Below are 72,089 nucleotides of genomic sequence, written 5' to 3'. Positions count from 1 at the left end.
TAAGAGCATTGTTGAAGTCACCTTAAATTTATAATAGACATAGCTTATGTCATTATTCCTGACATGTCTGGAATTGATCATTGATTCATCATCTTGGGTAAGTGAAATTAGACAACTCAATTTGTCTTTACTTACAGGAAGGACATTCTTTTGTTCTACTTTGATGTAGAATTGTTCCTGTGAGGGAGTATGGTAGACTGTACTGTATTTATCTTCCTGTGAGATCACAAGTATTTATCTTCCTGTGAGAGGGCTAACAACCCCATTGATGTGGGGCTTGATCATGTGACTTGCTTTGATCAATGACATATACATGCTTTTGGCCAGTCTTCTTGATCTGCACCTTCTGCCAAGAAATTGAGAAGGAGCTGCTTCCTTAGACATCTCAGAATGGGGAAGACACGTGGAGTGATGCCAGAGCACTGCAGCCAACCAACATGTAACTATGTAAGAAATAGCCCTTTGTAGCTATAAGTTATTGTAGTTCCAATGTGAGGGGTTGCTTGTTACATGGTGTAACCTGGTAATAGCTAACTGATACAAGGGGAAACCCTTATTCCCCTAGCTTCCTATTTCCTGTTTCCTCTATTGGTTCAGAAGGAACACCTACAATCTCTCTCTCCCTCCCTCTCTTTCTCTCTCTCTCTCTGTCTCATACACACACAGACACACAGACACTTTATATCTTCCCCAAGGAAGGTTCAATGACAAGTGTGGGGGATGAGTCTGGGGAAAGCCTGGCATCTGTGGGCAAGTTGGCCATGGGATAGAGTCAACTCTACAGAACCAAGAGCATCAGGAGCTTTAGTTTCTATGCAGTAAACAAACCAGGTAGGTTCTATGTCTGCCGTGCTCAGTCAGATCTTTGCTCTCTTTATTCCATCATTTCTGCTGGTGCTTGAAGTATTGGTTGGGATAATAAGGTATCAAGTTCTAGAATGCAAAAGGGATGTCAGAGTTGCCCAGTGTAGCCTTCCTAATCCTAACAGTGCCATACTCTGGCTCTCTGTGTTTGTTCTCAATTTAAAAGCTGGAAAGAGGGTGTTTGTTAAATAGCACCCTCTAACAGTTTCCTGAAGATGAAAGCCAAGGTTTATTTTTTTCTTGAACATTATTTTTGTGGTTTTCCTAATTTAGGTGTCAAAATGCAAATGAACCTCCTCTGAGTGGTCCTAACCTCCCCTTGGTTAGGCTGCCCATTGATTTGCCTGGCACTGCTTGACAAGCTCCACTGACCTCTGAGTTTTACACTGAAGGATGCTATTTACTAACTGAAAACAGCCCAGCATGGTGAAATTGACTTTGAGGACTGGAGGTGTGAGTTTGAATCCTGGCCTTGATGGCAACCAGCTGTGTGACCTGGGGCACATCACTGACGATCTCAGTGCCTCAGTTTATACATCTGCAAATGAGGATGAAGGAATTCCCTACACCCCTGGCATGGTATGAATGTCAAGCAAGATGGTGTTTGGGAATGGGTTTGCAGGACACCCAACACAGTGAAGTGAATGAACGTTGGGCATAGGGACTCCCTGGAGCATAGAGTTGTAGAGTCTAGATTCAACTGGAGCCTGTTTCCCATGGGTGTGCTATTCTAGGCCTGGGTTGCTCATCCATAAAGCAAGAATAATAATTATTGGGATAATTCAATTAAATATTCTACATAAAACCTAGAACACAGTAGATGCTTCACATTTAATCTCTTCCTTATGACCAGTGAGAAATTAAAATGAATGATATTTGCTGAAATTGTGGATGAAAGATGCACAGAATAAGACTAGAAATCATTCTAAAAGAATGGACAATTATAAAGATCAGGACTGGCAAACTACAGCCCCCAGGCTACATCCAGCCCACTGCCTGATTTTGTAAATAGCTTTATTGGAACTCAGCCACACTCTTTCACTTACATATTGTCATTGGCTGCTTCCCATTACAGTGGCAGAGTTGAGTTTTGACAGAGATCATACAGCCCTTGAAGCCTAAAATATTCACTGTCTGTGGGGCGAGGGGCATGGAGCTTGCTTGCTTTGTTGTGGATAAGTGGAAGAGGAAGAGCATGCTCTAAGGACTAGGAAGGAGGACTCAGCATTGAGGTGGCAGTGGGAGAGCTGCAATGAGACAGAAGCTCAGACAGGTGCAGAGGAGGGATGGGAGAAAAGGCAGGACAGGCAGAATAACAAAGTAACCTGCTAGGCAATGGGGAACCATGGTAGGCTGTGGAGCAGGGGAGACATGACGTCTGCTGCTGACTCAGTGCAATTATTAGAGGGGCTTAGCGCAGATCATCCTTTTCTCAATCTGATGGAGGGTTTGCATTTCCACGTAAACAGAGCAGATGGAGAGCCTGCAAAGCAGTTGCTTGTTTGGAATGGGAGTCGGCTTAAAGAGGAGCAGCTGGGATTTGTTTCCCTACTTGTTGGTGTGGGAGTTGTCTCCTGGGAAAATGTAAGCAATTAAATTGGTAATAGCAAAACTCACAGTTGGCTATAGTGCGGCACTGCCCAATGTGTACGTCCCATGCTGGGAGTAGGTGCTCTATCAAAAATGAGCCTTCTCTGATCTAGTGGCTCCCAGAAATGCCACATTAAATCAACCCAGGCAAGTCGGTTTTTGTCCTGCAGGGCTCCTCAGAATCTGGAATGTACCAATATGTATTTTGATTTTCCTAGAGGGGATACAAGATGCTGTTTCTCTCAGATTTAGTTCACTGTGGATATGTATGTGTGGGTATGTGTGTGTGTGTGTGTGTGTGTGTGTAAAACACTTAATAACCATCTCATAGAACATTTTTGTTTAAAGAAATGCATTTTGAAAAGGCTGGCCCAGAGGCTTTCTAAAGATCTCAACAAGAACATGCTTGGAAGATTTGGGGAGGGTAATCTGTATCCAAAGACATTGCTATTTCTCTGTTCTATTTTACAGACTAGTCAATGCCGCGTACTCTACAGAGCTTTGCAGTTTTCCAAATAATTTATGTACATGTTGATTTCTACATTTGCAAGTGGATTCAGCTTGATTAGCAATTTAAATGGAAATTTTCTGAACACTATGAATTGGCATCTAATTTGCATCTCTTGTCAATTATCTGTGGACTTAACTCATGGCCCTGAAAATATTCTAGCTATAGTCACATGCCAGGAGGCCTGACACTGTTAGAGGGATAAGAGTGATCGATGGACATCTTAGTTACTTGAATCTGAAGGTCACAGAGATTTCCTGAGTGTGAAACAAAGTTGCTAAGACATTTTGTTGCAGTCGGCTTCCATCAGCTCAGGACAGCCCTCCTGGGCAGGGGCTCAAACCCAAGCTCCTCTGATGCAGCAATGTCCCCATCGGCCCTGCACGTTCTGTGAGCCATAGCCTCGTCACTCTCTATTTTCTCATCTATTCTGTAGATCCACTCAGTGCTAGTCTGAAATCCACCTTGTCTTACAATGCCGTGCCTTCTGCCTTTCCCTCACTAGAATTTGAATATTTAGGCTGTAGGTTGGTGCTGGACACAGGAGGACCCCAGAGATACCACCAGTGCCAAGGTGTCTGGTAAACCAGGGTATTTAAGAAAAAATAGTGTGGGCTCTCTTCTTTCTTAAAGAAGTGTGTGCTTCTGTGCTCAGGGTTGAGGGCCTCATTAGCTGGCCCCACCCAGATGGTTCCTCTGTTGTTTTTGTGAAGGGAAGTGAGTGAAGCCAGAAGGGAGAGGGCTGCTCCCTCAGCCTCCCCAGGTGTCCACGCTTACAGCAAGGTTGCAGGCACCTGTGCCTCAGCCTCTGCCATCTTTACCAGGTTCTGTATTCGGTAAAATCCCTTTGGTTCTGTAGGTAAGCATGGAACCTGCACCCATACGATCAGCCTGGACCCACCAGGAGCTGCAACTTTATTAGCCACGATTTTATCTGTACATATTTGCAGAGCCCAGGGGAACAAGGAGGGGTGGGCACTGCTGGGTCCAACCTGCATGCTCAGCTCGTGGCTCAGCACCCCAGCCTGGCCGAGGCTGGCTGCACAGCAGCAGGTTCAGAGTGCATGTCGTAGAGTCTCCTATTGCAACAAAAAGCTCAGAGTCCCCTGGAAACATGATAGTTTCTTCCAACCCTACCACATCCTTCCAGTTCCCGGAATGAGTTTCTGGCTCTGTCGGTGCCTAGCGTTCTGCTTCCGCACACCGCGAGCTGAGGCCCAGACCCCACACCAGACTTACTCTTCCCACCTCAGGCTCCTCGGCCCCATTGTGGGCCTAATCCCGGAAAGCTGAGCTGGGGATTGCAGGGATCTGACCTCGGCTCTGCAAAGCAGCGTACAGAGGTGGGTGTGGAGCAGGGAGGAGAGGGGAGCGCAGGTGCACCTGCAAAGACTCCAGAGATTTCAGCTGCGTGGAGTGCGGTGGGTGACAAAGCACATTGAAAGAAGTTGCATGTTCACACTCCATGTATTTCTCTTAATTATATATAAAATAAACGTGTCTATAAAAACATATGTTTGTAATTCTTTTCCACAACTAATATGCATTAGTGCACTACTTTGTATTTACAATTTTTTTTTAATATTTGTTTTTGCCTAGCTATATAGGAAAGGAAAACACACCACTCTGACACATGAAGAAAGCACACTCCAGGAGGCCTGTCTCCTTAGACCAAAGGTACAGTGAGGACTTTTCCCTTCTGAAGACATCCTTTACAAAACTGCCCTGAGAGCACGCACACACTCAAATGAATGCCATGCGCTAGCCTGGCTTGCAGGTGTTGGGTGCGCTACTAACGTGCTCAGCCCCATTCATTGCCACGCCTTGCAAGCTTGCACCTGGCCTTATAAATCTGCCCGGAGCGTCCTGCAGAATCAGTGGCCATCTTTCCTTCCTCACCAAAGGAGGCTGCTGGGTTGCCATGGTAACACCGGGGCTGGGAATCGGGTGATCAGTCTCTCTGAAAATGGCCTGGATGTGGGGCAGAGGGGCAGGGGGATGCCCACGCTCTTTTTTCTTAAATGCCCGAACATGAATGTCCCTCAGGTTGATCAAATTTTGTAAACTGGAAGATAGTGCTTTCCTGCTTTATTGACATGTTTCTGCACTTGTGGACTGATTTTACATCTGCCTTTGTCTTCTGCTTTAATATTTTCCTCCCTTTCCTCAACTTCCTTCCTTCCTTCCTCCCTCTCTTCTTTCCTCTTTTTTTCTCTTTCTCTCTTCTTCCTTTCTTTCTGAAGAAAAAGATTGAATTACCATCCTCCCATCCCAGAAAACGCACTGTATCCGTGTTTTAACATTCACATGGGTGTCTGCAGATTTACAGTCTCCATAATAACAGAGGTGTCTTTGGGATTTTTTTTTTTTTTACTTGTTTATTTCAATAGCGTTTTGGATACAAGTCATTTTGGTTACATGGATGAATTATGTTCTTAATTCTGAGATTTTGGTGCACCCATCACTTGAGTAGTGTATATTGTACCCAATATGTAGTGTTTTTTATCCCTCATCCCCCTCCCAGCCTGCCCCTTCTGAGACTCCATAGTCCATTATGTCACTCTGTGTGCCTCTGTGTCCTCATATCTTAGCTCCCACTTATAAGTGATGTTAGAAATGTTTGTTTCTTGGTGCCATAAAGAAATAGTATTTGAACATTATTTAGCAAGGCCATTTTTATTTTTTCTAGAAAGGGTACACTCGCTAGTAGTTTTGTCATGAGAGTACACTGAACAAAGGAGATAGGGTCATTTATAATCTGATGCATCCACCTTACTGCTGTGTCCAGTTTCTGTTGGCTGGAATGGGACCTCACATTCTGTATTTGTCTTGATTGGCTAGCAACTTAGAACTTTTTAAAAGAGGCAAAGGCAGAGGCGAACAAAGGAAGGAGAAAGTAACTTGTAGAATGTTGAGAAAGGTAAAAACACCTTTAAATAAGGAAGAGGAACAGGCTATGACCTAATGCTTGCTTGGACCACTATAAGCATGTCAGAGCAAATATTTAAGCTAAATTGTGGGAGCTAAGAACATAAAGTACATTGATTTTCTATTATGGCTAGCAGGTATTTAAGAATGTTAGTACAGGTCTTTGAATAAATTTTGCTTTTAAGAGAAGTTACTATTTATTTTTAATTAGGTGGGGAGGAAAGTCTTTGAAGAGGAACCTCTACTTTACTTTTTACAGTGAGAACACACGGTATTTGGTTTTCCATTCCTGAGTTACTTTACTTAGAATAATGGCCTCCAGCTCCATCCAAGTTGCTCCCAAAGACATAATTTCCTTCCTTTTTATGACTGAGTAGTATTCCATGGTGTATATATACCACATTTTCTTTAGGCAGTCATTGGCCAATGGGCACTTATGTTGGTTCCATATCTTGGCAATTATGAATTGTGCTGCTATATACGTGTGTGTGTGTCTTTACCATATAATGACTTCTTATCCCAGATACTAGATACCCAGTATCACTGGGTATCTAGTATTGGTCACTGCATCAAATGGTAGACCTACTTTTAGTTCTTTAAGGACTCTCCATACTGTTTTCCATAGAGGCTGTACTGGTTTATATTTGAAATGTGTTGTTTTCTTGAATATCCTTGAAACCACAGGTGCTAACACATAAGAGCTAGCAACTGTACGTGAACCCTGGGCTGCTAATTGCTCATCAAACTCCTCTAACCCCTTTGGTGTGTGCCAGATACAAAACAATGTGATGTAGGAGTTTGGGCTGAGGCCTGCAGGACTGAAGCCTGTCTGGTTCAGCAGTTCCAGGAGGGGAGGGGAGAGGATCAAACCAAACCCACTCCTGGAAAAAGCACAGGAGTCCACACATGCAAGAACATGAGGGTGCACAGTGAGGGCAGAGGGCCAGTCCTCCCAGTGGGGAGGCACTGCTTATGCCCACGGCTTGTCTGGGCATTTTCAAAACATCTTTCTTTCCCCATCCCAGCTCTTCTAGTCTGTAACCCTCTGAGGAAGAAGTCCTAGAAAGTTCTAGTTAATTGAAGAAATGCCCTTGTCACCTCTCTTCAAGGACTCTTTCATATATACCCAGAAGCTAAGAGTGGTGCTGGGGCTGCTGCAGCCTTCTGAAACCCGCTGGCCTTGTGCCCAGAATTCCAGGGAACCCTGCAGGCCCATGATGTCCACAAGTGTCAGGGACCCAGAATACTGTGGAGAAGGCTAAGTTTTGACCCACTTGCCCTCCCTACCCAAGCTGGGCCCCCTGAAGCCCAGATGGACCCAGAGCACTTCCAGTGTTGGAGCTCCAGAGTATAGAAAAATGATGAAAATGCCAAAAGAGGATTACAATATTTGTAGTATATTCTAAAAGCCTACATGGAACAAATTAATGCTTTTAATGCAAAAACTTATAATTAAATTATTCTCATGGTGGTACTGTTGATGAAAAGAGGCAAACTCTGTAAAATGTTGGAAGAGATTTATCTGAGCCAAATATCAGTGATTAATGGCCTGTGACACAGCACTTGGGAGGTCCTGAGAACATGTGCCCAAGACGGTTGGGCTTCAACTTAGTTTTATACATTTTAGGGAGACACAAGACATCAATCAATACATTTAAGATGTACCTTGGTTCCGTCCAGAAAGGTGGGACAGCTGGAAGCAGGGGCTTCCAGGTCATTGGTGGATTCAAAGATTTTCTGATTGGCAGTTGGTTGTTATTATCTAAAGATCTGGAATCAATAGAAAGAAATGTCTGAGTTGTGATAAGGGGTTGTGGAGACCAAGGTTTTCTTATGCAGATAAAGAAGCCTCCAGGTAACAGGCTTCAGGGAAAACAGATTGCAAATGTTTCTTATCAGACTTAAAGAGTCTATTCTGTCAGTCTTAAGGTCTGTTTTAATGTTAATGCTGGTCAGTTGGGACTGCATTGCAAAAGGGAGGAGGGAATAATAAGGCATGTGCAACTTTTCCTTCCCATCATGACCTGAAGTAGTTTTTCAGGTTAACTTTGCAATGCATCAGCTGAGAGGAGGGGTCTATTCAGATGGTTGGGGGGCTTAGAATTTTATTTTTGGTTTACTGGATAGATTTATTTAAACCCATGAAACATGCTGTTCTTTAGGCAGTGCAATCAAGCCACAAGCTGCATGCATGATGCATAATCCAACATCTTGTCTCTGGTTCTGCAGGTCCTTCCTGGCATTAAGGACTAGGGTCTAGAGGTGAGACCCTGGAAGGCTCCAGACAGAAGGCTCAGCCCCAGGGAAACCAGCCCATTGGTGATGTCCCTTTCACGATTCCATCCTAGCTCTGATGGCTTAACCTCTGAGTGCTACTTTGTGTGCCTTTGCTTTATGTAGAGACACATACATAGGAATAGATTTCCTAAATTTAAGGTCAATGCCCTGTGAGGTGTGGAAGTGACAGTACCTTCCCTCATGGCCACTCTGTCCACAGACACAGAGTGCAGCCTCCAGAGTTGCTGCTTGCAGCTCTAGCTTCCAGGATCCTTCCCTGCAGGCCCTAGGGAAGGGTCAGTTATTGAACAGACAGCCCCTGAGGAATCACTCTAATCAGGCTGTTGGAAAAGACTGCAACAGTTTGGCAGGCTGCCCTCTTTGCCCAGAACCATTTGTATAACCAGTGACACATGAGGAGAGGATGATACTTGCTACAGCATCTCTTTGTCCATTTCAAAGTCACCATTTGTTGTGGTTATTTCAGGGCCTATTGCATTGCTCACATTGCTCATGAAGTTCAAGAGGATGATCTGCTTCCTAATCCAGTTCCCCCTCTCACCTGTGGCCCTTCCCTCTGCACTCTGTCCTCCTGCTGCAGAGGACATTTAACATTTTTTGGAAACCTGGCTGCTGACTCTCTTTCTTTGGGGAATTCCCTCAGCAGGAGGTCTGGTGAGAGATAGCACCAACCTCTTATTGCAGAACCCCACATATCTGGATGCTGGCTCTGCTCACACCCTGGCAGTTTGGCAGGGTGACCTGGGCTTGGTCAACTAGATGTCCAGTCCCAGGCTTCCCTGCAAATAAGCAAAGGTGCCCCTTCCTCTGGACAGAGGCAGCCTGTGCCGGGGCATAGGGCTTGGAAACTGGAATTCAGGCACCAGAAGCAAATGGCACTAAAATCCAGGAGGTGGCAATAGAATCCAGTCTGGTTGGTGGCCTCCAGGTTCCAGTGGCAGTGCTTCCAGTGACAGCATCCACTGGCCAATGATGATGCACTGTGAACTTGGTCTCAGTGTGAGCTCCTAGCCCCTTGGATCTTGCCAAAGCTCTGTCCAGTCTGAGTGTCTAGCCATCCTTTGATTCTCTGAGACCTCCCAATGACTGTCCGGGAAACTCCTCTTCTGCCCAAGACAGAATCAGTGTCTTCATTTGCATCCAAACCCTGGCTGGCACCCTCCACTTGGAACAACCAATTCCAGCTCTCTCTTGCTCTGAGGCCTTTGCTGTTCCCTCTGTCGCCAACAGTTTTCCCCCTTCACACCTCAGCCATCCCCAGCATGGCTAATGCCACTTCATTCTTTAGGTCTCACCCACATCCGGGTAGGCTACTCTCCAGGTGCTCCCTCAGTGTAGCACAGGCCGGACTCAGGCTGTCATTGCCCAAGCATTTAACTGGCTCCAATGACACCACATGACCTTAAGGTGGGGCTTATCCTTCACGCATCTTAACTCCTTCTTGCATCTTCAGGGCATAACACATTATCTCCACTTGACCATATGGGCTCCTCTTGCATGCAAAGCTGAACCACCTCAGTCTCCTGCAGACTGTCTCACAGGTTAGTGCAAAGACTTTTTTCTACCTTATTCTGTATTTCCTATTGTAGGAAGGTTTTCACTCCTTGAGTGAAAACAATTTAGGATGAATGGTTTGGGGTTATAGTCAGGCTGATATTTTCCTAAGGTGGGACTGCAGCTTTGTCCCCAGCTGGGAAGAGACAAAAGTGAGGCTTGCCTGCAGCTCTTAGAATACTCACAGCTCCCCGCTCTCATCATCAGAATTTGCCCAGTTCCTGCCAGGCTGTCCACAGTTGGAGCTAACTCAAGGATTCAACCCACCCCAGGCACAGGAAGCAAATGACAAACAGGATAGAAGGAAAAAAAAGAAAGGGAAAAGTAAGCAGAAAACAGAAAAAAAGACAAAGAAAATAGTTTTGTGCTAATGTTGGTAATTAATTGCGTTCATGTTTCAAACTATTTTGGTAAGTTGTTCAATTTATGATTGGTAGAATTAAAATGCAGAACCCAAGGTCTAAACTACTATGGAATATTAAAGCAAGCAGAACATCTTGTATATGTTGCAAAAAACAATAAAAACTAGCATTTTGGAAGGTTGAGGTGGGATGATTGCTGGAACTTAGGAGCTGAGACCACTCTGGGCCACGTAGCAAGACCTTGTCTGTACTAAAAAACAAAAATAAGCTGGACATGGTGGTGTGCACCTGTAGTATCAGCTACTCGGGAGGCTGAGGAAATACTATGGCTAGAGCTTGGGAGATTGATGCTGCAGTGAGCTACAATTGTCCCACTGCACTCCAGCCTGAGTGACAGAGTGAGATCCTGCCTCAAGTAATAAAACAAACCCCCAAGACTAATCACGTTTTTTTAAAAGAGCAAAACACAAAAATGGCATATATAGATCAGATTTATCCATTATTATAGTAAGTTCACATGGATTAAATGTTTTTCAAAAGGGCAAACAGATTTTTTTAAATCTAAAGATATTCTGCTTATAAGGCACATCTGAAAATAAAATGACTCATAAAGATTAAAAATAAAAAATAAGGCAAAGATATATTTGGCAGACATAAATGAAAAGGAAGCAGGAATAAAAATGTCCAAAGCAGGCAAAAGAGGACATAGGAAAAAAGCATTAAAAAGGTCAAAAGGCATAATTTTATATTAGTAAAAGATTCAGCATAAATAGAAGGGCTCGTGTTCATAGAGATCTTTACATCTAAATAAATCATACAGCAAGTATTTCCAAAGCACAAGGAAAATGTGATTGAAACCAGGTTGTAGTGGAAGCTTTTCATACACAACTGTCACTTTATGGCCAAACAAATAGAAAAAAATCATAAGATTATAATACATTGAAAATTTTAATATTTCTATGTGTGTAAATATGACTAAAATTTTTTACCTACAAAGAATATACAAAGAAACATGTATAAAAAGTGGCCATATTCTAGCTACAAAGAGAATTCATTGAATTTCCCAAAGCAGAAATTTTACAGGTCACATGCCCTGACCACTGTGATAATTTCTTAATATAAGGTGAAATTGGCAACAATGGCTAAACTTAACACAAAAAATTATCTACTAAAAAAATTAAACTCATATAATGTCCTATCTAGAAAATAAACTGAGAATTCAGAATACCAAAATTATTCTTATCTCTGTTTTTTCTTCCATATGAATTTTATAGTTATTTTATTAAGTGCTAAAAGGTAATTCCAATGGGGCGATGATGCATTAAACCTAAAAATTTAATTTGGGAAGAATTCACATTTTAAAATGTATTCTTCCCATCCAGTGTTGGATATCTCAGTCTATTTGTTTTACCTTTTTTAATATCTCTCAGTAAAGTTTTGCAGTTTTCTTCATGTAGGTCAATACATTTTACAAAGCTAGCATAATTTCTGTACCAAATGCTGACTAAGACAATGCTAAAATGGAAACTCTACACTCATCACATTTGCAAATACAGAGGCAAAAATCCTAAATAGAATCTTAGCAAAAAGAGTTAAGTAGTATATTAAAACCATAGCATATCTAATCCAAATAGAGTTTATCATGGGAATTTTATCATAGGGAATTTCTATGAACGAGTTAATAGTATCTGTTTGTTGTTGCATCATGTGAAAATGGTTGTCATTTTTTAAAACTAAATTGGGAGAGTAGATTAGGACATCTGGTTACGGGGCACATGCACTGTGTTACCTTGGAGGTACCTCCAGGAGATGGATAGTAATTCTCTCCAGAGTAACTAAAACAGAGGTGAAAATAAGAGGCCAAATGACTGTCAATCAGAAACAATCTGCTACATGATAAGACACCAGGAATCGTCCAAGTTGACATTGTTTGAAACATAAACCCCAAATGAAAAGGCCCAAGAAAGGAGGTTCCAATGCCCAGGTACCAATTAGACATCAAGCCACTTCTGCCTGGGCAATCCGGCACTATCCTCCATCAAGGACACCTTGATGGCCACCTCCAGATGGCTTGAGATCTGACAGGCCCTGCTGACGAACTACCCATTACATTTCTGTGATTTGATTTTGCAAGCAGCTAGTGACCGAACCTATGTGGCCGCTCGCTGCTTGCAAAATCAAATCACAAGGATGAGGCGTGGTAGAAGGAAAGTGATTTTATTTACCAAAGCTAGCAGTAGGGCAATGGTCTAGGCTTCCTCTCTTAAAAAAAAAAAAAAAAAAAAAAAATTCAAATTTTGGGGCAGAATACAGGGGTTTAAAAAGGGAAGTTTGGCATGAGAGGTACACAGGAAAGGCAAGGTGGTACAGGTCTACAGGACTTGTTCCAGTGACTTGAGTTCCTGTCCCATCTGGTGGATGGGCTGGCACCATCTTGGGTGCAACTGGGCTATAAATTAACCGCAGCCTTGAAGAAATTCCTGGGTTTGTGTGGGTGGGATGGGGGTGGTGTTATAATTCTATAGGCACCTGGATTGTTTCAAGATTCAGTCTCTGAAACTTCTAAGCAAATACATAGTTAGATAAGCTAACAGTGCAAGGGGGTGCTTGGTGGAAAGAAAAAGAGTAAAGGTTATTATTTCATTACTAGGAAACTAAAATAAGGAATGAGCAAAAAAAAAGGTGGAAGAAAAAACTTTAAAAATGGAGTACTTGGTTACAACACAGCTCCAGCTATGACCTGATGGCCCAGACATTGCAGGCCAGCTGATACCCTGGGGAGGCTGCTTCTGCTGCCCCCGGTGACCTCTCCTCCTGGGAGGCACAGTGATGTTTTGGGCCACCCTGCCTAAAAGTTGGCATTGAAATCAGATGACTTAAAAGAGAGTCACCTCCCTCATCTGATCATTGCTCCTTTTTCTGTGTCCAGCACAGATATTCTAGGCTCACTGCAGGGTGCCTGAACCCTTCCTGATCCAAAGCCCTTCTTCATTGCTCAATTCTGCTATTTTTAGAAAAATCTTCATCAAAGATCAAAGAAGACATTTCTTTGCCAAGCCCCTAATCATTTACAGGTCTCCTTTTAGAGAGTGAAAAATTCAGAATTCCAAGATAATTACCCAGAAGGTTGTCAGCAAAGGCCTCTCATTTTCTATCACTTTGCCATTAGACAGCTTCTGGCTGATTTCCACACCAATGTCTGAACCCTCTTCTGGGGAGCTACCATCTGTCCTAGCTCAGGCTACCATAACAAAATACTACAAGCTGGGTGGCTTAAACAATAGACACTTATTTTCTCACAGTTCTGGGGACCAGAAGTCCTGGATGAAGATCTGGCAAGGTTGGTGTTTGGAAGGGGCCCTTTTCCTGGAGTGTAGACAGCCACCTTCCCACTGTGGCCTCACATGGCTGTTCTTCTGTGAGTTCATGGAAAGAAAAAGATCTCTGATGTCTCTTCCACTTTTAAAAGGACACTAATCCTGTTGGACCAGGGCCCCAGCCTTGTAAACTCATTTAACCTTGTCTTAGTCCATTCCCGCTGCTATAACAAACTATCCTAGACTGGGTAATTTATAGAGAACAGAATTGTATTTCTTACAATTCTGGAGCTGGGAAGTCCCAGATCAAGGTGCTGGCAGATCTAGTGTCTAGTGAGGGCTTAGTCTCTGCTTCCAAGGTGGCACCTTGCTGCTGTGTCCTCTGGAGGCAAGAACACTGTGTCCTTACATGGTGAAAGACACGGAAGTGTCAGGAAGCTCTCTGAAGCCTCTTTCATAAGAGTATTGATCCCAGTCATTAGGGCAGAGCCCTCAAGACTTAATCACTTCCCAAAAGACTCTACCCCTTAATACTGCCATATTGGGTATTAGATTCCAACATATGAATTTTGGAGGAAAATATACATTTGAATCATAGCTAACCTTTTTTTTTTTTCTTTTGGTGACAGAATCTTAATTTTATCATCTAGGCTGGAGTGCAATGGCATGATCTCGGCTCACTGCAACATCTGCCTCCCAGGTTCAAGCAATTCTCCTGCCTCAGCCTCCTGAGTAGCTGAGACTACAGGTACGCATCACCATGCCTGGCTAAGTTTTTGTGTTTTTCATAGGGATGGAGTTTCACTGTGTTGGCCAGGCTGGTCTTGAACTCCTGACCTCGTGATCTGCCCACCTCAGCCTCCCAAAGTGCTCGGCTTATAGGTGACAGCCACTGTGTCCGGCCTCATAACAGACCTTAATTACCCCCAAAGGCCCTCTCTCTTGTAGGGGAAGAAAAAATTCTTGTTCTTCCATCTTTCTAAGTGCTTACCTGGGGCCCCTGTAACAAAAGACTAACAAGAGAAAAACAAACAGCAGTTTATTCCCGTGTGTATGGGGCATGTGATACATGAGGGTGCCCAGAGGCGAGTTGCTTAAAGAGGCCTCCAGCTTATGCAGCACCGTGAAGCACAGCATGGGGTAGAGAAGGGACGGAACCATGGAGAGTGGCTTTAGGTTTCCAAGGGCAGGCAACTGAGGGCAGGTAAATAAATATACGGGAAACAACTAAAGGGGTAAAGTTGGTTCGCAGATTCATCTGGTGGCATTTCCAGACTGTTAAGAGTCTAGAGTACTCTCCAGTAGAGGAGAGTTTATATTCCATCTTTAGACAGGGAAAGGGTAAAGAGAGCTTTTCCTGCACTGGCTACTTCTTAATTGCCTTTAGCTCAAAATAATTCTCTGTAAAAAGTTTTTTAAATGATCTTTAATTTGAGACAGGGTTCCACTCTGTCACACAGGCTGGAGCGCAGTGGCATCATCTTGGCTCACTACGGCCTCAACCTCCTGGGCTCAAGCAATTCTCCCACCACAGCTCCTCAAGTAGCTGGGACTATAGGCATGCACCACCATGCCTGGCTAATTTTTGTATGTTTTGTAGAGATGGGGTTTCTCCATGTTGCCCAGGCTGGTCTCGAACTCCTAGGGTCAAGCAATCCACCCGCCTTGGCCACCCAAAGTACTGGGATTACAGGCATGAGCCACCATGCCCAGTCAAAATAATTCTTGTGTCAAAAAGGCATATTTTGCGGCAATAGATTCTGGTTTCCCTCACTCAAAATACAGCCACATTAAGGGTTAGGGCTTCAGCATATGAATTTGGGTGGGAGGCACAATTCAGATTATAACATCATTGCATTGGTTAGTTGTTACATTGCTACAAAGAATTACCTGAGATTGAGTAATTTATAAAGAAGAGAGGTTTAATTGTCTCACGGTTCTGTAGGCTGTACAGGAAGCATGGCTGGGGAGGCCTCAGGAAACACAATAATGGCGGAAGGCAAAGGGATAGGGGGCACGTCTTACCTGGCAGGAGCAGGAGGAAGTCGGGGGGAGGTGCCACATACTTTTAAACAACCAGATCTTACTCACTATCATGAGAACAGCAAGGAGGCAGTCCACACCCATGATCCAATCACCTGTCACCAGGCCCCTTCTCCAATATCGGGGATTACAATTCGACATGAGATTTGGGTGGGGACACAAATTCAAATCATATCAACCATCTTTCACTTGTTTCACAAAACTACTCAGACGTGGGGAGACTCACTCCTAGCAAACCTTGGATCAGTGGGTGCAGAGAGAGGTTCATTCAGGGGCAAGTGCTGTGGCCACAGCCTCTCCTCTACTTCCTTGTTATGTATTAGTGCTGGGCTCTGTTTTTTTTTACAGCCTCGCCCTCTCAGATACACGTCTTTTATTCATCCTTGTGTCCAGCTCTGTGGTCCAGGAGGCTGAGCTCTAGAGGCTGACTCCCCAGGGCACCCTTGTCCTCTGGCTCCTGAATGGATTCAGTCAATAGAAGCCACTGACTGAAGAGTCTCAGAGTCCAGGAGAGAGGCTGGCATGTTTATTCCCCTCTACCCCCTTGCTGCCTGGCTGTGTCGCAGGCTGTGTACCTCCGTGGCTGTGTCTCCTACCAAAACCCTCCCAGAGCTCCACACCATCTTGGGTTCGTCAGCCCTCCTGGCTCCGTTAAGCATTGAGTAGTCCCTTCACCCACTACCCATCTCGTTCCAGTGGGCTGAGGCCACGTACAGAGGTGGTGGATCTCAGGAGACCCACCTGGTGGCTTCACCATCTTCTTAGGGGTGGCCTGGTATGCTCAAAATTGCAACAGCAGCTGGTCAGCATTTGCAAGCCTGGCCCTAGAGAAGGAGGGCATCAGAATTCTTATGCCTCCAGCTTCATGGCTCCAGCCTGGGGCCCAGGTACACTGTCTCTAGCCAGCACAAGCGGGGGCTCCCTCTTGTGCATAGCAACCTCATAGCAACATTTCTGTAGGAAGCTCCATTCACAGTGTCTGATCACGTAGATAAGACAATTTCTTTGAACGAGAAATCCAGTTTTTTCAGCAATATAGGCACTATCCTTTCCCCTTCCTTCTCTTTTTCTTCCTTGACTCTTTTCTTTTGGGTTATAATTAAATTCTGTCATCTTCAGTGTTTCAGCCTTTCTCTGACATCTATTTGAATAGCTGTTGAGAGCACCAATGAATGGAAGGAAGACCTGAAACCCAGTAACATACATCTCTGTCCCCATAATTATGATCACTCCAGCATCTGGACCTCTCAGTCAGTCTTTCAAGGAGGTCAAAAACAATCTGTAAGTCTGAGGACACATTTCATTTGCCTGCAACAGCAACAGCAGCTGCTACATGCGTCCTCCCAGCTGTCATAACAACAGGGCATCTGTTGACAAGGAGACGGAGCGGGGATCCTGAAGACACTGATTGCCCATCCCTGAGACATCCATAAAATATCTTCTTCTCTCCTTTTTTTTTTGTCTAATATTTTAATTTATTTTAAGATCCAAATTTATTTAGCTCGTGAATAGAAATAAAATGACCATGCTAATTTGTGTAAGTCTTCATTCCTTATTTGCCAACTGCAGAGTCCAGCTACAGGGTCCCTCCCTACACGCCAGAAATGGTATTTAATCAGAACCCCTTTGAGAATCCAAAGAAAGATGCGGATCCTCTCTCCAGGAAAATGAACACATAAAACTGAATTTCTATCTCAGGGCTTCAAGGAACCACAATAAAGTCTATCCATGGGACACCTAAGGCCTGATCTTCTCAAGAGGGAGTTAGAATCCCCTGCATCAGAATCTCCTGAGGGGCTGGTTAAAACACGCATATTCGGCTGGGCACAGTGGCTCACGCCTGTAATCCCAGCACTTTGGGAGGCCAAGGCGGGCAGATCACCTGAGGTCAGGAGTTCGAGATGAGTCTGGCCAACAATGTGAAACCCCATCTCTACTAAAGATACAAAAATTAGCCAGGCGTGCTGGCAGAGCCTGGCCAACAATGTGAAACCCCATCTCTACTAAAGATACAAAAATTAGCCAGGCGTGGTGGCAGGCGTGTGTAATCCCAGTCACTTGGGAGGCTGAGGCAGGAGAATCGTTTGAACCTGGGAGGTGGAGGCTGCAGTGAGTCGAGATCATGCCACTGCACTCCAGCCTGGGTGACAGAATGAGATGCCGTCTCCAAAAAAGAAAAAAAAAAACAAAAACCACTCATGTTCCCAAAACTGATGGAAAATGTATTAAATCAGAATCATCAGGGATGAAAGCCAGGAATCTGCATATTTACCAAGTCTGGCAATCTTCAGTCATAGTGAACTTTAAGGATTGGTAGGGACCCTTCCAACCCCGATCCCTAAACTAATCTCATTTCTAAAATGATTCAAATGTCTTGCTCTCAGCTCCTCTCTATAGGCCAATACTATGTTTCACCAGTCAGTACATTCATGATCTATTGTTATGACCATAGTTCATAGATGGAGAATTCAGATCATCTAACACCTCCTCTTCCTTGAATGTTCCCCAAACCAATTACTTTAGTGTATTTTAATGTCAGCTTATTTATGAGGGTTTTACTGTTAAAAAGTAACATGACATTTGGACAGTTTTCCTTGGAGCAGCTTTTATATTCAAGTTACAACAATAAAAAATGACAATTCATAAATTTCCCACCTGAGAAAAGCTACCAAGACCTCAGTTGTCTTGTTTTCATTAACATCAAATACTATTGCCTTCTAAACCACACCCGTTCCACTGCAAAAAGTAGTATTTATAAATTAATTGAAAAATTTTAACCCGAATATTTAGGAATAGGAAAAACACACTGAAACAGGACTCTTTGGATTTTTTTCATTGACTATCCTAGCGGCAGAGGAGAGTAAGCACATGCCCCCTGCGACTTGAGATCACAGTCTCAACGTGCTGTTACAAGCAGGAAATGTCTTTGAAATGTTGTCTTTTGCCATAATAATTACTGCAAATTTTGTATTCCCCAATATAATTTATCTATATTAAAAAATCATGTGTTTTCCTCTTCCTCAAACTTTCAAGTAAAACTGATGCTCTATGAAGATACTTCACATTTATTCAGACTTTACATGCTTCTAAATAGACTTCCTATATGCTGGTGTAAGAAGCCTGACCTTAAATCCTTTATATTCATGTGTGCCATAGACTGAAGGTCTGTGTCCCTGCAACCTTCATATGCAGAAATCCCCATCTCCAATGTGATGGTCTTAGGAGGTGAGACCTTTGGAGAGGATTAGGCTGTGGGCACAGGGTCCTCATGCATGGGTTTGGTGCTCTTATCAAAGAGATTCCAGGCCGGGCACGGTGGCTCACACTTGTAATCCCAGCAATTTGGGAGGCCGAGGTGGGCGGATCGCTTGAGTGGGAGTTCCAGATCAGTCTGGCCAACATGGTGAAACCTCATCTCTAAGTAAAAATACAAAAATTAACCAGGTGTGGCAGCGCGCACCTGTAATTCCAATTACTTGGGAGGCTGAGGCATGAGAATTGCTTGAACCTAGGAGGCAGAAGTTGCAGCGGGTCGAGATCACGCCATTGCACTCCAGCTTGGATGACAGAGCGAGATTCTGTCTAAAACTAAAACAAAAACATTTCCCAGACAGCTGCCTTGCCCCTTCCACCATGTGAGGGCATGGCCAGAAGGCCTCCTCTGTGAACCAGGAAACAGGCCCTCAGCAGATACCAGATTTGCCTGTGCCTTAACCTTGGACTTCTCAGCCCCCAGAGAACTGTGAGAAATAACTGTCTGTTGTTTATACACCACCCAGTCTGTTGTATTGTGCTGTTGCTGCCTGAAGAGAATAAGACAATGTCCATTTTAAGATGCAATTATCTACATTCCTCCTTCTTACCTGTTTACCAGCATATTTATTTTCAGTCAAATTCTGGCCTGAACAATAACCTGGATTTACAGGCCACTGCTGACTATGTTCTTAACTGATTAAGCCCCAGGCAGGCAGGGCTCTGCTACCTTTAGGCTCTAGGTAGCCCAACTCTGTGAACAGAGCCAGACACAGAGCTGGTGCTCAGTAAATAGTTTCTGATGAACAACAAAACAAATAAATGAATCATCAATTCACTTTTGTTGTTGTTGTTGTTTATGAGATGGATTCTCACTCTGTTGCCCAGGCTGGAGTGCGGTGTTACCATCTTGGCTCACTGCAACCTCCGTCTCCCGGGTTCAAGTGATTCTCCTGCCTCAGCCTCCTGAGTAGCTGGGATTACAGGCATGCACCACCACATGTGGCTAATTTTTTGTATTTTTATTAGAGACAGGGTTTCACCATGTTAGCCCGGCTGGTCTCGAACTCCTGACCTCAAGTGATCCGCCCGCCTTGGCCTCCCAAAGTGCTGGGATTACAGGCGTGAGCCACTGTGTCCAGCCACCAATTCACTTTCAAACCATGTGAGGGCTGGCTTACACTTGTCTTCCAATTCAACATGATTCCAAGCCTTTGTTTTAAAAGGACCTGGAAGAAGACGTGAACTCTGGCTTTGTGCAATGAAGCCTTGCATTTTCCTGTCTCGTAGTCCCCTCTATTTCATTCATAGCATGGACAGCCACCACCTTCTGTTCTCTTACTCACAATTTCTCAGGCAGCTCAGTTGTAGAATCTATAAACATTTCTCTCACAGATAAGCCATATTCTTCATGCACATCATGAATTTCTATCCAAGCTGACCTCTTGTATACACCAGGGTGCAGGTGGTGCTGAATGCGGAATGACTATTGATGATCCATTCACTAGTGATGTTTCTAGAGAAACTGGAAGGTATTTGATGGATTCTCATGAGCCCTATGTCTTGGACACTGCTTGTCAACATAAAGGAAAACAGCTGATATTGTTCACCTATATGTCCTCCTGATACTGGGTAAGCGCATTTTAGCCACTCATTCAACATCCATTCTTCCTTCAAGCCCCTCATGGGGAAGGTTCTAGATGACTATGATACATGATCCTTACCCGCCAGGCATTTGTGGTCTCCTAGGTGAGCCCGCCTGAACAAGAAAAATGACATACTTGAAGAATATCAGCTGTGTATACACAATAATGGAAGAGTTTTCTCTCCTTCAGTCTCACAGCGGACATATTCAGAGTGGTGCTTCTCACCATGGTGCAGACATTTGGAGCCTCACCATGGTGCAGACATTTGGAGCCTCAACGCTTCTGCTTTTCCTGACTTCTGGTGTCAACGGCGTCCCTTGTGCACCCTCACCCCCACCAGATGACGCTCCCTTTCCTCTTTCCTCTCTGTATTATCAGTTCTTTTTTTGTATGTCAGTTGGAACTCTCCTTTCTCCCACCTCTTTTCTAGATTACTACACTCTCTTAATTCATTTTTATTTTCCAGAAAAAAAATTTGCAATCTGTTTGATATGAAGGAAACAGATTGTACGCAAGAAATTGTGCAAAGTAAGATGTCGGAAAAGCGTAGCGCAGAGATATTTTTGGATAATAGTAATAATAGTAGCAAACATTTATTGAGTGCTGAGGCTGGGCCAGGTGCTCCTCCGAGTACTCTGCCCGGATTAATTCATGTGATTTTCAAAAGAGCCACATAAGGTAGACTTTATTGTTATGCCAGTGTTACAGTGGAGGAAACTGAGGCACAGAGAAGACTAATTCAGTTCTGTGCAGGGCAGAGGGAGCCCCTCCCTTATTACAGATAGGAAGCCCAGTCTACCTTCACCTGTCTGTAAGCAGGTGAATCCCCTACGGCTCCTCACAAGGCCCCTCCGCAGTCTGCCCGCCCACCCACCTCTCAAGGCTACAGTGCCTCCTGGATACTTTGTTCAACTGAATCCTCACAGCACCTACAGAACATTGGAATAATTATGCACTTCTTATACACAGGAAAAATGAGGCTGAGGCCAGTTAGGAAAGTTCTCCATGATCACAAACCAGCAGGTAGAAATCCAGGATTTCCACTTAGATCTGACTCCAGAACCTATGCTCTTAGCTACTCTGGGATTGACATGTCTATGCATGTTTGTGTGTGTGTACACGTGTTCGTGTGCTCATATGTGCACTTGCATGTTTATAATTCTAGCCCAGTCCTACAAGGGAATGCAATGTCTGGTCATCAGTAATCTGTGATCTGAGCAGCACACCACTGAGGACCAGTCATGATCACTGAGCATGGCATCGTATTAATGTTCCCTGGAATTCAACCATCCTTATGAATTGCTGACCTGCAGAGATTTAATCCATTAAGAAAAAAAAAAAAGCAAAAAAAAAAAGCCAGCCCATGTCTCTTCTCAAATGTTCAGGTTGGGTTTGTGATGGGATTGTGATTCTTAGGCAGTAGGTAGAAAGCAGTATGTTTTTATATTATTTCAAAATGGTGCAAGTTCTAACATTAAGGCTTAATTTTTCAAAACGTGTTAACAATCTGCTAATGTGATTGTTTAAATTTTTCAACTTCTGTGTTTTAATTATAACAGTAATAAATTATCGTTGTAAAAACTTTTAGTGTTTTGAAAATTAAAAAATAAATACTAAAAGCATTGTCACATATAAAAATGTTAGAAAAATAAGCTCCCTAGGTATTTTAGTGCCTCTGGGCAGCTTTGTGGCTTGTCTGTCATGATCCCAAATCTCTCTTCTGCCCATTCCATGTTCCAGCTTAGAGAATAAGACTTTTCATGTTTAAAGCAACCTAATTTTCCTAGGCGAGCATTACTGAAACTAGTAATGAGATGACATTGGAATGAAGGGGTCAGCCAGGCGTGGTGGCTCACACCTGTAATCTCAACACTTTGGGAGGCCAAGGTGGGTGGATCACATGAGGTCAGGAGTTCAAGACCAGCCTGACTAACATGGAGAAACCCTGTCTCTTCTAAAAATACAAAATTATCTGGGCGTGGTGGCTCATGCCTGTAATCCCAGCTACTCGGGAGGCTGAGGCAGGAGAATCACTTGAACCCGGGAGGCGGAGGTTGTGGTGAGCCAAGATCATGCCATTGCACTCCAGCCTGGGCAACAAGAACAAAACTCTGTCTCAAAAAAAAAAAAAAAAAGAATGAAGGGTCTTTCATGACACCTTGTCTGCTCAGACCCAGGGATTGCCTAAGAGGTCTTGGCATGAGGAGATATTTTACTGGAGAGATTTTCACTGGCCCTTGAGTCCCTCACTTCATCCCTACATATCTCCGAGGAAGATGGTTATGTTGGGGGTCGCCAGGACCACCCCCAGGCCGATGATTTGCTGGGAGGACTCACGGGACTCAGCATACAGTCGTACTCACAGCAAGAGGATGCAAAACACAATTAGCATGGGAAAGGAGAAGCTCATGGAGGAAGTCCAGAGGAAGCCAGGCACAAGTTTCCAGAGTTCTCTCCCAGCAGAGTCACCCAGGAAATGCCCAACTCCCCCGGTAATGAGCTGTGACATGTGTGCAAGCTTTTATACCAGGCATGCTCACTAGAGACTCAGTGCCCAGGGTTTTTGTTGGGTCGGCCACATGGCACCTCTGCTGGCACACACTCACATTCCAGACTCCCAGAAGGAAAGCAGGTACTCAACATAAACCGTATTGTTCGTACAAACTGTGTAGGCACAGTGAGCCCTCTGACCAGCTTGGGGAGTGGTGGGAAGCCTCCCCAAACCAAAGGTCCCAGACACCAGCCAAGGGCCATCTTGCAAACACAGGACAGCGGCCTCAGGCCTGTGGTGCTAACTCTCTTCTGCACGATGCCACGGCTGCCTCGGTCCCTGGCCAGGAGTTTGGGCCTATGAGAGACCCAGGAAAAGTCCATAGAGCCTGCGTGGGACTTCCCAGTGAGGCAGCACCGCCCGGAGGAACTGGGAACACAGCCCCCAGTCCCTCAGACCAGGCCTTGAGGGTGTGGGGCGTAGCTGATGCCCATCCCTGACTCAGCAACACAACCCCTTTACACACGGACCACACACACCTACACACCACACATACACCACATCACAAATACCACACTCCGCACACCACACCATGTACACACATACACACCACACCACACACACATACACACCACACACCACATCACACACGCCACACCACACCCCACACACACACCACACCCCACACAATACACCACATCACATATACCACACCCCACACACATACACATCACACACACCACACCCCACACAATACACCACATCACATATACCACACCCCACACACATATACATCACACACACCACACCACACACACACACCACACCCCACACAATACACCACATCACATCTACCACACTCCACACACACACAAACACACCACTGAGCATGGCACACACACCACATGCATACACCACTGCACACACATAACCTACCACACGCACATACACACTACACCACACACACACGCACACCACCCCCACACACACACAAACACACCACTGAGCATGGCATTACATTACTGTTTCCTGGAATTCAACCATCCTTATGAATTGGTTGAATACACACCACACTACACACACAAACCACAGCCCCACACACACACACCACACAAACACACCACACCACACACACCACCTACCACACACATACACACCACACACACATACACCACATACACCCCACAAACACATACACCACACACACACCACAAACATACACACCACATCACACACACTTACACCACACCACACACACCACATGCACACACCACAGCACACAACCTACCACACACACACCACACACACTACACCACACACACCACACTATAAACACATCACACACACTACCTACCACACGCAGAAACACACCACACACACAAACACACCACATCTCACACACACACACCACACCACACACACACTGCACACACTACCTAGCCCACACACAACCCCCACCTAGCCACACACTCTACCTACCACAAACACAAACACACCACACCACACAGCACATGCCACACCACACATACACATCACACCACATCACACATACACACCGCATCACACATTCAGCCCCCCACACACCACACACATACCATACTACACACCACACCACACACACCATACACACATCTCACTTCATATGTTGCCTAAAAAGTTAAGGGCAGAAGAAACATCATTTTACCCCTGTGGGGTACTGACTTTAAATTGCTAAGCAAGGTAACTACTGTAACAAAACAATCATTTTTATAGTCATTTAATTATACTTAAGACTTCAGAGGTAGATGATCTTTTGCAGGTTTCAGTAGATAAAACCAGGGCTCTCATAAAGAAGGCATTTGAATATACATGTCCAGTATGCACCAATTTCACATATCTATGGAACGTGAACTAAATAGACTCCATAAATACGCTCAGTCTCCCATCAAAAGTGCACAGCACAACTCGTTATTCTCTCATAAACTCAGGAAACATATTTTTAGATAAATCTGCAGATAACCATTTATTGAAATAATTACAGGCCAGAAAAGTGACCTCTGCCACATTGGTAAAGGGTTATTTTAGGGACTTACATGCAAAATAAGCATGCACAGAACTAAGATGAACAATATGGCCTGATGTGACAAGAGAAAATGACAAGAGCTGATATTGTGGTGTTTGCTCTTCTCCAGGCGTGGGGCTGAGTCCTGAAATGCGCAGGCTCCAACAGCTGTCCCTGCAGCCTCATGAGTGAAGCACTGTGATTATCTCCACATCACAGATGGGGAGACTACAGCTAGCGCGGCTGGCCCTCACCCCACATCATATCGCTGAGTGGAATTAGAGCCCGTATCTCACTGACTCCAGGAGCATTGCTATGAAAACCTAAGTGGAACGCTCTTCCCAGAAAAGTGTGAGTCATCAATAAAACACAAAACATTTCCCCGCTCCTATGTCTTCCAAGTAAGTGTATAAAGCATTTAGTTATGACAGATATTTGAATTTTTCAGGGACAAATTTTTTTGATGAAATTTCACTGAAAAAATTACAAATATTGTTCATTCGAGAGTCTGTACTTGAGTACCAACTGGTGCTGTTTTTGAGCAGGGAAAGGCTGTAGAGAAGCTTCCTAAATAATGACTCAGTGCCATAATTACAGGTCGACGTAGCCAAGACACTATTCTCCATTGATTTCTGCTACTTCTCCATTGCTGTTACCTAGTTACCCAGACATCATGGGGCTAGACTCTGGACCATCTGGAACTTTCCAGCTGTGCTTTGGTCCAAGGAGTCCATCTAACCCACTGTGTGCAGCTGTGTCTCCGCTTGGACACACTCAACAGGGGCTGCTGGGAAGACCCATCAGGCCTGGGAAGTAAAAGCAGAAGCCTGGGACCCCAGTGGCCACCCTGCTAATAACTCACTCCCCTGGCTGGCTACTTGCTTCCAATGGGCCTTTTTAGCTAAGCTTAAATCTAAAAATCCTGGTTAAGAAAGTTTTGTCCCAAGGCTTTTTAAAGATGGTCCAAGAACAAAGTGGGGGATCAAGACTTCTTTCAAATGGTGTTTGTTGCTCCTTCTCACCCTGGCTGTGCCTCCACTTGTCTTAGGAACCAGGGCGGTGCAAGGGGCTGGAACCAGGGTAGCCTCTGCTGCCACTCCCTAGGGCTGGGCAAGATGCAGGCAGGATGGCACCGCAGGTGACCACATCCTCCTGAGCATCCCTAGTGATTCCGAGGCAGGTGAGAGGGTGTGCCATCAGGAACCCCAGAAAAAGGGGTCTGGGAAATCATTTTTTGTAGGTTGGGATGCGCCTAATTGGATCCGTTGAGCTCACTGAGCTATTGCAACTTTGTAGATCAGGTCAATGGTCCAAATGCTGGTCTTCTGCTCCCTGCTTCACACTGACCATCCTAGCTCAGGGAGTCACATCTTCCCTTCAGCCCAGGGAGGTGGCCCTGTTCATCTCCTCTGTCCTCTGTGCAGTGGACAATTCTTACTGAGCATTACAGGTAATGTTTTGTGGGTTCCACCTTTGTCCCCTACCTAGGTTTTGTATTTTGGAAATATTCTTCTCTACCATCATTTACACAACTTGGAGTTGATTTTGTGCATTACCATAAACTGTGATGTTCTAGTTAACAACTAACTTCCAATTTTGTAATGTTCACATTCAAATTACATTACAATTAGTCATTCCATAGCACTCTTAAATTGAAGTTATTATTACAGGTATTGTGGATTAAAGTAGGTTGAAAGTGGGGACTTCTGATGGGCCAGGATTTTCTCCAAACCCCCCTTACCACACCCACCTTAAAGGCCAAGGTCTCACAGTGTCCAGCCATACCTGGCTGAATCCTTCACCTCAGCCAGTCATCCTTGATGCTGCCTGGGGGGAGAGGACATGGAAAGTTACTGAGTGGTCTCCTTGGCCCAAGAGGCAGCAGGGCTCCCACTACCTGTGGGCCCAGATGACACCATCAAGCTCATTCCCAACCAAATGCAGAGAAATAGGCTTATTCTCTCCTAAAGCTGGAGGCTGTGTCCTTAGATATTCTACCAAAAGGCGTGTGGCAGGGCTTCACCAGCCTCCCACTTCTCTGCTGGGTTCTGGCTGTGAGAATGAGTCAATGGTAGTGAAGGAGGTAAGAAGAGGAATAGGGGGAGGAAGAGTGACTCAGTAGGGGCAATGGTGAGATCAGTTGGAATGGTCTAGGGGTGTCCATGGGACAACCCAGTGGAAACTGAATAGGGATTTGGATATAGTTCAATGCACAGTAGAAGCAAATACCTGGGAAGAAGAATCCACTGGAAACTCAACAACAAAAACAAACAACCAGGTTTAAAAAGGGACAAGGGGCTTGAATAGAGATTTCTCCAAAGAAAACATCCAAATGGCCAATGAGTGCATGAAGAGATGTTCAACATCACTGATCACTAGTGAAATGCAAATCAAAACCACAATGAGACACCATCTCACACTCATCAGGATGGCTAGAATTAAAAAAAAAAAAAAAAAAAAAAGAACAGGCCAGGTGTGGTGGCTCACGCCTGTAACCCCAGCACTTTGGGAGGCCGAGACGGGTGGATCACGAGGTCAGGAGATGAAGACCATCCTGGCTAACACGGTGAAACCCTGTCTCTACTAAAAATACAAAAAATTAGCCGGGCATGGTAGCGGGTGCCTGTAGTCCCAGCTACTCGGGAGGCTGAGGCAGGAGAATGGCGTGAACCCGGGAGGTGGAGCTTGCAGTGAGCAGAGACTGCGCCACTGCACTCCAGCCTGGGTGACAGAGCAAGACTTCGTCTCAAAAAAAAAAAAAAAAAAGAACATAACAAATCCTGGTGACCATGCAGAGAAATTGGAAACTTGTGCACTTCTGGTGGCATTGTAATGGTGCAGCTGGTATGGAAAACAGCATGGCAGTTCCTACAAAACGTAAACACAAAAATACAACATGATCGAGCAATCTCATTTCCAGATATATACCCAAAAGAATTGGAAGCAGAGTTTTGAAGGGATATCTGTACACTAATGTTCATAACAACATTATTCACAATCACCAAAAGGTGAAAGCAACTCAAGTGTCTGTTGACAGATGAAGGAGTAAACAAAATGTGGCACATATGTAGAACAGGAAATTATTTAGCTTTAAAAAGGGAAGAAATTCTGACACATGCTACAACATGGATGAAATTTGAGGACATTATGCGAAGTGCAATAAGCCAGTCAAAAACAGACAAACACTGTATGATTCCATTTATATGAGGTACTTAATGTAGTCAAAATCATAAAGACAGAAAGTAGAATGGTGATTTCCAGAGGCTGAGAGGAGGTGGAAATAATGAAACATTATTATTAATGGGTAGAGTTTCAGTTTTACAAGATGAAAAGAGTTATAAGGGTGAATGGTGATGATGTTTGCTCAATATTCTGAATATATTTAATACCACTGAACTGTACATTTAAAACTGGTTAAGATGGTAAATTTTTATGTTATGTGTATTTTCTCACAACAAAAACATTGTGGAGGAGGGAGAAGAATTCACTGGAGCAAAAAATCTGTCCCTTGAAGGCAGGTATGGTGTGGAACAAGAGCCAAGCAGAGGGCTCGGAAAATACTCACAGTTCAGGGTTAAATGGAAGAAAAAACTTTGTGAGAGAACCTCAAAATATACAAGAGAGCTAGGAGCAAGGACTACAATGAAAGCCAAAGAAAGGCAAGTCAGAGGGAGTTTTGTGAAAAAAAGAATGTGGTTAACAACACCAGATGCAACTGAGGCAATAAGTAAGATTAGGACTAAAATAGGTCCAGTTTGTGCAGCAATTAGGAGGTGACCTTTGCCAGCACAGGTTCAGAGAGTGGGGAAGGGCATGACGGATATGAGCAGACAGAAAGTTGCATTGTGAGAGAAGCAGATACCCTCTGAGAAGGGAAGGAGTAAAACTGTAGGACAATAGCTAGAGGGCTATACAAATCTAAAATAGACAGAGAGAGGGAGACAGAGAGAGACAGGGAGAGAGAGATGAGGAGAGAGAGAGAGTTGAGACAGCTGAGACTTGAATAGGGGCTATATTTTAAGAGGATTTATAAATCTTTGTGCTTTTGTGGCCAAGAGCATCCCCTACACACAGTGGAAGCTCAATCAACATCTGGTAAATAGAAAACAAAGAAAGTTTTTATTTATGATTACAAAGCTGAGGGAATGATGATGGAATGTTTTCCTCATACGTCTACCTGGAAGGGTCTGCAGTACGCTTGAAGGCACCTTCATGGCCTTCTCTATTATCAGATGCAAATGTCTTAAGATCACCTAGACTACAGCAAATTTTCTTTGCCTCATAATTCTTCTGGCTTGTTTTTTAATATACGTCTACTTAGCATTAAAGTTGTATTATCAGAATAAATCTTTGAGATATAAAGTGCTAAGTGTAACTGTGAAATGTTAGCAATTAACTAATATAATATACACTGTATTAATGGGAGCTTCTTGTGTTGTTGTTACTATTATCCTTTGATGCAGTAAATACTCATGGATGGCCTTTTCAGTGAGTAATATGTTTTTGAGTTATAAGTATCCTTTTAAAATCCCCCACTTGAAGTTGGTACACAGAGACCCTTGGGAGTACAAGAGAAAGCTTCTGATTTGGTTGCCACCTGGACTTGTCTGGAGTCTTGTCCCCAGTTATGCTTTTGGATCACATCTGTGCTTTTATACTGTAGTCTGTCTCTACCCAGAGCTACTGTCCAGAGTCCTTCTGAATAAGCAAAGCTCTTTTGTTTTCTTTTGTGAGTTTATGACACCCTCCTCCCCATCACCATCAGGGGACCACAGTGCATTAGGGTGGATATGGGGACAGAATCACAGACACCAAAGAGCTGGCAAGATATTTTGCTTACCCAAATATCTGCTAATTATATTTCTTGCTTAGAAGTCATCTTCATGGAAGCTTTCCTTGGTAATATTTGCCTCAGCATCCCTCCTACCTTCTACTCCCAAGCCCCACCCCACCCCATCCTTGCTCAGGGATCATCCCTCCCTTGGAGCAGATTACCCTATTCTGTTTCTCCTGCCTGTGATGTGGCTGCATCTGTCAGTTGTCTGTAAACACTGAGCATTAGGACTATGTTTTATGATTCCATCACCTGACACAACAGGTATGTTCACAAACTGTCTTAAATGAATGATATGGAATCATTTACCCAGAGAGTGTAGTTCTCATTGAAATGATGATTAATGCATTTCCTTATTATACTTGAACTCTTTCCTATGTTACTTACACACATGGACTATTACATTGTGGCTCCAGAGCACGTGTGTCCATCACATGAACAGTCATGATTTTACAGCCTCACGCAGCAGAAGGATGTGTTATGGCCTATGACACTGGTCTGTCTATCATTTACCTATCTGAAAGTCCTTAGGCTTTTTGTTTGGATATGGGGACAGGATGAACAGTTTAGCCATAATCCCTGGATGAGTATTTTATGCTCAGTAATTCATGCAACCAGTAAGGGAGCTCCCTCACTTCAAGTACCTTGAGGAGCAGAAAATGAAGTCCCGGTGCACTTAAAGCAGCAGGATTAACTATGGAAATAATCGTCTTTGGCAACCTGTATTGATACTTCCATTCTCCTTCCTAAAATGTTGACTTCTCAGCACCATTTCAAGCACTCTAAACAAAGGATTTTTTTAAATAGTTTTTTTTAAAATACAGAAGGTGTTTACCAGGAAAATTACTTCAACAAAAATGAAGAAGCGGAAAAATATCTTAAAAATCAGAAGAAATGGTGACATCATCAACTTGATTATAAGATCACATGAGGCATAGATGCCTTGGAGAATCCTCTGACATTTTTACAATATCTTCAAATTTTCAATTCTATGTATTGGTTATTATAACAAAAGTTTCTAGAAAGGAAAAAATAGACAAATAACTTTATATTTGGGACCTGAGTGAATCAAACACGGTGACTAAGTTCTTTGGCTTGGGTCTTTACAATGCCCTGAAAAAAGAAAAGAAATGAGTTTACTGAAATTATTGTGGAGAACTCAAAGATCAATTTGATGCGTGCTGACAGGATCAATACCAGTCATGCTGACATGTTTGACTACCCCAGCGTACTCGATTGTTTCCAGAATTACAATGTGTTATTCTATACTTTCCGGTCCCTCGCATAATTTCATTAGGAATTTGATTAAAAATTAAAAATGGTCTGGAAGAATGATTTCTTGAGGAAAATGTTACTTCAACAAGAGGCACTGAGGCTTGAAGGAGAGAAGAGTGTCTGTTGCTATTGTATACATTTAGTAAAATAGAAGGCGGTTCTACTTTGGGCTGGTAAGGACTGATACATAAATAACATACATCCTTTTGAAATGAAAGATGTCATTTTGCACACAGGAAACTCTGCCTAGGTAGCCATGAGCCATGCACCAAACGTAAAAGACTCAGCTCTTCCTCACTACTTGCTCCTCATGCAACATCGCTGCACTTAGCTCTACCCAGACTAATACAGAATGTATGAAAAGCCCTTATGCAAAGCCAGTTCTCCACTACCTGTGAAAACTCTGCTGGGAAACTAGTTTTCCAACCCTTTCATGTGATAAGGTGTTAATGATATGTAGATTAAATGTCATTAGGAAAGATGATTTGCATGCACAAACAGCAGAAATAAAGAATTTGAATTCTTAAATAACAGCACAAAATATCTACAGTATTCTGGGCCTGTTGCAGTCCATTGTTTTCTATCTCAGGGTCTGCCCTGGAAAAAAATCACCTGAAAACCTGCTGAGAACTTGGGATGCTGGCAGTATTAACACCTTCCGGGAAGGTTAAAGGTTTCAGAAGAGCTAAACTGCACTTCCACCGCCATGGGAAAGCACTTCTAAATGTTCATTTCACCTTGTCAGCCTGACCTTGAGGAAGGAGGATAGCAGCTCTAGAGAAAAACGATGCTCTCCATCAGTTTGCCCCTGGAAGCTCAGCCGCACATCTCAGTCATGCTTGAAGGCTACCTTTATGGATCTCATGCTGCTGAACATGAAATCACTTATTTATGGATATTTGACATTCACTGGTGTGTTGATTCGCTCTCTGGACACTTGTACTTATTTTAATTCTTTCTAGAATGCAGTACAAAGTTTAGAGCTTCTTAAATCTGCATATGGTTGCAGGAATTTTTTCTTTTTGTGCATGCATTCATTAACCACATTTTTTTTCTTTTTTGTTATTATGAAAATAATACTTTCATGCATGGAGAACACAAATTCAAACAGTACAAAAAGATTTACAGTAAAACAAGAGGCTGCTTTCTATTCCTCCTCAGTTCCATCATCCAGATAATCAATACCAGTAGTTGTTTGTGTACCTTTTTGGGAAATTATCATGGATGTCATATATCTATCTAACACACACACATTTTTTTTTTAATAGCGATGGAAGCATTTGTGTATCATGCTTTTTTTGCTTAACAATATCTGGGTCTTCTTAACCATATCAACACACAAAATTTATCTCATTCTTTTTAATAGTTGTAAAGTTTTTGATTGCATATCTTAGATTACTTCATAATATAGCTAGTGATGGGCATGCTATATTATGTTCCTGGCTTGTATGAACAACTTTTTAGGGACGCTTCCTGCTAGCACCAACTCTGTGTCCCTACAGCAACATGTGAATTTAAGCCTGTTTTTTTTAATGTGATGGTTAATACTGAGTATCAACTTGATTGGACTGAAGGATGCAAAGTATTAATCCTGGGTATTTCTGTGAGAGTGTTGCCAAAGGAGATTAACATTTGAGTCGGTGGGCTGGGAAAGGTAGACCTACCCTTAATCTGGGTGAGCACCATCTAATCAGCTGCCAGCGAGGCTGGAATATAAAGCAGGCAGAAAAACGTGAAAAGACTGGACTGGCCTACCCTCCCACCCTCCCAGCCTACATCTTTCTCCCGTGCTGGATATTTCCTGCCCTTGAACATCGGACTCCAAGTTCTTCAGTTTTGGGACTTGGACTGGCTCTCCTTGCTTCTCATCTTGCAGGTGACCTATTGTGGGATCTTGTGATCATGTGAGTTAATACTTAGTAAACTCCTCTCTCTCTCTCTCTGTATATATATATGTCTGTATATATACACACACATATATATATGTCTATATATAGATATCTCTGTATATGTGTGTGTGTGTGTGTATATATATGTGTGTATATATATATCGCTCCCTGTAGAGAACCCTGACTAATACATTGCATCATCATTCTGCCCAGAATCTAGACCCAATTTTTATATTTGACCTTTTTTTGGCAAGGAAAAAACTGGGATTGTTTTTATTTTAACTATTTTCCCCGCCTAGCGCTAGATAAAATCATAACAAAGACATGGTCCATGAACAGTAGGCTGGAAATTAAGAGATACTAGATCAATAAGCCAGAATTCAAGACAGGTAAGCTTCTTCTGTGACAAAAATCAAATTTATTCTCATTTCTTTGCTTCTGTTTTTCTTTATTTTGTCTTTTTGGTCTAAGCCATTATAGGCTGGAAAACTGCTGGCTTTGCTTTCTGGAGTTACCGTGTTTTAGTTTGCCTTCTTTCTCCCATCTAAGCCAGTCCATCAAAATGAGACGAACTAGGGCTTCATGGCCAGCAGCTATAGCTACAGTCACAAGCAATGGGAAGGCTGGTTCCAAATGGCCAGCCAGATGTCAGAGTGCCTGCCTAGGATGGAGCAGAAGACCTGTCTTCTGGATGGTGAGTGCTCAGTGCACAGCTGAAGTTCCCAGGGGCTGGCTTCCTGGGGATGTACCTGGAGCTTCTAACTGCAGGGTAATTGCAGATCCCAGCTGCTCTTGGGAGCAGGTCTGTCTGGGCTCAGGCTCTGGGCAAGGCTGGGCTGCAGGATGAAGATATTCATAACTACAGCAGGAAAGGTCTAGTAGCTTCTTACTTTCTCAATAAGGCTTGTAGTTTCTCTCTTGAGTCCTTCACCTTGGTGTGGCATGGATATATTTTAGCTCTGCTAGACTCCCCATGACCACATTTACTAACAATATGGCCCTCCCTTTGCCTCCTTTGCTTAGGATTCTGGAGATGCATAAGTGCATTCTAAGGTATGGCTCTCTGAAAAAGAATAATTAATTACTGGAGGAGACACAAAACATTAATGAATGCAGTCACCTTTAAGGAGAGGAGTTATGGTGGGGGCAAGGGTGTGGGGGTGAGGAAGGGTGGTGTTCCTTATGAATGTTATACCATGTGAATGTTTTACCTAATTAAAAAACACTAAAAAGTTATCAACTCAGTCATTTCCTAGTTCTCTTAAATGTCAGTTTCTCTGGAGAGAAAAATTTGCTCTGCAGTATGCAAATAAAGGGCTAGATACTCCACAAAAATTGTGATACCCTTGACCAGAATAAAAATATCAAAAATAAGTAAAACTGGGACGATGAGAAGGAGGAGGAAATAAACTCTCCACTTTTATTTTTTGTTGTCTGAAGTGTCCTTTCATCCTATCTTAGCACCTTTTTATTTGGGTCTCTTCTCTCCTTAGGGTTTTCTCATTGTAGCCTAGAGGTCACGTCTCTTCATGTTCCATATTGGATGCCAAAGAGTTTAGTGGAATTTCCTTCTGGGTTATGTGAGAGGTTGAGTGATGGGTTTATCACTTCCCTGTATGGACCAGGTGGTATTACTTTGTCAAGCTGGGCAAACACTGATGGACACCCTCCCCCATCTGTTTCTAGAACTCTGCAGTAAATGCTAGATTGAAGCAAGCAGCTTAGGCTGAGGATATAAACCAGCTGTGCCTTCTCTACTCCTGAACATAAGGTGGCCAATCCCACAGAGCTTACCTGCCCCTGACAGGCAGAGAAGGGGACACTAAGCCTGCCCTTAGAAGCACATCCCTTCATTGAGCACTCATCAAAATGGTACCAATGAAGTATTAAGCTTGGGCCAATCAGGTTGTAAGTAAGCTTGGGCCAACCCTCCTCCCTGGTACCCAAGCAGACTGGATAGAGGCCCTTGCTAGAGAACTTGGTGAAGTTTGCTGTTTTCCACATGCAAAAATGGAAGTAAATACTGCATTTATTAAGGACGTAAAGGCAACTGTCATGAAGAAAAAACAATAAATGTGGTTTAAAAGTGCTCACAATTTTAATTCCAAGAGCCATTTCCAAAGTAGAATCATCTGGACATTGGTTGACTGGATGCAGAGGGTAAGCAGAGGGAGGGGAAAGACAATGAGTTTGTCTATTGTCTAGTGCTGGTTTATGTGTTTGCTGGATAATCTCTTTGTCTATTTATTGATCTATCATCTGTCTATATCTATCATTTATCTATCAATCTATCATCTATCAATCATCTATCTATCTATCTGTCATCTATCTATTTATCATCTATCTATCATCTACCTATCTACTGAGTGAGACAGAAAGAGAGCATGCTCTGAGTCCAATAGTCCATGTTGTTCTCTTCTGGCTTTTGACAGTGACAGAGATTGAGAAATCATGAGAGCTAGATGGAATTAGATACTGAGAGAAAGAAAACATCACAGACCCAACACTGAGGACCAACACAGTCTGTGGCTGATGACTAAATAATGAGAAGACTCACACAAAAAGTAGTATTAGTGATCAGGGAGACAGAGAGAGCACAGCTTTGTAAGCACGTTTGGAGGTCCTGGTGGGTGGTGTGACTCTAACCCATGAGCATCTCCATCCCAAACAGCCATCCACACAGATCAGCCCTTTGGATTTTTCCATAGGTCGTCAATGACCTTAGGAGAGCAGCTGCAGGAGACTGGGAGAGGCAGAAGCAAGAGAGTAAAAGGGATTTTCTGTGATTGATGGAGCAAAGCATCAGGTTACATAAGCACTGTGTGACTCATAAGGAAGAAATGATCATCTCAAGTGGCTATTACTCCAACAGAAGCAGCAACGGGCCAAGGAGCTCTGTTCAGATGCTGTGCTGTATCCACACAGAGGATGGTTCTACAAAAGCCAACTGTTGTATTAAAGGGAAGAGTCATCCTGAGTGACCACACATTAGATAGGGGGGCACTGGCAACACACCCCATCCTCCATGCTGCACTGTAGAAAGCCAATAGGGCTTGATAGGGGCACAAAAGCGTGATTGTTTTCATCTCTTTGGGGTCCAGCCAAGTAAGCTTAATTAAATGAAAATAATAGCATTTCAGTTCACCTGCAGAGTCAGGAGAAGAGGAATGAAAGTAATCCAAGTTTCCATCAAATACTTCTTGGTTCATGGTGCAGCTCTCTAATCACCTGATATTTATTGTTAACTTGTTTTTTTTTTCCTTCACTGTAGCTATTAGAGTAGAAATTTAATTACTGTGATTGAATTATTAAAGGATTCAGAAATACCTTTTGCATATTAAGCCTTTTCTTCCCCTTGAACTGGATGCTGGCACTAATCTAAGAACTTTTCTGTCACTTTGTTATGCCTGAGTGCTGACTTCCAAAGCTTCGAGTCTTAATGTCCTTGACAAAGGTTCATTTAATATATGCCATGTGAATATTAGGGAGAGATGTAAAATAGTGTTATGTAAGAATTATATTTGAAAATATTACTGATAGGAAAGATAATGGCTTCTATTTGTTATTATTATTTTTTGAGACGGAGTTTCACTTTTGTTGCCCAGGCTGGAGTGCAGTGTCACAATCTTGGCTCACTGCAACCTCTGCCTCCCAGGTTCAAGCCATTCTCCTGCCTCAGCCTCAAGAATAGCTAGGATTACAGATGCCTGTCACCACACTTGGCTAATTTTTATATTTTTAGTAGAGATGGGGTTTCACCATGTTGGTCAGGCTGGTCTCAAACTCCTGACCTCAGGTGACCCTCCCACCTTAGCCTCCCAAAGTGCTGAGATTGCAGACGTGAGCCACCATGCCCAGCCCAGATAATGGCTTCTAAAGTGTGATATCTGTCTCAGGAATGTAATAGAGATTGACAATTATTAAGGAAGACTTGAAGGGGGAGAGCCTTTTAGCTTTTTATTTAAATTTTTTTTGTTGGAGAAAACAGCAACAACAACAACCATACAAAACACTAGCAGTGGTGATCATTGGGAAAATAAAAACCTGAATTGTTTCAGCCCTGTTGCTTAGCAAAATAAAAAATAAGGCACCCTGATATTTTTTCCTTAGAATTATAAACTTGAATGGCCAATAGAGTAGTGGATCTTTTTTTTTTTTTCAGGCGTTGGACCACTTGAATGAAGCAGGAGCTTGCAGGCATCGCAGATTCTCATTTATCTCCCCCCAGATCTACAGTCCCATCCACAAAACTTCCCTTGGCACCAGTGTCTTAGTGGCTTCCACTGTTGCGTAGCCTGAGCCGGCGTTTCTCCTGGAGTCGAGGGGGTGGCTCTGCAGTGATGGTGACTGGTTGGTCCAGCACGCCCTGGGGCTTCTGGAAGTATTGGTTTGGTTCTTCCTTAAGGAACCTCTCATGACAGATAAAAGGCTTCAATCCTGGACCACCTGGCTTCGGGAGCTTTAGGCCTTGTCACTTTGTCTGCCAACTGGCCTCCTTCATTCTTGACTCCCAGCCCCATTCTCCATTTACAGCTGCTCATGCCTGCCTGCGAATTAGATGCAAAAATCAGTTTTCTTCTCTTCTCTGGTCTCAGCTGGGTTTCCTGGATGCTGTTTTCTGATCTCTTCCATCAATTGTGATTCTTTGAACAGTTCTCCTGGTAAAGCAACTTTCTGCTCTGCCAGGTTCCTGGCTCCCCTCTCCTGGCACATAACCCGCAGGTCTCACAGACAAGACCCACACTGGCATCAATGGCTCCAAGCTCTGAGCCCCAAGCAAAGCACCTATGGGCCCCTGGCACTTTCTCAGTTTAACCAGTAGGGCTCTATTCCTGCATCTCCATAGAGAGAAGAAAAGTAGGGGGTCACTTATCTATCATTCATTCCATAACTATGCACTGAACATTTGCTAAGCACTAGGCCAATGTGCCTCTGTAGAGGCCTTCATCTATTATCGGAGAAGCTCAGCAGAGGGCACTCCTGTATTATAACAGTTAAGCACCAGGGCAGTGAACCTGAACCCAGAGTTCCACAGCAGGTCTGCAGTGAGAACATGCAAATAACCCCACACTTACATATGTGTGTGTGTGTGTGTGTGTGTGTGTGTGTGAACACGCGTGCCCATGTTCTGGTCTTTATTTACTCATCATGTTCAAGATTAAATGGGATGCTCCCTTTTGCATTTTAGGTTATTAGCCTTACTCAAGCAAAGATAATAATGCCATGATATATTGCTCTAGTCACCGGATTCGCTCAAAAGTCATTTTAATTGGTGGCACATTTTATTTCAAAGCCCTTAAAGGGAAAAAAAAGAATATTTTAGGATGCAATTTCAAAATTACTGCCAAGTTATTGCCTTCTATTTGCTTGAAATAATTGAGTTCTTCTCTGGATGCAGTCATCTTGATGAAGAATAGAAAGGAGAGGACCTGAAATGTCACTGCTGCTGGAAGAGGAATTCATCTCAGGCAGGACACAAGTACATGCTATTCTTTGAAAAAATGTCTCCTTCTGATTAATTAAAATGAAGTAAGTGCCACAGTGCAGCCAATATTTTCCACTCAGTGGAATTTAGCCATGATGTATGTCCATGAAGAAATAGGCTCAAAGTAGGCCTTACATGTCTGATGTGAGTGGTAAACATTACTTTCCTTTTCATAATTCCAGTGTTTTTCAATAAAAATCCATATTTGAAGGAAAGTTACCAGTCGACTCAACCAAATAACATTTTTATGTGTTAGAAGTTAAATTATCAACTGTAAAATTAACTTCTCACCTGGTAAGTGAAATTAGCAGGTAGAGTGGTTGCTATTCAATTATGGTGAGTTGCTGTTTAATGGCTGTGTTCTGGAAGGCTCTATTAATGTCTATTGATCTGTTTTTTTCTACTGGACAGCAGACAGCCCTTTATTGCTAAACCCCATCATGGTGGTGCAAAATGTGGAGGCTGCAGTCAAAACCACTGAGGCTCTTGGTAATAATTAGCATAGCACCAAAAAGATACATCAGGTACTTTACTAAAATATCTCCTTCCTACCACCTTAATAATCGAAGCACGTCTTGACTAGGGGAAAAGGAAGTAACACAAATGTAATTTGTGGAAGCCGAATGGAGAGGCTTCCGGTCTGATCTGTCTCTTTCCAAATGTCCAGGTCCCAGGCTACTAAACCAAAGGCTCATCTTAGGTTGGGGCTCAGCCTCGGCCCTGTCTGTGGCAGAGAAGAAAGAGAAACAAGAAACAATCTCATGAGAAGGTGGCTATCTATGGGGCAGGCATTAAAGAGAGTCAAGAAAATCACTCCAAAAACACAAAGTCCTGTCTGCCCGGGGTTCCCAATAACGGAAACGTCATCATTATGAATTATGCCAACATATGTTGTTTTTGTTGCCTCACTAGAGTTGCTCTTTTGGTGACAGATCCTGGATTCTTCTTGGAGAACCACCCTTCCCGATTTCAGCCCCTGGGCTTCATCCACTGGTGTGTTCCCTCCTCCCAGACTGCAGTCCTTGATCCAGGGTGCGTGCTCCAGGCTTTGGTTAGAGTTATTGGGAAAGAGTTGTACCTTTTCCTTTCCAGGATCTAAACCAAGGATGTGAGTCCAAGGCTGCCAGAAGGAAAAAGAATCAACACAGGGGAACACGGAGGAGGGCTGGAGAGACACCTGCTCTAAAGACTCCTTTTGAGCTCCTGGATCTAGCCATGCCTGAAGAGGACCTTTATTCTTAACTTTTCAGTGATGTCAGTGAATATATTTCCATTTTTATTTAAAATGAAGTAAGTGGCACAGTGCAGCCAATATTTTCTGTTGAACTCTATCCTTCGGGTGGCTCACTTTATTCCTCATTGAAGGAAACAGCGTGTCGGTAGAGTGGAGTGTGAGAAAGAGGGCTGGCAGGTGGCCAGTTTTGTGCATACAGACCCTTGGTCCTGGAGCAGGCAGTGGGCCTCTAGGTTCTGCTTTAGCCGTCACAGGCACCTAGGCCTTGTTACCTCACTGGACAGCGTTAGGCGGAATGATAGGCAGGGTCCTTTCCAGCCTGACACTCCGTTTCCATCCCCGGACCCACTCAGGAGAGTGGATGGTCGCCCCAGCTGCCGCCTTGGGAATTCCATGGATAGGGGTGGTGGTGGCTTGTCCTTCCTTCAGGTGAGGTCTTCTCACATGCTTTGGTACCAACGGATATCATATGTCTTTTCGTGGTTTGTGAACGGAAGGTGATAAAGTATTTCTCTAAAATTCTAGCTTTTATTCATAAATGATTAGCATTTTCACTTTCTTCCCCCTTGACCCCGTTTCCATCGTTTCTGTCTCACAAGCTAGAGCTGGGAAGATGCGGTCGCCCATGCTGCGTCCTGCTGTCTCCTGCGGAGCAACTCTCCCCAGATCTGTGTGTTTGCCATAATATGCTCTCAGTTTTCTCCACACCCAGAGAGGATACACATTTGTTACGTGTTTACAAACCAGAATAAAACCATCGAATTGGGGTAACAGGAGGTGGAACCCGTGGAATATCAGTGTTTGTAACCCACCGTGCCACCAGCTCCAAGCTGTAGACACATTTTCTTTCAGTCCCCGGGGCTGGTGTTGCCATTTCTGCGGAGTAGTTCACCTGCGGGCAGGTGGTTCTCAGTTCCCAAAGTCGGGTGGCAAGGGCTGCTCTCCCGAAATGCTGACGCTTCCCCTGGGATGTCAGCAGAGTCGATGGGGACGAAATGAGGCAGCCCAGGCGAATGTCTGGGAGGGTGAGCTGTCCGAGTTACTCGGGGCAGGTAGGTCTTCTAATCCCCCATCGCGGCCTAGGTCTGACCCTGCCCCAACCGCCGCCACCGGGCAAGAAAGGCTGGGCCTCCAGGGTGCCCTGCGCACAGGCCTGGGCTCCGGAGGGCGGCGCTGGCCGGGTGCAGCCCCCTGGAACCCAGGCAGGAGGCGAGCCTGGGCGTCACTGGGGGCCGGGGCCGGCGACAGCCGCGGCGCGAGGGTGGGAGGGGACGCGCCTGGCTGGATCCAGAGCGCAGGCTGGCAGCTCACCGAGGCCAGCCCCGTCCCGTCCCTTCTGGGGTTTGGAGGCCTCAGCCTCGCCGCCCTCACTCCCCAGCGCGGCACTCTCCCAGTCACCCTGGGGGCCGCCCTGCCCCGCCTCGCGCCCACTGAGCTGGGACCCCGGGACCCACTCCCTCAGGCAGGCTGCGTCGCCCACGGCTGCGGCCCGGCCGGGCAGGGCTCGAGCTAGGGCCCGGGCGGGGGTTCCGGGAGCCGAGAGCTATTTTTGCAAACGCGTCAGCCGCTGGGGAGGAAGAGCCGGCTCCGCGCCCATTGTGTCTGAGCGGCGCGGCGCGGGAGGGGCCGGGGGGCGGCTGGGACGCAGCGAAGCGCGCGAAAACGGCCGGCTGGGCGGGGAGGACCGCGCCTGACCCCCGGCGGCGGGCGGGGCGGGGCCCGGGGCGGGGCGGGGGCGGGTCCGGGGCGGGGCGCGAGGGGGGCGGGTCCGGGAGCCCTCGGGCGGCTGCAGGCTGGCGGCTGCTGCGGCGGCGCGGGGACTGCGGGGACTGTGAGGCGGCCGCGCGGACAGCGACTCCCGGGGAAGCCCGCGCCCCGGGAGCGGGAGCAGGAGCAGGAGCAGCGCCGTCCCAGGCCAGAGGCGAGCGCCGGGCACCGGGAGAGCGGAGAGCCTGGGCAGCTGCCGGAGCGCGGGGGCGCGGCCCGAGGAAGCGACAGAGCGAGCACAGGCCTGGGGAGGGCGTCGGGCGCGAGCCTCCTGCGCGGAACATCCGAGGCTGCTTCGCGGGAGACAAAGCCGCGCGTAGAGACGCGATGCCCGCAGATCGCGAGCCCGGCCGGCGAGGGCGCGGGGGCTGCGGCGTCTGAGCGCGCCAAGCCGTGCGCCCGGGGGGACCCCGAGCCCCGGGGCCGGTGCGGGCGGCGGCGGGCGGGGCTCAGGTGCGCCCGGCCACGTCGGGCCCGTGACTCCTCGGGGGGCGGCGCCCTCCCGCCGCAGCCGCAGTGGCCGGCGCCGCAGCCAGGAGCCATGGGCAACATCTCCTCCAACATCTCGGCCTTCCAGTCCCTGCATATCGTCATGTTGGGCTTGGACTCGGCCGGCAAGACCACGGTGCTCTACCGGCTCAAGTTCAACGAGTTCGTGAACACGGTGCCCACCATCGGCTTCAACACCGAGAAGATCAAGCTGAGCAACGGCACGGCCAAGGGCATCAGCTGCCACTTCTGGGACGTGGGCGGCCAGGAGAAGCTGCGGCCGCTGTGGAAGTCCTACAGCCGCTGCACGGACGGCATCATCTACGTGGTGGACTCGGTGGACGTGGACCGGCTGGAGGAGGCAAAGACGGAGCTGCACAAGGTGACCAAGTTCGCCGAGAACCAGGGCACGCCGCTGCTGGTCATCGCCAACAAGCAGGACCTGCCCAAGTCGCTGCCGGTGGCCGAGATCGAGAAGCAGCTGGCGCTGCACGAGCTTATCCCGGCCACCACCTATCACGTCCAGCCGGCGTGCGCCATCATCGGCGAGGGCCTCACCGAGGGCATGGACAAGCTCTATGAGATGATCCTGAAACGCAGGAAGTCCCTCAAGCAGAAGAAGAAGCGGTAATGCGCCCAGAGCGACCGGGGAGCGAGCGAGTGCGTCAAGAAAGAATGAATGGATGGATGGATGGATGGATGGATGAGCGAGAACCCGCGCCCGCGAACAAAGACAGCGAACCAAAGCGATGCTTCGAATATTTAAAACGGAATCTCTGCACCCAAATGCAGGACTGGTGACTTAAGGAGCTGCGAAGGCTGATTTACCGGCCTGCTCTCGACCTGCCCCCCACCCCCAGCTCAGGGGACCTTTTGTCTGAACGCCAGAGCTACTGACCAGGTCGGGGGGCCGCGGTGGGGAGTGGAAGAGCTGGTCCTGCTGTCCGCCCTCCCAGCCCCAGGTGGAAGGCTCAGTTGTCGGAAAGACAAAAGCGATTTCTTCCTACTCCTGCAGGGCCAGAAGTTCAGGCTGCCCCGCCCCCACTGGGGGATCGCACCTGTGAATTACCTGAGGTATGCATTTCCCAGAACCCTGGGCGTACCCACCTTGGGGGGCATGTTGGTTCTGGGGGGACCACCTCTCCTTACATTCAGGGGCTGTGAAGCTGAGTAATTTTCGGTCACAGGGCAGGCCCCTGTTGAAATTTCATTTGTCCTGCTCTGGGCCCAAAGGAGGTGGTGGTTTGGGTCGTCAGAGGACTGCCTGGGACGGTGCAGCGGGCACGGAGCTCTGTGCTGGCCTGGCTGGGGATGGCCGCGGAGATGCCCTTTTCCTGGTGCTTTGTGGTGGCTGCAGAAGACCAGTTTTGTTGAGAAATGCTTTTCAGCCTGGAATCAGACATCTTCCAGATGGTTTGGACCCTGTCCATGTGTAGGTCATTATCACACAAAGAGACCAATAAAAATAAAAAATAAAAATAAAAATAAAAAGACGAACTATTGGAGGTGGTGGCCAATGATGCATTTACTGTTTGCAGGATAGTTAAAGGTGTTTAAAGGGTAAGGCTTTTGGTGTAAATGCTGGATGGGGTGTGTGTGTGTGTGTGTGTGTGTGTGGATATAGGGACCTCCTTCTGTACTGTGTAATCGGCATTAATACCTAGACTCATATGTATGGAATTTTAAATTCTCTTAGCCTACTGATTGGTTTGGATGAGCACACCAGCTGCAGGTGTGTGCTGAATTGCAAGATGGTATTTTTTTTTTTTAACCAAGGGATGTCTCTTGTAATACTAACCGCGTGATGATGGGTTTTCAGACATGTTGGAAAAAAAAAAAAAAAAAAACTTTTACAAATGAATACTTACCTTAGAAATATTCACCTTGGGAAAAAAGACTTTGCTCTGCCCTTTTATATTCCTTTATGCTGCAAGTGGCGACATGTTCAGATTTCTAATTTGGTTCATTGTGGCCTATGTGGTTTAAGTATTTCATTAAAAATGTCTCGTTAGAGTATTTGATGTCATGCACCAAAAAAATAAAACCCCACCTTGTTGCAAAAGCTGACCTCGTTGCATGGAATTAGAAGAGAAGGAAAAACACAAGGATGAAGTCTTTCCGAATTCATTCTTGTGGGAACTGGCCTTTGGAGCCAGCCAGCACTTTGGGCAAATGCAAACAACAATGAGTGCTTGAGATAAAAGAAAGTGTGACGTCATGGTCACTGGTACTCAGGCACTTCACAGTTTACTTGAAAGAGGCTTTGGAAAATAGATAAAGTGAAAGAAGAATAAATACATATTTTTAATAATGTAATTTTAAAAATCCTTTATAATCAGGACTGAGTCTTGGTTTGCAGAAGCTGTCATTTACCCTGAAACACAGTATCAAAAGGGAAACTTAAAACATACTGTTTGATTTTTTTATTTCCTCTTACAATCCATGTTTTCAGGTGGAATTATGACTCTCCCCCCATTGTTACACATTTCTTTACAAAGGAGGCCTGTAGAAATTGGACATGATCATGCTTGAGCATGTGAGTTAGTCAAATTATGAGTCCATGCCTATTGTCCATTACACACCGAATGTTAATTTAAGAACCAGAGGCAGAAGTTCTGGCTTCCTGCTTGAAACCCAATTCTTATATGAAATTTTTTAAAAGCAGAAACCTAGCAGCCCATCTGCTTTTTCTCTTTCGTCGGTGTATTTGGTAACCCTCCAATGCTGGTCTTTTTGTAGAAACTCGGTAGAGAAAGTCTAGCTAAGCAGTGTTGAAAAGCCTGCAAGATTTCAGTTTACATATCGACAGCATATTCACTGATTTCTAAATGGGCTGGTCCCATCATCTGAAGATTCTGTATAGAATTATTAAAAAAAAAAATCCATCTTTCTTTATTTTCTTCACATGCGACAATTTCTTAAGCACTTTGACATTTTGGTAGTTCCACACTATTGAGAGAATAATATATTTATTTTGTGACATTGCAGATGCCAAATACTGTAACCTTCTCGTGATAACAATACTTAGGTTCAAGATCACTGTTCAAACCCTGTCATGCTTTAAAACTGATGCGAGATGATTTTGTTTTTTGCATAATCAATACTTAAGGGTGCAATCAACTGTTAGTAATTGTGCAGTAAAGTAAAGCCCTGTGGTGTATCAACTACTAGTTAAGAGTCTCAGTTGATTTCTGTAATGTTTGACCTAATAATAGCCCGTTTCGTCTCTGACCCAACAGAGGAAGCACAGATCAAATCACCTTGGAGTGGTCACCAGGGGGACAGGGAGCCCCCCACCAATGTATCAATGGGTGATTTATGATGCCTTCTGCCCTTTGGTGAGTGAATGGGTTTCCCATAGGGGAAGTTGGCCTCCCTCCGTGAGCTTTGGAAATGTTTTCTAATAGACACAGGGAGGCCAGTTTTGTTTCAGAGCAATTATCTTCCCAAATTCTCTGTTCTAGTGTTGGGACTGTGTACCCTGGTTTCTGTTTTCCTTTCTACTGCTGTAATTCTCTGTCTCATCCTCCTCCTCTTTTGTTTCCATAGCCTTTTATAATGCATATATGATGCTGTGAACAGAAATAAATTATTTATACAATCAAATGACTGCGGAGATTTTCTGTGGATTTTTTTTTTTTTTTTTTTTTTTTTTTGACATTGCTGGTATTCATTCTCTAGGCCTCTGCTGAGTGGAGGGATGGATCACAAGATGGTGTCTGGAGTTCTAATCGGTATATCAATCATCTCTGGATTTTTGGTGTCAGGGTCTAGCTCTGCCGTGAATGGTGGATCTGGACGCTAAAATGCAGGAGTCTGTATGCATTTGAGGCTCGTTCACTTGTGCCTGTCCTTCATCTGGGTGCCTTCCACTGAGTCACCCCAAATCCTTTAGGAAAATGGCCTCAATGTCTAGCCCTTCCTCAGCACTCTCATTTACTAAAAAGGTCATGAATTGGTAATTACTTCAAAAAGGTAATTATATAAAATTGGAAATAGCTATGTACTAATATAAGAACGCTGGAAGTTACAAAGCTACTCAGTATCTTGGCTGTGTCTCTCTGCTCAGTACCTGGGCTGAGTCCATGATTTTTGAGTCCAAGGCTTGAGCTCTCTTAAACAGCAGGTGTAGTTAGACCCTCACATTCTGTAGACTCTGCAGAGAAAAGGTCCACTTTCTAAAGAAAAATGCGATTGGGCCAGAACCAATAGAACCTTGAATGGGTGCAATGGGTAGCATATGGAGGCGCATGGCAGCTGTTAAGCGACAGGCTTAATTGTTACTAAGTGATGGTTAAGACCCTAGTGGGGTATGGGGTCTCTTAAGCATGGAGCCCAAAAGAGCCAGTTCCAAAATCTGGCTCAAGTGCCTAGGGCCCTGTGGTTTTGCTCAAGTCCTTTCCCTCTAAGCCTCAGTTTCTCATATGTAAAATGGGATCATAATGGTACCTCAAAGCATTGTTGGGAGGATGAAGCAGGATAATACAGGAGAAGCGCTTATTCCCATGCCTGGCACACAGTAAGTGCTCAATAGCTTTCAATTTGTTGTTATTGGCTGCCAACAACATGTGGAACGTGTGATAACCTCACCTTCCTGTGGGCCTTTAAGTCAGGTCCTTGCAATCTCCCTTTTAGCCACACTTCTTGGTATCCTCATCCCACTAAAACCTAGGCTGCTGACTCTGGGCTTGGGCCAGAATGGAGTGAAAACAAGCACGTGGAGACTCTCTAATCAACCCAGGTGGTCTTCTCCTCCAAAGGTGTAAGAGGCTGAATTAGGTGTCAAACTTAGGTTGCCAGACTCTTGAATCCATTACTTTTCATACATCCCATATCACTAGGCTGTGATCCCCTCAAAGCAGGGAGGAGATCTTCTTTAATTGCTAGTGCCTAGCATAGTACTGAGCATATAGTAGGTGCTCAGTAAATATTGGCTGAATGACTTAATTCCTGTCAATTAGTTTTGGTCATAAACTTTAAAATAGGAATTAAATAAAATTACTATCTCCTATTAAATATTTAAATGAAAATAGGCAAAATATTGTTATTCTTCCAGATCAGTATTGTGAGATGAATCATTGCTCCAACCAAGTATGTTGAAACTTACACATTGGTGAACACATATGTGGGTTTAGAAGTTTTTCTTTAAAAATGAGCATGGCTTGACTTTAATCATTCACATTGCTGCAGGAACTAATTACTGGGACCTAGATTACATCAAAAGGGCAGGATGCTGTTTCTGAAACCTAAAAAAACGGCTGAAAAACCACTTAGGAACTATTGTGGCTCCCCAGGAGTAAAAATATAGAGAATCAGAAGAAGCAAAGACCAAAACCCTTGCTTTATAGGGCAACCTTAATTTAACCTTGATTCAACACATAGATTCTTGGGGAGCCAAGTGACATCTGATACTTAGACAACATCAATCATTTTATGTTTTCTAGAAAATTAACTGCAAGTGGCCCCATCCCTCTGACCACTAGTAACCGAGGAGTTTGGTGTTAATCCTAAGCCACTGTCCTATTTTCCGCAATCTGAACTTTTCCTTCAAGGTTTCGATTCTTCGTTTGTAGGGTTTTTTTGGTACACCAGGGACGCCTGGCCTTACTGTTTTGTGCCTTTATGTTTGTCTCCAGAGCTTGGGTTCTTGGAACCATCCTGTTACCAGCGTTAACTGTTAGACTGTTTTGATGTCACAATCATGTGGTAGCAAGGAAGGACAAAATTATGTGCATATAACTGATGTGAAGATGAAAGATTTGACATGAAAAAAGTAAGAAGAGAACAAATGCAGAACTTGATAGTCCTTGATTTAGCAGCTCTCTGGCTGCCCAGCTGAATAACCTCTCTTCTGCTTTGTGTCCTGTTGTAGGTCTGATGCCCACAGCTTGGCATTTAACTGCCAGGAAAGAATCCGCAATCTCAGTTGATATGCAGGCGTTTCTCTTCTCTCCTCATTCGGCTGTCTCGTACATGTTCACTTATCCTTAAAACAGCCCTCTCCTTCTGGCTCTCCCTGGCTCAGCTGAAACTCGTTTAAAATAGAATTTGCACAAGACATTGGAGGATTTTCTACATTTGTTTTGCACCAGTTCTGAACTTAAGCGTGGGGCTGCGTCAGTTTCAGAGAGGAACTTGCAATGTGAGGGTTTCTGAGAAAGTAGCCTGTTGTTTCTTCCCCGAGATTAGAAGTGAGAATGAAAGATCTGTGTTACTTACTCCACGTAAGTTCTCAGAATATGCAGTGGCTTTCTTTGAATGGTACCACCTTAGACACAACTCTGGGGTGAACTGCTCCTAATGCAGAATGTAACTGTGACTGCATTCTGCATGGAGCATGGCAGCATGGCGTGAAAGAAGTAACCAAAACAAGCAATTTTTAAAGTTGTTTTTATAGCATGCCTTTTAGAAGACAAGCATCTCATTTGCATTTGTTAATTAAAATTACTGTAACATAGTAACATTAGGCACAGCCCGGTTTATAGTCCCTGTTAGTCCTAGATGATCATGGTAATAGCCACTGCAGCCTTTACTGAGTGCTTAGTATATGCTAGGCACCATGCTAAGTGCTTCACGTGCTTGATAATTTTTCCTCCCAAAGGCCCCAAGAGATCAACTAATTTTATTTGCACTTACAAATGAGGAAACCGAGGTTCAGAGGAGATTAGCTAATGTTCTGCGAGGGTGGAACTAGTTTAAGCCCCAGATCCCTTCAACCCAAGGGCTGGGCTCTTGGAGGCTCCACTAACCTGCTGCTCTTTGATCGGGAGGGTTCTGCAGTTTAAAAAATATTGGGCTCTGGGCCAGGCACGATGGCTCACGCCTGTAATCCCAGCACTTTGGGAGGCCAAGGCAGGTGGATTACCTGAGGTCAGGAGTTTGAGACCAGCCTGGCCAACATGATGAAACCCTGTCTCTACTAAAAATACAAAAAATTGGCTGGGCGTTGTGGTAGGCACCTGTAATCCTAGCTACTTGGGAGGCTGAAGCATGAGAATCTCTTGAACCCGGGAGATGGAATTTGCAGTGAGCTAAGATTGCACCACTGAACTCCAGCCTGGGCGACAGAGCGAGATTCCGTCTAAAAAAATAAATAATAATAAATCTGGGGCTCTGGATCTAGGAAGATGAGGATGGACGGTTTGTGTTGCCAGCCTGCATCACCACCCTCATGCTGATGACATTTGAAAGGGTGACCTCCTTCCCCTCCCCCTTCCCCCACTGCCAGGGCTCTGCTGACGTCCCAGCACTGCACCTTGCTTTCTCTCCTTAGCACATCCCAGTGTCTAGAATAGACAACCCCTCTTGTTTCAGATTCTGTCCCTGAACAATTTTGTTTTCAGTTTTCCTTTCAGGAGTGTTTGTGTCGGGGACGATGCCTACCCCACACAGGATGGACAGGGAGGAGTGTCAGGTGTCACTGGGTCTGCATTTGGGGATGTGATCTTGAATGAGTCACCTGCCTAACCCCTCTCAACCTCAGACCCCTCAACTACAGGATGAGGCTGAGAATCCCCATCCTGCCTACCTCTCAGTATTGTTTTAAAGGTAAAATGAAACACTAGATGGAAAAGCACCGTGCAAGCTGCAAGGCAAGTCACACACACGGCAGGGATGCATATGATGCTTTGGCTGTGACCCCTTCTCCCCGCTGATGGCAGGATGCCCCCTCCTGCTTGTAGTGGAATTCTGCTGGTCTGTTTTTCACAGACAGGCCAGACAGGCCAAACAGCCCTGGTGCTCGCTCCCTCTTCACTTTCGCTGATAAGACTTCCAGCTCATGGAGAGTAAACCAAAGGAGACTTCTTAAGGGAAAACATCTCTCCTTGCGAGATTCTGGGCATTGAATCTTTAGTGGAAGTTTCCAGTAAGTGGCTGTGGGGGAAACAAGCCTCCTCTATCTGTGGTTTGCAGAATTCTCATTCTTCTAATGGCTACTCCTGGGTGTTTCCATTTCCTTAAACGCTAACTCACTGTGCAGTTAATTTCAACTGCCTATGCCTCATAACAACTAAAAAAACTACAATTGTAACATTTAAAAGGCATCATGGTAAGTAATGATAACTGCAACAGTTTATTTCATAAATATGTGTTTGAATCCATTATTACATGAATGAAAATTTGCATTGCTATGTAATTCGAAGTGTGCTGGGATGCTGTATTTATTGTATAAAAAAGCCTTCCAAAAACAGTATGGACAACCAATTGTGACACCCACAATACTGGGGAGACTGTGATATAGGCAAAGGCACTTGTCCTCAGAAGTCTGATATTCTAGTAGGTGAGTCAGGCCTAAATGATCAAGTGAGGTACTTGACTCCAGTGCAAAGCATCCATCATTTTACCAAAGAGAAAGTCGCAAATTTAACCAAACCCACCATTGCAAGCCACACCAGTCTTGGAGTAGAGCCGGAAGCAATGTATATTCCAAAGTATATTACTCTGTGGTCCTGGTACCTGCAACATGAAGAATTCTGCCCACCTCAAAATCCTTCTCCAGCTCTTTCAGAGATTTCCTGGGGCAGGGAGGGATGTTCATTGTACACACGTCCTCAGCCTCCTCCACTTCCTTTCCTGCCCTGACTGCTGGAGGCAGTGCCAGTTTTGCAGGTTTAGAGAAGCTGATCATCATGATCGGCATGATGGCTCAAACTGCTGACCCTCAACACTGGTGACCCCACCTGGGTCCGCCCCATTCTCAATGTCCAGCAGATATTTCGGGGGCCTGGCTCCTCAGTGTCTGCTCTTGCACATAAGGAACACAGGAGTCAAAGAGCCCAGGGATTATCTGAGTGTCTAATGCTGTGCCATCTCAGAATCCCCCTTTTACCTGAAACTGGCTCTCTCTCCTGGAGCCTTTCTTGGGTGTATCAGCCCACTAGTCCCCTCCATGGAGTTCTTCCCAAGAGATGCCTTAACTGATTAGAAATCCTGGGATGGATGGGAATCTTGGTGTGGGCCCAGCTCACGGTTCTAAACCAGGGCTCCATCAACCTAAAGGGAGATGTGTGGTCTGCCTGCAATCCGGTTGCTGTCGCAGAGTTAAGAGCATCACACTCTGGGGACTGTGGTGGGGTGGGGCGAGGGGGGAGGGATAGCATTGGGAGATATACCTAATGCTAAATGACGAGTTAATGGGTGCAGCACACCAGCATGGCACATGTATACATATGTAACTAACCTGCACATTGTGCACATGTACCCTAAAACTTAAAGTATAATAATAATAATAATAATAATAATAAAAAGAATTTCCTGCAGAAGTATTGAGAATGACCACTTCCCCCTGAAATCCAGGCTGTGTCTTAATTCTGCTCTTCCTGCATCTGGTTGTATAGATAACTGGATGCTGGAATCAGAGATTAAAGGGTCTGATGTGGGGTGAAGGCCTCAGAAGGAGACACTGCAGGTAACCTACACAGGTCAATATCTTATCATCTTGCTGGCAGGACCCTGATTTTGCTTGGATGGCACCTTCTGTCTTATGGTTATGTATTCATAAAAGGCTACCCTATCCCCAGCTTTAAGAGAAATTAATATCAACCATAAAATCAATCATTCCTGTTGCCCGCAATTTGCTTAGGATAGGTCCTGTTGCCATTCTGACCAATGAGGATGAAAGGAAAGGCTTTTTGTGGAAGAGAGAGTGGGTGGGCTTTGGAAAAAAAAATTTTATATTGGAAAATGAGACATAGGGACCATATGGCTCTCCTTTGCTGCCTCTGAATTTCAGTAAATGAAGATGTGATGCCTGGAGTGACTGCAGCCATCCTGATACCATGAGGAGAGCCAACCCAGACAGTGAGGATGGCAGAAAGGAAATATGAAAGGAACCTGGGTCTTAGAAAATGTCATCCAACTGCTGAAATAACCAACCCCAGGATTGCCTGAACTCAGGGCTTGGGATTTCAGCTATCCTTCAGATACCATCACCAACCCTGATGTTGCAAAAACAATGAGAGCTCCCCACAAGGGCTGCCATGTGAGAGAAGCCTCTCCACCCCCTCTGTGTGTGACAACAGGTCACAAGCAGATGGAAACCTGCCTTGCTTGGCCCAGGCTGGGGGAGTGGAAGGACTGACTTCTCCCATCCTGGTTTGACAATTACTGCCAAGGAGCCAAGGACATTCTGGCCACAGGAGTGTAATTCAGAATAAACAGCTGAGAATGTCATTCATTGTTAAGCCCTTTACCACTGCTCATTTTCTCAAAAGAAATTATTCTGATAATATTAATTACTGCCATTCACACAGTGTTTGTTTTATATTAGATGCTGAATTGAGCACTTGACAGTCATCTCATTTAATCCTCTCTGAAGCACTATGAGGTAGGCATGTACTTCCTGCCTGCAGCAGCTGCCTCCTTTGGATAGACAGACAGACAGATAGACAGACAGATAGATACTCTTAAAAACGAAGGTTGACCACTTTTGGAGTGCCAAGCACTGAGCCAAACATGTTAGTTGGGCTGTCCTTCTTACCCCTGACCATAAACATCATGGAATCAGGACTAGTTTTATCATTAGCCTCACTACAGAGATACAGAAACAGGCTTGGAGGTGCTGGGTGCCTTGCCAGGGTCACAGTGCTACTATGCAGAGTGAGGATTTGAACACAGGCAGTCTGACCTCAGAGCCTGTGCACCTGCCGTGAGGCAGCTCTACACAGCCCTGAGCTGGAAATTGACACATGGCAGGTACCCCAGGATATCTGTCTCATGAATGGACTCCTAATTGGTGCAGCATCCACCACCACTGCAGCTGAGAAGGACCGCACAGGGATCTCTGAACCAAGGCCTTTCAAATCCGATGGGCATACTTACTGCCTGCCTGGGGATTCCATTGCATCGTGCATCCTGACTTGGTGGGGCTGGGGTGTGTCATGAGATTCTGCTTTTCTAGTAAGTTCCCAGTGAGATTGATGCTGCTGTTCCCTGAATGCAAGCATCAGGTCATTCGTTCATTCATTGGGAGTTGCCAGATCTTGGCTTTGTATCATGCCAGCATCCCAGAAAATTTCGTGCCTCAGCCATGTTTTTCTGGTCCCTTTAAAGCAGTGGCCGTCAACCATGGGTGACTTTGTCCTCCAGGTGCAATGGCAATGTCCTGAGACATGCTTGGGTGTCACCATTAAGGGGAGGGGGCTAGAGGCATCAGGTGGGTAGAGGCCAGGATGCCACTGAACATCTTACCATGCCTGGGACAGCCCCCCAGACAATGATCTGGCTCAGAATGTCAATAGCACTGAGGTCAAGGAAGCCTGCAGGAGATCTTTGCACTGGCAGTTCCCTCTCCCTACGACACTTGTCCCCCAAGGGACTGCCTGGCTCCATGCTTCCTTTCCTTCAGGTCTTTGCTCCAACATCCCCTTCTGGGTCCAGCCTTCCCCAGCCTCATTTTAAATTGTAACTCCCATCCCTCACTGTCTCTCTCCTCCCTGCATCCACCAACATAATATGCATTTTCCTCAATGATTTGTTCATTGTCTGTCTCTCCTATGTGTTCGTTTCCACTGCTCCTGAAAAAAATGGCCACAAACTTAGTGGCGCCAAATAACACAAATGCATTCTCTTACAGTTCTAGGGATCAGAAGGCCTCAAATCTAGGTGTCAGCAGAGGTTGTTCCTTCTGCAGCCCCAGGGCAGAATCTGTTCCTCGCCTTCTCCAGGTTCTAGAAGCTGCCCACGTTCCTTGACTCATGGCCTCCCTTTTATTAGGTTGGTGCAAAAGTAATTGCAATTACTAATGGTAAAAAATGCAATTGCTTTTGCACCAACCTAATATCTTCAAAGTCAGCTGCACAGCACCTTCAAATCTCTCTGTGACTCTGGCCTTTCTCTTATAAGAACCCTTATGAAGACATCAGGCCCACCCAAATCATCCAGGACAAACTCCCCACCTCAAGGTCCTCAGCTTAATTACATCCACAGCGTTCTTTCTGCCATGTGGGGTAACATATTCACAGGTTTCAGCAATTAGGACATGAGCATTTGGGGGACCATTATTTTGCCCACCACACCCTCCTAGAATGAAAGCACCACGGAGGCAGAGAGTTTTATCCAACATGTTGATTTGTGAATCCCCAGAGCCTAGCACAGGGCCTGATACTTAGGAATACCTAAATACCATTTAGTATTTATTGGATGATGAATAACCCTTGGTTTTCAGAAGAAATAATCAGAAAACTGGAAGCAACAGAAGACACCCTCCCCATTGAAAATATGGCTCACCTGTAAGAGTCAAACAGTAATGTCGATTTGTCATGTATGAATATCGATATATAAGAAGGAAACTTAAAGAGACAGGCTACTGTCCTGGCCAGAGTTAGATCTGGACAAAGCAGTTAGTGGATCCACATAAGGATGGTGTCCACCCACAGGGCCCAGGCCAGCCAAGAAGGCGTGGAAAACAGGAGACCCCAAGAGACGCTGGCAGCAAAGACCTCACTCTTTCAGCAGCCAGTATGGCCACCGATGGCTGCCATGGTATTCCTACGTGGGGTGGAAAGCCTGGACATCAGACACAAATAAATACCCCCTTGGCAGGTACAACTCTAACTGAAAATTAACCTGTGGACATTTTGGTTTGTGAGTTGGTGTGTCAGATTCCCAGGGCTGCCATGACAACACACCACCAACAGAGGGGCTTTGGCAACAGAACTGTGTTGTCACCTAGTTGTGGAGGCTGAAAGCCTGAGACCGAAGTGTCAGCAGGGTTGGTTCCTTCTGAGGCCACCAGAGCATGTGTTCCAGGCCTCTCCTCCAGCTTCTGGTGGTTTGCTGGTAATCTTTGGTTTTCCTGTTTGTGGCAGCATCACCCCAACCCTCGCATGACATTCTCTGTGTGCAGGTTTCTGTGTCCAAATTTCACCTTTTTGTGAGGACATGATCATGTTGGAATAGGGCTCACCTAGTGACCCCATCTAAACTTGATCATCTGCAAAGACTCTATTTCCAAATAAGGTCTCATTCACAGTACGAGGAGTTAAGACGTCAATATCTTTTGCAAGGGATGCCATTCAACCATAACTCATGATTTCTGTGAATTGAGACGTCGTGAATCTGAATCTCCAAGTTTAATTAGCTTCGAGACACCAGGAAACCACGAACTATGGGGAAGTCCTCACAGAATGCACTGGGGATAGCTGCCTGTTCACTGATTACACCTGACCCTGTACCCACTTCCCATTCAGCCTCCTACGTTCACAGGGAGCTTTTATCTTGTTGATATTACATAATGTTTTATAGCTGAGTTTCAGGGTAAAAATCCATGCTAAAATGCTATATTGGCAGGGAGCGGTGGCTCATGCCTATAATCGCAGCACTTTGGGAGGCCGAGGCGGGTGGATCACCAGAGGTCAAGAGTTTGAGACCAGCCTGGCCAACATGGCAAAACCCTGTCTCTAATAAAAATACAAAAATTAGCCGGACTTGGTGGTACATGCCTGTAATCCCAGCTACCTGGAAGGCTGAGGCAGGAGAATCACTTGAACGTGGGAGGTGGAGGTTGCAGTGAGCCAAGATCACGCCATTGCACTCCAGCCTGGGTGACAGAGTGAGACTCTGTCTGAAAAAAAAAAAGAAAATCTATCTTGAGATGTAACATATTGGCATAAATATTTGAATGCAGAAAAATAAGCCTGCTATGCCAGGAGTGAGGTAAGTCAAATCCCACAGTGAGGAGACAACTCAGAGATATACATGTCACCATGCTTACTTAGATGGATTTTTACTTAAAATGAGAAATGTGATATGAATTAACAAAAATGCCAAGAGAGACAGTGTAACCTCAGAGCAGGTGGCAGTTTTGGAATCAGGCCTGTGTACATTCAAACTGTAGCTCAGGTTCATAACTGCTGTGTGACCCAGGGTAATTTTCTTAACTTTTCAGAGTCCACATCCGTAGAAGATGCTAAATAAATGAACAATATTTTCATTCCATTCCTGTCACTTATTAGCTGTGTGACCCTGAGTAAATTGTCACACACTCACTCAGCCTGTTTCCCTGTATTTAAATTGGTGCATAAGACCTACCTCACGGAGCTGCAAATACTAAGAATAACCTATCACGAGACACAGATGCTCCTGAAGGAACCGTGTATGTGACATTTGTGACAGCCCCTAAACCTTGGTGGGATGTTAATTCTTCAACAAGATTGGAGGATCTGCTCCAAAATAAGTGCAGATAAGATTCTACTATTTTATATGGAAATGCTTAAACTAAGATATGGAGATCACTTCTGTTGTTAGTAATGTTAGTGAATGTAATTTTTTTTTTTTTTAATGGAGTTTCGCTCTTGTTGCCCAGGCTGGAGTGGACTGGCGCGATCTTGGCTCACTGCAACCTCCATCTCCAGAGTTCAAGTGATTCTCCTGCCTCAGCCTCCCAAGTAATTGGGGTTACGGGCATGCACTACCACACCCTGCTAATTTTGTATTCTTAGTAGAGACAGAGTTTCTCCATGTTGTCAGGCTGGTCTCAAACTCCCTACCTCAGGTGATCTGCCCTCCTCGATCTCCCAAGGTGCTGGGATTACAGGCGTGAGGCACTTTGCCCGGCCTACAACATCATTTTGTGAGCAAATCAAGTTAATCCTCATCATGAATTTCTCCCTGTTCAACTCAATAAGATACTGTTCATCTCAAGGGAAACTTTTATAGATGTGGCCATAGAAACCCAGCGTATAAGACAGACATTAGGTTGTCTCTTATATACTTTGCCAGGTAAAAATGTCTCTGCTAAAGGTAGTGATATAAGCAAAAATCATTTACCTTTAGCTAATTTAACCAATTATGACACAAAAAATACTATCTTCAACAACAAAGACAACCAAATTTAAAAATGGGCAAAGAATTTGAATAGACATGTCTCCAAAGAAGATATACAAATGGCCAATAAGCACAGGAAAAGAGGGTCAACGTCATTAGTCATTTCTGGATTGCAGATAAAACCACGATGAGACACCATTTCACACCCCTGAGGATGGCCATAATTTTAAAACAAAAAACAAAAACCAGGAAAACAAACATTGGTAACCCTCATACATTACTGATGAGATGTTAGATGGTGCAGCATCTGTGGAAACTATTTGGCCCTCAAAAAAATAAACAGAATTACAAACGGATCCATCAATCCCTCACCTAGGTCTCCACCCAAGAGAGTTGAAAGCATGTGTTTACAGAAAAACTCGTACATGTATGTTCATGGAGCATTATTCATAATAACCCCAAAGTAGAAACACCCAAATGTCCATCGACTAATGAATGGATAAACAAAATGTGGTATATCTGTACAGCAGAATATTATTCAGCCATGAAAAGGAATAAGGCACTGACACACACTACAACACGGATAAACGTAGCAAACATTATGCTAAGTGAAAGAAACCAGACACAAAAGAACACATATTGTATGATGCCATTTATAGGAAATGTCCACAATCGGCAAATCAGAGAGACAGAAAGTAGATGAGTGGTGGGCAGGGGCTTGGAGGGGTTGTGGGTGGGAGAGATTGACGGCAGTGGGTACAGGGTTTCTTTTCTGGGTGATGAAAATGTTCTAGAACTAGACAGTGATGATGACTATACAGCATTGTGAATGCACTCAAAATCACAACATTGTTTTCTAAAAACATGAATCTCATATTATGTGAATTGTATCTCAAGTTTTAAAATTGAAAAAGAGGTCAGGTGCGGTGGCTCATGCCTGTAATCCCAGCACTTTGGGAGGCCGAGGCTAGGGGATCACCTGAGGTCAGGAGTTCGAGACCAGCCTGGCCAACATGGTGAAACTGTGTCTCTACTAAAAATACAAAAATTAGCCGGGCATGGTGGCACATGCCTGTAATCCCAGCTACTGAGAAGGCTGAGGCAGGAGAATCACTTGAACCCAGGAGGCGGAGGTTGCGGTGAGCTGCGATCATGCCACTGCACTCCAGCCTGGGCGACAGAGCGAGACTCTGTCTCAAAAAAAAAAAAAAAAAAGAAAAAGAAAAAGAAAAATATTGAAAAAGAAAAAACCCACCAAAACATAGTACCTTATCTGACAAGACTTGTCATCTTGAAAGATCCTTAGGAACGGATTCCTTTCTAGCCAGCCTGATGAGAGTGATAAGTGATATCACGGTTTACTTTTTTGTACCCAGTAGAGAGTGCCATTCTTATACGACTAAATTTGAACAGCCAAGGAAAATGATATCCCAGGCAGATTTAATTAAGTTATTAATGAGGGCTTGTTTGAGTTTCTGTTATCCACTTTAATTGCTACAGTTGGGCCCTTGAGTACTAAATCACATTAGAGGGTTCCTCTGGTAAGACTCAAGGGTTGAACAGGCCTGGGGGGAAAAAAAAAACAGCCTGGTGCCATTGACCGATGATTTCTAACATTTCTTCTTTCATCTTTCAGATCTTAGGTTTTCACACTCCCAGAAATACGCACTGATTCCAGAACAGCACTCCATGGTGCAGGCCGTGACTTTGCTCTTTGTCTTACAGTAAAGTCAGGATGCTGATTCCGATTGCAGGTGCTTTGCCAAATGAAAGCATTTGAATGTCTACCTGTGTGCACATTTACACTCTTATACTCCTATAAGGAACTCATTCATCATTATAGTTCAGCCAAGGACTAGATAGTCTATAAAAAGGGTTCTCGAGTTTCCAAGTTATTCTTCCTTGCTGTGCACATCGGTCCTTGTGTCTGGATCTTCTTAAACTCAGATTAACCCTTGTCTGTCCGGTTCCCTTTTAGGATTATGATCAACACCATTCAAGTCAGACATTAATCTACCGTTCTTACTGACTTGCTCTGGAATGAACACATTCTGTAGATCTTTGCTTCTCAAACTGTAATACACATAGGACTCACCTGGGGCACTTGCTAAAAAAACACCAAGTCTTGTTTATTAGGCCCAGGTGGGGCCCAAACTTCTGTACTTTTAACAAGCTGCCTGGTGATGCTGACTCTGCTGGTCTGAGTAGCAAGGAACGAAGCCATGGTTTCAGTATTGCAGAAGACAGATGCAACGTGTGATAGGCTGCCCTCGCATGTACACTTGCCGAACCCAGTGTAGAGGGTGAACGCTACAGAAAGGAAATGCATGCCCGCACCAGGAGAGCACCTGGAAAATGCGCAGCTCTGCCTTCATGAAGTGGATATTGCAACGGCCCTGCCAGCACATGCGGCAGGAAGGGAAACAGCAATAACAGTTAGTTGCTGGTGTGGCCTCACATATTCATGAGACTTGTTTTGTCAGATTTCAAGGACATCTCTCAGTAGCCATGACTTTCCTAACCCTTTTTTCTTTCTTTCTTTTTTTTTTTTTTTTTAATCTTAAGATACTTGGACCTCGGAATAGCTGCATGCATGACCTGAGGCGATGTGCAGTCTCAAGAGATGCTGGCAGTCAGTACCTACACCTGACATCACAGCCCCTCCTGGTCCCTTCCACGCCCACTGAGGCAGAATCTGCCTGCACCCCTGCACACCCACGTGTCTCCCCTTTCTCAGCCCCATGGCTTGAGATGAGATCATGCCACTGGCTCTTATCAATGTAAGTAGAGGGAAAAAGGACAGTTCCAAGAGAATGTCCATTCTCCTTGCTTCCATTCCCCTCTGCAGAGGGGAGTGGAGAGCAATGGATTCTAAGATAACTGAAGGAGGCCGGGTGCAGTGGCTCACACCTATAATCCCATCACTTTGGGAGGTCAAGGCAGATGGATCACTTGAGGTCAGTAGTTTGAGACCAGCCTGGCCAACATGGCGAAACCCCATCTCTACTAAAAATACAAAAATCAGCTGGGCATGATAGTGTGCACCTGTAGTCCCAGCTACTTAGGAGGCTGAGGCAGAAGAATCGCTTGAACCCAGGAGGCAGAAGTTGCAGTGAGCCGAGATCGTGCCACTGCACTCCAGCCTGAGTGATAGAGTGAGACTCTGTCTCAAAAACAATAAAAAATTAAAAATTAAAAAAAAATAAGATAACTGAGGGGCAAGATGAGAACTGCCTGGAAGCCTGAGTCACTTCTTCCTAGAGTCACTCTGCTCAGTCTGCAGACAACCGTGATGTGAGCTAGACAAAAACCTCTGCTGTGTTGCACCACTGAGACTTTAGAGTTTATTTGTTGACATAGCAAAGCTTAGCATGATTAGCGTTGAACACCTACCCACTCCACCCACCACCACCAGAACCTACAATGCCAGGCAAGCTGCTGGTTATTAGATGGTTGGTGACAATGAGTCTGTGCACGCAAAATTTTCTCCAATTCCTGGGCATATGTTCTCTGGGGTCTTGTTCAACCACCTTCTATTTCTTACTTTAAAAACATTTTTTTCTTCTTTAGAGTGGGGGTGGGAGTGTTTCTTTGTGGTCCAGGCAGGAGTGAAGTGGCATGATCATAGCTCATGGCCACCTCAACTTCCTGGGCTCAAGACATCCTCCTACCTCAGCCTCCTGAGTAGCTGGGACTACAAGCATGTGCCAACATGCCTAGCTAATTTTTTAATTTTTTGCAGAGACAGAATTTTGTCATCTTTCCCAGGCTAGTCTTGAACTCCTGGGCTCAAGTGCTCCTCCCCTTCGGCCTCCCAAAGTGCTGGGATTACAGGCCTAAGTCCTCATGTCTGGCCTATTTCTTATTTTTTGTGACACAGTGCACTGCCCGCTGGCACTTCCAGGTCCTCTTAATCTTTTGGCATCGAGGGCAATGCCTCTCAAAGGTCAGCATCAGGCAAGCATCAAGTTTATTTCAATCTTAAGTTTCGCTGGCAGGCATGTATGATTATACTCCACCACAAATAAGACTAAGATTAAAGCTGGTGCTGGGGGTCAGTGGGCAATGAAAGCTTGTCTTGGAAGGTGCATTCACTACCTGCCGTAGTGAATGTGTGGCTGCCGTAGCAATGACCACACATTGGGTACAACAACAGAGCAACAGAATCACAACAAGAGGTGTATCCACTCACAGTTCCGGAGACTAGAAGTCTGAAATCAAGGTGTGGTCACGGCTGGTTCCTTCTGGAGGTTCTGGGGAAGACACTGTTCCAGGCCTCTCTCCAGCTCCTGGGGGCTTCTGGCAGCCCTCAGCATTCCTTGGCTTAAAGAGGCATCCCTCCAATCCCTGACCTTCTCCCTGTCTCTCTCTCCCCTTCTCTTCTCTTACTAGGACACTGGTCAATGCATTCAGGGCCAGTTCTAAATCCAGGATGACCTCATGTCAAGATCCTTAACTTCATTACAACTTTAAAGACGTTTTTTCCAAAGGTCTCATCCACAGGTTCTGGGTGGACATACCGTTTAGGAGGCCACCACTCCACCCCCTACAGAAGCCAGTGAGAAGAGGCATACCCCCAAACAACTTATTGAAATATTCTCAGAGCTTTGTAAGCTGGGAGGACACTATCTGGCTCAAGCCCATTCTATGTATCTCTCATTGTAAATTACAGTCATCCCTCAGTATCGGCAGGGAGCTGGTCCCAGGACAACCCCTCGGATACCAAAATCTGCAGAGCCTTGTCCCTTATATAAAATGTTGTAGTATTTTCAGATAACCTACGCACATCGTCCTGTATTACAAGGAATCATCTCTAGATGCCTTATAATGCTGAGTACAATGTAAGTTGTTATACTGTGTTATTTATTTGCATTACTTTAATTATTATATTGTTATTTGTATTGTTTCTTATTCCCAAATATTTTTGATATGCAGTTGGTTGAATCCTCAGATATGGAGCGGGAGGATATGGAAGGCCTACTGTATCTGGACGCAGTATGGACAAGGTGTCATCCTGTGAGCCTTTGGGAGAGGACCTTGTCTTAACACGCACTCTGCCTGAGGAGCAGCACACTGCTGTGGTGGCTGTCTCTCTCTATCTGTCTCTTTTTATTTTTATTTTTATTTTTATTTTTTGAGTCAGAGTCTGGCTTTGTTGCCCAGGCTGGAGTGCAATGGCACAATCTCGGCTCACGGCAACCTCCGCCTCCCAGGTTCAAGGATTCTCCTGCCTCAACCTCCCAAGCAGCTGGGATTACAGGCGCATGCCACCACATCCAGCTAAGTTTTTGTATTTTTAATATAGACGGGGTTTCACCATGTTGGCCTGGCTGATTTTGAACTCCTGACCTCAAGTGATCCACCCCCCTCGGCCTCCCAAAGTGCTGGGATTACAGGCATGAGCCACCATGCCCGGCCTCTTTTTGTTTTTGTTAGTATGTGTGTTTGTGGTTTTTGGAATCCAATTCGAAGCACCAACATCTGAAGAGAAGCCAGAGAACTTATTCCCCAAGTGGAGGGACACAGGGCAGGCTGCCCTGACCCTCTGGGGATATGAAATGGGCAGCCTACCTGACACCCTTGTCAAGAAGCATTTTGCTCAAAGTAGCTGAACTCCCAGGAACAGAAGGTGTGTGGGGCCCACACTTGATCTTCCTGGGGGTGCTGGCTACAGCCATGTCACAGTTTACTCATTGAAATTAGAATAGAATGGACTTCATTATATCATTGTGAGTTTTTCTAATGTAATTTCACTTCTTATAACACAATTATGAAAGATGATTGACAAAAGGAAAATGTGTGTGAAGATGGATGCCATATGCACTTGACCCAATTTGATTGTCTCCCAATAGTTGAACATTGAGCATAGACCCTCGCCATTCACCTTCCTAATCAATAAATATCTCTAGTATTCTTTCTGTGCTGCTGTGGATTTCTGATCATATAAGCCTCCTAGAAACCTGGATGCCTCTGTTGTAGTAGGATGTTGGCCAGGCACGGTGGCTCACGGCTGTAATCCCAGCACTTTGGGAGGCCGAGACGGGCAGATCACGAGGTCAGGAGATCGAGACCATCCTGGCTAACACAGTGAAATCCCGTCTCTACTAAAAATACAAAAAAAATTAGCCAGGCGTGGTGGCGGGCGCCTGTAGTCCCAGCTACTCAGGAGGCTGAGGCAGGAGAATGGCATGAACTCAGGAGGCAGAGCTTGCAGTGAGCCGAGATCATGCCACTGCACTCCAGCCTGGGTGACAGAGCGAGACTCTGTCTCAAAAAAAAAAAAAAAAAAAAAAAAAGGATGCTAACAATGGTCTTTCTCATTCAGTACTAAAGATAGTGGGTATTCCCCAGTGGGGAAGCTGCAGGAGGTTACTTGTGGCTTCTTTGTTGACCCTGGGAGCACCTGCTGCTAACTCAGCATCTGGCCTGAGGTCATCCTGGCAGGCCACATGTCCGTGATCAAGGTCACTAGCAAGAAGGCAGAGGCTGGTGAAAGCAGGAGAGAATATGATGGTATGGGCAGGAAGATTCTGGGATCACTTGGGGTTGGCAGCAGGACTGGGCCATGGGGCAGCACTGAGACCAGCAGGCTTGGAAGCCTGGCCTTAAGGAGGCCAAGAAGAGACGAGTAGACACTAAGGAGCTTTTGAAATCTGCTGACGTCAGAACTCTCCAAGGCGCAAGGGTGTCAGGGAATCCCCAGGAAGGTTAGTGTAATAATAATAAGAGCCATCATTTATTGAGGCCATATTATGTTCAAGAACTTACTAAATGCTTTGTATTTTTATTTCATTTCATCTTTGCATCAGCCCCGGGAGGCAGTATATGAGTCAGGTTTCTCAGTTACAAAAACCAAACTAGGTCAAATTCAAAATAGGGAATGATTGGAATTACAGTGGGGTTACTCAGAGAATTGGAGGAGAATTACAGAAACTGAAGCATCCCAAGGGGCCTGGGGACTAGGAAGCAGGAGTAGGTCACCATCAGCACACACCCCCACCTCTGCTCCCTTCTAGATGTTGCCTTTTTTCTCATTTTGCAGTGGAAAGGGCTTCATATAGTGAAAAAGCACACAACTTCCCCTCCTATCACGAGAGCTCTTCAATTGTCCACTTCAAAAAATTCTAGAGAAAGACTCGTATGTCCTGCCTGTATGCAGGGGCCAGTCCTGGGCTGATCCCTGTGGCCAGAGAGTGGCCCATCTAGGGCATGTGCCCACCCTATGGAAGTTGGGCCTCTTAGAACAAGAAGAGGGGAGGGTACTAGAAAATACATAGCACAGGTAGGAATTATTATCTGCTTTGACAGATGAGGCGCTGAGGCTTGGAGAGGGTCTGTGACTTCCCCTGGGATTTGAACCCAAGTATATTTGACACTGCATCTTGGCTCTTAATTTGCCTTGGTGCTGCTTTGGCCAATGCCAGATAATCTTCCAGGCACAGGCTCAGGGTGCCCATGGGAGGGCCTGTTGGGAATGAATGGATGAAAATGGGGGTGATATTCAAAATGGTTAACAACATTGTTAACAGGTGTGGTGTGGGCATTGTATTCATTCCCTGTTGCTGCTGTAACAAACTGCCACAAGCCGATTGGCTTGAGACAGCACATACTTATTATCTCAGGACGCTGAAGGTCAGATGTCCCCAAGTCAGTCTCACTGGGCTAAAACCAAGATAGCAGCTGGGCTGGTTCCTTCTGGAGGCTCCAGAGGAGCATTCATTCTACATCCTTTCCAGCCCTAGGGGTCACCTGCATCCTTGACTCCTGGCTCCTTCCTCTAATCCAACTTCTGCTTCCATTGTCACATCCGCTTCTCTGACCCCGACCCTCTTGCCTCTCATAAGGACCTTGGTGACTACATTGCTCCCTACCCCCAGAGAGTCCAGGATCACCTCCAGGGTAAGACACTGCCACGTAAGCCCACATCTTCACAGGTTCTGGGGATTAGGATGTTGATATAGTTTGGATGTTTGTCTCCACCGAAATCTCATGTTGAAATGAGATCCCCAGTGTTTGAGGTGGAGCCTGGCGGGTGGTGTTTGGATCACGGGAGAGAGTCCCTCATGAGTGGCCTGGGCCATCCCCTTGGTCGTGAGTGAGTTCACAGGAGATCTGGTTGTTCAAAGTGTGCGGCGCCTTCCCCACTCTCTCTCTCACTCCCATTCCTGCCATGTGAGACACCTGCTCCCCCTTCACCTTCGCCATGATTGGAAGCTTCCTGGGCCTCCCCAGAAGCCAAGCAGATGCTGGCACTGTGCTTCCTGTATAGTCTGCAGAACAATGAGCCAATTAAACTTCTTTTCTTTATAAATTATTCAGCCTCAAGAATTTCTTTACAGTAGTGCAAGGATGGCCTAATACACATGTAGACATCCTCAGGGGCCATTTCTCGGCCCACCACAGGCATCAGCCAATCCAAGCAGAGGTCACCCATGCCACTGGGGCAGGGTCTGGAGACCTCCGCATGGCCAGGTGTTACCTTTGCGGTTGCTAGGTCCTACCAAGTTCCCTGAGTAGGAGCGGGGACATCAGGCAGGGGCTATCAGCCAACTTGGCATGGATGGATTTCAACAGTAACAAGCAGCATGGTGGTCCTGGTGAGTACCAGCTGGGGATCAGCTGGATGACAGCTGGTGGCCAGGGTGTCTGTGGAGTGCAGCCATGCATGAAGGCTGGCAGATAGGCAGGGTGCTGCCGGAGAGTGCTCCGGAGCCTGTGGGAAGGAGGGTGGTGCACTGAGAGTGAAACAAGGTCCATGCTGCTTCCCCTAGCATGGGTGCATCAGGCAGGCATGCCCAGAGCTCAGGGGTAAGGGGCTCTGGGGGGGGGTCCAGCCCTGCTGCCATCTTGGTTTTAGCCCAGTGAGACTGACTTGGGGAAATCTGACCTTCAGCGTCGTGAGATAATAAGTTTGTGCTGTCTCAAGCCAATCAGCTCGTGGCAGTTTGTTATAGCAGCTTCAGGTTACGTCCAGGTGACCAGATATGGAGGCAGAGGAAGCCCAGAGCAAAGAGGCTGTGGATGGGAGTGGCGCTACCCCAGAAGGGCCTCGCTCCAGACTCGGGGTAATTTCAAGCCTAGGGTTTCCTGGGCCAGGGTGGCTTAGTAACATAATGGACGGAAGGGCATGTGTCATAATAAAGAAACCAGCAATGCACCCTCTGTCCTACAAGAAGAGCAGCCTCCAGAGAGAGATGAGGGTCCTCCCTTTGGTGGGGTATGAGCCTGTGTCATCCTGGCTTGTCAGGCCCACTGGGATCCAGGCAACCACAGACCTTCCCTGATGGCTGCTAGACCCATGTTGCCTGAAAAGGCCACGGGCTGGGGCTGTAGAGAAGAAATTGATTCTACAAGAGGTCATTGGCTGGAAATAAGGGACTCCTGGCATGGCCTCTGCTCTAATCCTCTGTGTGGAGCTGAGATTTCCAGGGACTTAGGCAGTGCCCACTTCATGGGCGTGCAACCTGTGCAGCTGCCCAGATCGTTGTGCCCAGAAGGACCATGTAATGGATTGAATGGTAGTCCCCAAAAAGATATGTCTCTGTCCCGACTCCCAGTACCTTTGGATGTGAACTTATTTGGAAATAGGATCTTTGCAGACATAATTAAGTTAAGGACCTTGGGATGAGATCATCCTGGAGTTAGAGCGGGCTCTAAAGTCAATGACTGAGATCTCATAAAACACAGGAGAGAAAGACTTGAGACACAAAACCACACACAGAGAAAAGCAATATAAAAATGGAGGTAGAGGCCAGGCACAGTGGCTCATGCCTGTAATCCCAGCCCTTTGGGAGGCCAAGGGAAACAGATCACCTGAGATCAGGAGTCTGAGACCAGCTTGGCCAACTTGGTGAAACCCCCATCTCTACTGAAAATACAAAAATTAGCCAGGCATGGTGATGGGCACCTGTAATCTCAGCTACTCAGGAGGCTGAGGCAGGAGAATTGCTTGAACCTGGGAGGCAGAGGTTGCAGTGAGCCAAGATAGCACCACTACACTCCAGCCTGGGCAACAGAAAAAATAAGGAGGTAGATATCAGAGTGACACAGCCACCAGCCAAGGAAACCAAGGATGCCAGCAGCTACCAGACACTAGGAGAGAAACATGGAACAGATTCTTCCGCAGAGCCTGCAGAAGAGGCCAACACTGCCAGCTCCTTGATTTTGGATTTTTGGGATCCAGAGTCATGAGACTATATGTTTCTGTTGTCTGAAATGGCCCCGTTTGTGGTAATTGGTTACAGCAGCCCTAGGAAACAAATGCAGGCTTAAACGCTGAGTTTAGTGTTTTGCTCTGTTGCTCTCTCAAAATTCTTAATAACTTTCAAAACAAGGGCCTCATATTTTTACTTTTCCCCTGGCCCCACAAATTACATAGCTGGCCCTAGGCTTATGTTTCCATGGCAGGTAATGACACTGCCTTTGCCCACAGATCTGCTCCTTGGTATCTCTCGAGAGCAGTGAGGTGGCCTCTAGACAACAGTGCAGGTGCCGCAATGTTCTCCCTGGAATGGCCCCTTTGCATTCTTCCAAGTGGCTTGAAGGCTCATCCACAGGAGAGTTTGTTTTTTAATTCCTCAAAGCAGGCTGAACGTCTGCCCAGTGTACGTCTGGAGGTGGTCAAGGCCCTCCTGGCTTCTGATGATTCTACAACCTTGAATGCAGGCTCAGACCACCCTGGGAAACTGAGCCTCTCTTTTCTGCCCTACACTCAAGACTCTGTGCCCAGCCTGGCAGAGGAACAGGAGCCTCCCTTGCCCATTCCTGTGTCCTGAGTTACCCGGGCTTTCACAGGCACGTGGTGTTCTTTCTAAGTCCAAGGAGCACTTTCTTATAGTGTTTGTTGTTAGTTTTTACATAAAAGGTGCAAATTATCCCTGTTTGTTCTGTGAGAGCACTAGTCTGGAATCAGGACACATCATTGACGGACTGATGATTTGAGAAACCACACTCTGCAAATGAAGACAGAATCACTTGTGTAGCATTGAAGGATGCACCTGTTTTGTACCAAAACTCTAGGGGAAGCAGAGTTGCCTGTGAGTCAGATGCCAAGGTCGCATTGGAGAATCTGGCAGAATGGGTCTCTGCAACTGCACAGAAGCATAGATTTCTAGAGCCGAGTGTTTCCTTGGGACCTTGAAATTGATCCCTGAGTAGGGTGGCTTCTCCAGAGTTCTGTCCCGGAAATCACCGTGACCAGTGGCCTCTGTTACTACACAGTTGGCATCTCTATCTTTTCCCAATTCAGCTACATATGGTTGCTGAAGTAGAGTTGTGCTGTAGAGTTTAACACAGCCTTAAGAGAAGGACCCCTCATCACTCTTGATGCTGCTGATATAAAGAGAACAAGGCCGGGTGCGGTGGCTCATGCCTGTAATCCCAGAACTTTGGGAGGCCAAGGTGGGTGGATCACCTGAGGTCAGGAGTTCAAGACCAGCCTGCCTGGCCAACATGGTGAAACCCTGTCTCTGCTAAAAATACAAAAAATTAGCCGGGCATGGTTGTGGGCACCTGTAATCCCAGCTACTCGGGAGGCTGAGGCAGGAGAATTGCTTGAACCTGGGAGGCAGAGGTGGGAGTGAGCCGAGGTCCCGCCATTGCACTCCAGCCCAGGCAACAAGAGTGAAACTCTGTCAGAAAAAAAAAAGGGAGAGACAGAGAGAGAACAAAAATATTATTAGTGTGTGGCTGAGACACAGGCTCCAGATTACCTAGGAGGCCACAGGCAGGTGGTACTGGGCCAAACTCAGAGAGACCTTGTTTGGTCACCTAATTCCCTGTGGGTGTCAATTCACTGACATCAGGCTAGTTTCCTCCTGACCCACAAGTCTTGCTCAAAGCTCAGACCATCACAGTGTCTCGTCCCTGGCTTCTGAGTCTGTGTAGACTCCACACCAGGTTTCCTCCCCAAAACTATATTCTTGTGAAACCCAAAAAGGAGAGCTGAAAGACAGAACATGTTTCACTGGATCTACAACTTCATTATTAATCTTGAAATATCCTGAATTTGTATCCTATTGAGGGCCAACAGAAAAATTCTTTCAGCTAAGTCACTATGGAGTGCTGGCAATAGACTTTCTTTGTGCGATGGTTATTTGATGAGTGAAGGGATGTGTGAAGATGTAGACTAAAAAGTCTAAGTTTGTTATGTGCCTGTTCAGGGCTTGCCTTCTGCTGTCCCATCCAGAAATAAAAATCTTAAGAACAGAAGTGTTCACAAATGGATAGTCATCAGTTGGGTATTAGAGAATGATGCATGTCTTAGCATGAAGCTAGACCGGATGAGCCCAAGGAACCTTCCAGCTCTAAAATTCTATACTTCTCGGGAAGAATTCTATGCCTCTGTGCAGTCGTGAAGAACCATTCTGCCAGACTCTCCAATGTGACCTTTGTGTCTAACTGACTCCTATGACAACGCTGCTTCCCCTTGAGTTTTGGTATAAAATAAGTACCTCCTTCAATGTGACTCAAGTAATGTCTGTTTTCATTTGCAGAGTGTGATTTCTCAAATCATCAAACCATCAATTATGCGTCCTGATTCCAGACTAGAATTTAATCGATACTTACTTATGAGGGCAAGTGTCTGCCCGCAGCTTGCTGAGCCTAGCAAGTAAAATATTTATGACCAGACAAACCTGTTTTAACTATTCTCTGTCATTACTCTGTCAGCAGCTCAAATCTAAAGCTAATTCATTTTGAGTACAACTTGTAGAATCTATGTTTTAATAATTCTGAGGATACTTAGAAGCTAGGAATCAAAAATTTACATCAAAAGATATCCATTCCTTCCCAAATATTCATTTATAAATCTTTCAGGTGAGCGCCATATTTAATATGAGTTTCGCCCGCCTTTCCTTTGGGCATAGTAATTGTCTCAGGATACTGAGAGGGAACCAAGACAATGCATGATGAGTTGCCTTCCCTGAAAGAATGAACGTCCTCTCAGGGAGGAGTCAAGGCAGACCTCAGCACAGCCCCTCAGGTGTCCAGGCACCTGCTCACACGCACATCAGGACCCTGACCACATCTCACAGAGATGCTCTCTGTCTGAGTCTCTCTCTCTCTCTAGCCTATATGTCCTCCAGGATAGTATCTCCTTTGTCTCTGTCTCCTTATCTCATGGCTTGGCAAAGCATAGGCACTTACTGCATATGGTTGCAATCAAGTAAAGTTTAGAATCATTGAACATTACTAATAACTATGTCCCCCTAACAAATTCAGTGTCAGGCCTCTGGATCTTCCCCATCCCTTTCCTTCCCAAATAGGATGAGTAGTTGCCACATGCCCCTGGGCCTTCCTGGTCTGTCCTGCAGAGTCCTGGCCTGTTGCTATGTGCCTGTCTTCCCTGGAGCAGCAGGAGCTCCGCGGTTGGCATGCATCCTCCTGGTATGCCCAGTGCCCAGAACATGCACTTATTTTCAATGTAGGCCACCTAATAGCTGAGTCAGTGGTGGAGCAAAGCTACAGGGAGAAAGTGAGTGGTGGATGGGGTGCACAGGAGTGGGGAAAGGCGGTGGTGAGAAGAAGCAGAACCCTCTATCATAGGGCAGGATGGGATCCTGAGGGGCCATGGGCAGTCAGGGTCCCCTAAACTCCTGGGAGCACAGACATCAGGGAATGATTTCCTCCAGGAGGACGCACCAGTATCCCCTTCAGTAAGGCCTAGAGAGGCTTGTATGGGTGACAGCTGGAAAATCCGGGTCTGACTTCAGGCCTGTGGAGCTCTGGGCTGCTTTGGATAGAAATAAAGGAGTTTTATAAAAGATATGTAGCTGCAAATGTGGAAAGGTTGGTGTGAAGGGATGCCCAGTCGGTGTTTCCAAAACTGCCCTGCTTCTGTGTGTCTCCTGGATGCTTGTTAAACATGGTTAAACATGCACATTATCAGGTTTTACAGTTGGTCTGGATTGGGGCCTGGGGACAGGAAACATTTTGACTTAGAGAGATTTCCCAGTGAGCCTCATCCTCTGGAATCTCTGGAAGATGCCGCTCTGGTTCAGAAAGTGATGGCCCTGTCACGCTCAGTCCCTTTCATGGCTGCAGTGTCCGCCACTCCACATGTGAATACCTCAGGCCACGGGAGGTCACCAGCAATAGTGCAGAATGGGAAGGGTGTCCTTAGAAACTCCCACAATACCCAAGGAATTCCACTGTTCCCTGCACGGCACATGCCACTCACTGGCAACCTCAGCCCTTGCTCCTTTTCAGAGAGGCATCCTGGAAGACAGCAGTGGAAGGCCGAGGTCAGCATCCATAAGCCTGGCAGGGCAGGCTGGCCATGGTTGTATCCCAAACTGTATTCCCTTGAAGGTACTGATGGAGAGGCAGCTCTAATGTTGGGGGACTGAAAACACTGACTGTCCTAACAAGCCTGATTCTGCATTTGTCTCACAGACCCTGTTACCTCCAGCTCACAGGGATAACAAGCAGCCTCAGAAGAAAGACAACAAAGTTGAGCCATAGCAGAATCAGCCTGTCTAATAAAATGTAATCCCATCTAGCAGAAAAATCCCAGCAGATGTGTGTATCCATATGTATGAGTCAGCTCAGACTGCTATAACAAAATGCCATAGACTGGGTGACTTAACAGCAGACCTTTATTACTCACAGTTCTGGAGGCTGGAAGTCCAGGATCAAGGCACCAGCAGATCGGGTTCCTGGCGAGGGCTCTCTTCCTGGCTTCTGGCTGTGTCCTCACACAGAAGAGAGAGCAGGACAGTTCTGGTCCCTCTTCCTCTTCTTATAAAGATACTAATATCGTCATAGGGACCCCACTCTCATGACCTCATCTAAACCCAATTACCTCCCAAAGTCCCCATCTCTATCTAGCATGACACTGGAGATTCATGAGAGCTTTAACATATGAATGTAGTGTTGGGGGCACAAACAGGCAGCCCCTAACACTATGTTGTCCATTTCATCCGTAGCACCAGTGCCTTCTTGGTATGTCCACAAAGCACTCCAGAGGACTCAGAGGTCCAGCTTGGAGCTGTGGACTGCCATGTTGGCTGCACACATTGACCCCTGAGGCGCTCCCCTTCCTTCTGGCCTGCAGGGGTCTTTCCAGATTGTTCACCTGATGGTCATAGGACATTATAATGAGTAAACAGCTCTCCTTACCATCTGGCCAGAACATTCTTGAGAATCCACCAGGATGTAAGGGAAAGCTGTGGTTTGGTCTGAGTTCCCAGGCCCTGTGGAAAGGCACTGTGACCCTACAATAGTAGGCTGCTCAGTTAAAAGTTTATGGACTTGACTGAAGTTGAATTGAACTGGGACAAAGATAATGGACCTGCCTGACCAAACACAACACACAGACGCCCCGGCTGTAGCAAGGGGTCAGAAATAAGACGGCACAAAGAGAGTCCGTGCCCTTGGGGCCACCCTCCCCCATCAACGGAGCCTCTCCAACCCATGGTGAAGTTATGAATGTCCACACGTGAGCTGCTGCCCACC

The 72,089-nt window shown here is 45.4% G+C and overlaps 1 protein-coding gene across 1 annotated transcript; it reads left to right on the top strand.

The window, feature by feature from the left end:
* The first annotated feature begins 41,390 nt into the window (after window positions 1–41,390).
* On the top strand, window positions 41,391–45,473 carry ARL4C (ADP ribosylation factor like GTPase 4C). Its single transcript, XM_054478743.2, has 2 exons — window positions 41,391–42,941; window positions 45,107–45,473. The coding sequence occupies exon 1, from the start codon at window positions 41,920–41,922 to the stop codon at window positions 42,496–42,498; it is 579 nt and encodes a 192-aa protein (XP_054334718.1). The 5' UTR covers window positions 41,391–41,919; the 3' UTR covers window positions 42,499–42,941; window positions 45,107–45,473.
* Window positions 45,474–72,089: the final 26,616 nt, after the last annotated feature.

Source organism: Pongo pygmaeus, chromosome 11, assembly GCF_028885625.2.
Source record: "Pongo pygmaeus isolate AG05252 chromosome 11, NHGRI_mPonPyg2-v2.0_pri, whole genome shotgun sequence".
Taxonomy (NCBI): Eukaryota; Metazoa; Chordata; class Mammalia; order Primates; family Hominidae; genus Pongo; species Pongo pygmaeus.
This window is presented reverse-complemented; position numbering and strand designations above follow the sequence as displayed.

What these genes read in the sequence shown, in the direction of transcription:
- ARL4C (XM_054478743.2), top strand. Translation starts at nt 41,920, where the DNA reads ATGGGCAACATCTCCTCCAACATCTCGGCCTTCCAGTCCCTGCATATC.